This window comes from Heterodontus francisci, unplaced genomic scaffold, assembly GCF_036365525.1.
Source record: "Heterodontus francisci isolate sHetFra1 unplaced genomic scaffold, sHetFra1.hap1 HAP1_SCAFFOLD_85, whole genome shotgun sequence".
Lineage (NCBI taxonomy): Eukaryota > Metazoa > Chordata > Chondrichthyes > Heterodontiformes > Heterodontidae > Heterodontus > Heterodontus francisci.
This window is the reverse complement of record NW_027142342.1, coordinates 566472-638560: the sequence shown is the minus strand read 5'-3', so window position 1 is coordinate 638560 and position 72089 is coordinate 566472.

Here is a 72089-nt window from a genome sequence, read left to right as displayed (position 1 = left end):
GCTTCACATTATCATTGTCAGGAATGTAGATACAAAGACCTGTGTCCAGAGTTATGTCCCAGACAGTTTATAAACAACATTTGTTTATATATGTGGACATGAGGCTTCACATTATCATTGTCAGGAATGTAGACACAAAGACCTGTGTCCAGAGTTATGTCCGAGACAGTTTATAAACAACATTTGTTTATATATGTGGACATGAGGCTTCACATTATCATTGCCAGGAATGTAGACACAAAGACCTGTGTCCAGAGTTATGTCCGAGACAGTTTATAAACAACATTTGTTTATATATGTGGACATGAGGCTTCACATTATCATTGTCAGGAATGTAGACACAAAGACCTCTGTCCAGAGTTATGTCCTGGACAGTTTATAAACAACATTTGTTTATATATGTGGACATGAGGCTTCACATTATCATTGTCAGGAATGTAGACACAAAGACCTGTGTCCAGAGTTATGTCCCAGACAGTTTATAAACAACATTTGTTTATATATGTGGACATGAGGCTTCACATTATCATTGCCAGGAATGTAGACACAAATACCTGTGTCCAGAGTTATGTCCGAGACAGTTTATAAACAACATTTGTTTATATATGTGGACATGAGGCTTCACATTATCATTGCCAGGAATGTAGGCACAAATACCTGTGTCCAGAGTTATGTCCGAGACAGTTTATAAACAACATTTGTTTATATATGTGGACATGAGGCTTCACATTATCATTGTTAGGAATGTAGACACAAAGACCTGTGTCCAGAGTTATGTCCCAGACAGTTTATAAACAACATTTGTTTATATATGTGGACATGAGGCTTCACATTATCATTGTCAGGAATGTAGATACAAAGACCTGTGTCCAGAGTTATGTCCCAGACAGTTTATAAACAACATTTGTTTATATATGTGGACATGAGGCTTCACATTATCATTGTCAGGAATGTAGACACAAAGACCTGTGTCCAGAGTTATGTCCGAGACAGTTTATAAACAACATTTGTTTATATATGTGGACATGAGGCTTCACATTATCATTGCCAGGAATGTAGACACAAAGACCTGTGTCCAGAGTTATGTCCGAGACAGTTTATAAACAACATTTGTTTATATATGTGGACATGAGGCTTCACATTATCATTGTCAGGAATGTAGACACAAAGACCTCTGTCCAGAGTTATGTCCTGGACAGTTTATAAACAACATTTGTTTATATATGTGGACATGAGGCTTCACATTATCATTGTCAGGAATGTAGACACAAAGACCTGTCTCCAGAGTTATGTCCTAGACAGTTTATAAACAACATTTGTTTATATATGTGGACATGAGGCTTCACATTATCATTGTCAGGAATATAGACACAAAGACCTGTGTCCAGAGTTATGTCCGAGACAGTTTATAAACAACATTTGTTTATATATGTGGACATGAGGCTTCACATTATCATTGTTAGGAATGTAGACACAAAGACCTGTGTCCAGAGTTATGTCCCAGACAGTTTATAAACAACATTTGTTTATATATGTGGACATGAGGCTTCACATTATCATTGTCAGGAATGTAGATACAAAGACCTGTGTCCAGAGTTATGTCCCAGACAGTTTATAAACAACATTTGTTTATATATGTGGACATGAGGCTTCACATTATCATTGTCAGGAATGTAGACACAAAGACCTGTGTCCAGAGTTATGTCCGAGACAGTTTATAAACAACATTTGTTTATATATGTGGACATGAGGCTTCACATTATCATTGCCAGGAATGTAGACACAAAGACCTGTGTCCAGAGTTATGTCCGAGACAGTTTATAAACAACATTTGTTTATATATGTGGACATGAGGCTTCACATTATCATTGTCAGGAATGTAGACACAAAGACCTCTGTCCAGAGTTATGTCCTGGACAGTTTATAAACAACATTTGTTTATATATGTGGACATGAGGCTTCACATTATCATTGTCAGGAATGTAGACACAAAGACCTGTGTCCAGAGTTATGTCCCAGACAGTTTATAAACAACATTTGTTTATATATGTGGACATGAGGCTTCACATTATCATTGCCAGGAATGTAGACACAAATACCTGTGTCCAGAGTTATGTCCGAGACATTTTATAAACAACATTTGTTTATATATGTGGACATGAGGCTTCACATTATCATTGCCAGGAATGTAGGCACAAATACCTGTGTCCAGAGTTATGTCCGAGACAGTTTATAAACAACATTTGTTTATATATGTGGACATGAGGCTTCACATTATCATTGTTAGGAATGTAGACACAAAGACCTGTGTCCAGAGTTATGTCCCAGACAGTTTATAAACAACATTTGTTTATATATGTGGACATGAGGCTTCACATTATCATTGTCAGGAATGTAGATACAAAGACCTGTGTCCAGAGTTATGTCCCAGACAGTTTATAAACAACATTTGTTTATATATGTGGACATGAGGCTTCACATTATCATTGTCAGGAATGTAGACACAAAGACCTGTGTCCAGAGTTATGTCCGAGACAGTTTATAAACAACATTTGTTTATATATGTGGACATGAGGCTTCACATTATCATTGCCAGGAATGTAGACACAAAGACCTGTGTCCAGAGTTATGTCCGAGACAGTTTATAAACAACATTTGTTTATATATGTGGACATGAGGCTTCACATTATCATTGTCAGGAATGTAGACACAAAGACCTCTGTCCAGAGTTATGTCCTGGACAGTTTATAAACAACATTTGTTTATATATGTGGACATGAGGCTTCACATTATCATTGTCAGGAATGTAGACACAAAGACCTGTGTCCAGAGTTATGTCCCAGACAGTTTATAAACAACATTTGTTTATATATGTGGACATGAGGCTTCACATTATCATTGCCAGGAATGTGGACACAAATACCTGTGTCCAGAGTTATGTCCGAGACAGTTTATAAACAACATTTGTTTATATATGTGGACATGAGGCTTCACATTATCATTGTCAGGAATGTAGACACAAAGACCTCTGTCCAGAGTTATGTCCGAGACAGTTTATAAACAACATTTGTTTATATATGTGGACATGAGGCTTCACATTATCATTGTCAGGAATGTAGACACAAAGACCTGTGTCCAGAATTATGTCCTAGACAGTTTATAAACAACATTTGTTTATATATGTGGACATGAGGCTTCACATTATCATTGTCAGGAATGTAGACACAAAGACCTGTGTCCAGAGTTATGTCCGAGACAGTTTATAAACAACATTTGTTTATATATGTGGACATGAGGCTTCACATTATCATTGCCAGGAATGTAGACACAAAGACCTGTGTCCAGAGTTATGTCCGAGACAGTTTATAAACAACATTTGTTTATATATGTGGACATGAGGCTTCACATTATCATTGTCAGGAATGTAGACACAAAGACCTGTGTCCAGAGTTATGTCCTAGACAGTTTATAAACAACATTTGTTTTTATATGTGGACATGAGGCTTCACATTATCATTGTCAGGAATGTAGACACAAAGACCTGTGTAGAGTTATGTCCTAGACAGTTTATAAACAACATTTGTTTATATATGTGGACATGAGGCTTCACATTATCATTGCCAGGAATGTAGACACAAAGACCTGTGTCCAGAGTTATGTCCTAGTCAGTTTATAAACAACATTTGTTTATATATGTGGACATGAGGCTTCACATTATCATTGCCAGGAATGTAGACACAAAGACCTGTGTCCAGAGTTATGTCCGAGGCAGTTTATAAACAACATTTGTTTATATATGTGGACATGAGGCTTCACATTATCATTGCCAGGAATGTAGACACAAAGACCTGTGTCCAGAGTTATGTCCTAGACAGTTTATAAACAACATTTGTTTATATATGTGGACATGAGGCTTCACATTATCATTGCCAGGAATGTAGACACAAAGACCTGTGTCCAGAGTTATGTGCTAGACAGTTTATAAACAACATTTGTTTATATATGTGGACATGAGGCTTCACATTATCATTGCCAGGAATGTAGACACAAAGACCTGTGTCCAGAGTTATGTCCGAGACAGTTTATAAACAACATTTGTTTATATATGTGGACATGAGGCTTCACATTATCATTGTCAGGAATGTAGACACAAAGACCTGTGTCCAGAGTTATGTCCGAGACAGTTTATAAACAACATTTGTTTATATATGTGGACATGAGGCTTCACATTATCATTGCCAGGAATGTAGACACAAAGACCTGTGTCCAGAGTTATGTCCGAGACAGTTTATAAACAACATTTGTTTATATATGTGGACATGAGGCTTCACATTATCATTGTCAGGAATGTAGACACAAAGACCTGTGTCCAGAGTTATGTCCGAGACAGTTTATAAACAACATTTGTTTATATATGTGGACATGAGGCTTCACATTATCATTGCCAGGAATGTAGACACAAAGACCTGTGTCCAGAGTTATGTCCGAGACAGTTTATAAACAACATTTGTTTATATATGTGGACATGAGGCTTCACATTATCATTGTCAGGAATGTAGACACAAAGACCTCTGTCCAGAGTTATGTCCGAGACAGTTTATAAACAACATTTGTTTATATATATGGACATGAGGCTTCACATTATCATTGCCAGGAATGTAGACACAAAGACCTGTTTCCAGAGTTATGTCCTAGACAGTTTATAAACAACATTTGTTTATATATGTGGACATGAGGCTTCACATTATCATTGCCAGGAATGTAGACACAAAGACCTCTGTCCAGAGTTATGTCCTGGACAGTTTATAAACAACATTTGTTTATATATGTGGACATGAGGCTTCACATTATCATTGTCAGGAATGTAGACACAAAGACCTGTGTCCAGAGTTATGTCCGAGACAGTTTATAAACAACATTTGTTTATATATGTGGACATGAGGCTTCACATTATCATTGTCAGGAATGTAGACACAAAGACCACTGTCCAGAGTTATGTCCGAGACAGTTTATAAACAACATTTGTTTATATATGTGGACATGAGGCTTCACATTATCATTGTCAGGAATGTAGACACAAAGACCTGTGTCCAGAGTTATGTCCTAGACAGTTTATAAACAACATTTGTTTATATATGTGGACATGAGGCTTCACATTATCATTGTCAGGAATGTAGACACAAAGACCTCTGTCCAGAGTTATGTCCGAGACAGTTTATAAACAACATTTGTTTATATATGTGGACATGAGGCTTCACATTATCATTGTCAGGAATGTAGACACAAAGACCTGTGTCCAGAGTTATGTTCGAGACAGTTTATAAACAACATTTGTTTATATATGTGGACATGAGGCTTCACATTATCATTGCCAGGAATGTAGACACAAAGACCTGTGTCCAGAGTTATGTCCGAGACAGTTTATAAACAACATTTGTTTATATATGTGGACATGAGGCTTCACATTATCATTGTCAGGAATGTAGACACAAAGACCTGTGTCCAGAGTTATGTCCGAGACAGTTTATAAACAACATTTGTTTATATATGTGGACATGAGGCTTCACATTATCATTGTCAGGAATGTAGACACAAAGACCTGTGTCCAGAGTTATGTCCTAGACAGTTTATAAACAACATTTGTTTATATATGTGGACATGAGGCTTCACATTATCATTGTCAGGAATGTAGACACAAAGACCTGTGTCCAGAGTTATGTCCGAGACAGTTTATAAACAACATTTGTTTATATATGTGGACATGAGGCTTCACATTATCATTGTCAGGAATGTAGACACAAAGACCTGTGTCCAGAGTTATGTCCTAGACAGTTTATAAACAACATTTGTTTATATATGTGGACATGAGGCTTCACATTATCATTGTCAGGAATGTAGACACAAAGACCTGTCTCCAGAGTTATGTCCGAGACAGTTTATAAACAACATTTGTTTATATATGTGGACATGAGGCTTCACATTATCATTGTCAGGAATATAGACACAAAGACCTGTGTCCAGAGTTATGTCCGAGACAGTTTATAAACAACATTTGTTTATATATGTGGACATGAGGCTTCACATTATCATTGTTAGGAATGTAGACACAAAGACCTGTGTCCAGAGTTATGTCCCAGACAGTTTATAAACAACATTTGTTTATATATGTGGACATGAGGCTTCACATTATCATTGTCAGGAATGTAGATACAAAGACCTGTGTCCAGAGTTATGTCCCAGACAGTTTATAAACAACATTTGTTTATATATGTGGACATGAGGCTTCACATTATCATTGTCAGGAATGTAGACACAAAGACCTGTGTCCAGAGTTATGTCCGAGACAGTTTATAAACAACATTTGTTTATATATGTGGACATGAGGCTTCACATTATCATTGCCAGGAATGTAGACACAAAGACCTGTGTCCAGAGTTATGTCCGAGACAGTTTATAAACAACATTTGTTTATATATGTGGACATGAGGCTTCACATTATCATTGTCAGGAATGTAGACACAAAGACCTCTGTCCAGAGTTATGTCCTGGACAGTTTATAAACAACATTTGTTTATATATGTGGACATGAGGCTTCACATTATCATTGTCAGGAATGTAGACACAAAGACCTGTGTCCAGAGTTATGTCCCAGACAGTTTATAAACAACATTTGTTTATATATGTGGACATGAGGCTTCACATTATCATTGCCAGGAATGTAGACACAAATACCTGTGTCCAGAGTTATGTCCGAGACAGTTTATAAACAACATTTGTTTATATATGTGGACATGAAGCTTCACATTATCATTGCCAGGAATGTAGGCACAAATACCTGTGTCCAGAGTTATGTCCGAGACAGTTTATAAACAACATTTGTTTATATATGTGGACATGAGGCTTCACATTATCATTGTTAGGAATGTAGACACAAAGACCTGTGTCCAGAGTTATGTCCCAGACAGTTTATAAACAACATTTGTTTATATATGTGGACATGAGGCTTCACATTATCATTGTCAGGAATGTAGATACAAAGACCTGTGTCCAGAGTTATGTCCCAGACAGTTTATAAACAACATTTGTTTATATATGTGGACATGAGGCTTCACATTATCATTGTCAGGAATGTAGACACAAAGACCTGTGTCCAGAGTTATGTCCGAGACAGTTTATAAACAACATTTGTTTATATATGTGGACATGAGGCTTCACATTATCATTGCCAGGAATGTAGACACAAAGACCTGTGTCCAGAGTTATGTCCGAGACAGTTTATAAACAACATTTGTTTATATATGTGGACATGAGGCTTCACATTATCATTGTCAGGAATGTAGACACAAAGACCTCTGTCCAGAGTTATGTCCTGGACAGTTTATAAACAACATTTGTTTATATATGTGGACATGAGGCTTCACATTATCATTGTCAGGAATGTAGACACAAAGACCTGTGTCCAGAGTTATGTCCCAGACAGTTTATAAACAACATTTGTTTATATATGTGGACATGAGGCTTCACATTATCATTGCCAGGAATGTAGACACAAATACCTGTGTCCAGAGTTATGTCCGAGACAGTTTATAAACAACATTTGTTTATATATGTGGACATGAGGCTTCACATTATCATTGTCAGGAATGTAGACACAAAGACCTCTGTCCAGAGTTATGTCCGAGACAGTTTATAAACAACATTTGTTTATATATGTGGACATGAGGCTTCACATTATCATTGTCAGGAATGTAGACACAAAGACCTGTGTCCAGAATTATGTCCTAGACAGTTTATAAACAACATTTGTTTATATATGTGGACATGAGGCTTCACATTATCATTGTCAGGAATGTAGACACAAAGACCTGTGTCCAGAGTTATGTCCGAGACAGTTTATAAACAACATTTGTTTATATATGTGGACATGAGGCTTCACATTATCATTGCCAGGAATGTAGACACAAAGACCTGTATCCAGAGTTATGTCCGAGACAGTTTATAAACAACATTTGTTTATATATGTGGACATGAGGCTTCACATTATCATTGCCAGGAATGTAGACACAAAGACCTGTGTCCAGAGTTATGTCCGAGACAGTTTATAAACAACATTTGTTTATATATGTGGACATGAGGCTTCACATTATCATTGCCAGGAATGTAGACACAAATACCTGTGTCCAGAGTTATGTCCGAGACAGTTTATAAACAACATTTGTTTATATATGTGGACATGAGGCTTCACATTATCATTGTCAGGAATGTAGACACAAAGACCTGTGTCCAGAGTTATGTCCGAGACAGTTTATAAACAACATTTGTTTATATATGTGGACATGAGGCTTCACATTAGCATTGTCAGGAATGTAGACACAAAGACCTGTGTCCAGAGTTATGTCCTAGACAGTTTATAAACAACATTTGTTTATATATGTGGACATGAGGCTTCACATTATCATTGTCAGGAATGTAGACACAAAGACCTGTGTCCAGAGTTATGTCCTGGACAGTTTATAAACAACATTTGTTTATATATGTGGACATGAGGCTTCACATTGTCATTGCCAGGAATGTAGACACAAAGACCTGTGTCCAGAGTTATGTCCTAGACAGTTTATAAACAACATTTGTTTATATATGTGGACATGAGGCTTCACATTATCATTGTCAGGAATGTAGACACAAAGACCTGTGTCCAGAGTTATGTCCGAGACAGTTTATAAACAACATTTGTTTATATATGTGGACATGAGGCTTCACATTATCATTGCCAGAAATGTAGACACAAAGACCTGTGTCCAGAGTTATGTCCGAGACAGTTTATAAACAACATTTGTTTATATATGTGGACATGAGGCTTCACATTATCATTGCCAGGAATGTGGACACAAAGACCTGTGTCCAGAGTTATGTCCTAGACTAGTTAACGACCCTTATGAAAATCTCTGGAATACCATTCCTACATCTTTATTGTCCATCCATAATTATTCTTGACACTGAGTGGCTTGCTAGACTATTTCAGAGGACAGTTAAAAGTGAACCACATTGAGTTAAATGGAGACCAGAACAGATAAGGATGGTAGATCTCCTTCCCTAAAGGACATTAGTGAACCAGATAGATTGTTATAAAAATCGATGATGGCTTCATAGTAACATTATTAATCCAGATTTCAATTCCAGATTTTTATTCATCAATTGAATGCATTACATAATTGAATTTTAAATTCCACCATCAGTTATGGTGGGCTTTGAACCCATGTCCCCAGGGAATGAGCCTGCGCCTCTAGATTACTAGTTCGGTGAGATTGCCAGTATCCCACTTTCACTGACACGCTACATCACATTCCTCCCTTAAGATACTACATAAAAACTTCCTCTTTGACCAAGCTGTTGGTCATCTGACCTCATATCTCCTGTTGTGTCTCTGTGTCATACGTTGCTTCATAATGCTCCTGTGAAGCATCTTGAGATGTTTTATTACATTAAAGGCACTATATAAATATAAGTTGTTGTTGTTGACATTTACTAGACATGACTTGTCTTACCATATACTTCCTGCTGGCCATTTGTTGTCCATGCTTTTTTTTCTTTTCTCCAGCATCAAATACGTTTGTCCTGGGATGTGAACTCTAGAAATTTCCCCATCAGTGACAGTAAATATAGAGTTTACTCCACCTCTCCTTTTTTAGTCAGGGTGCAACATTGACAACCCTCCAGTCCTCTGCCACGACACACATATCCAAGATTCTGGCCTGTGCATCCGCTATTCTCATTTTTCCCTCCCTCAGCAATCCTCATACATCCAATAATGGGTCAGAATCTGAGAACAATAGATTGGAATGTTCCAATAATGGGTCAGAATCTGAGAACAATAGATTGGAATGTTACAACAATGGACAGGAGTTTCTCCTCGGATCTTTACTATCTTTCTACATATTGGGATTGGTACTCATTAGACGATCGGATCCTGTATGCACTTGAGATAATTCAATATATTTACTATCCCATCCTGGCTATTGTTGGCGTCCCTGGTAAGTCTCTCAATACAGCTATTAATTCTATAAACCATGTTTAATTGCATTACTGCTCCTGTAATTTACTCTGCCCTTCTTGCTGCTGCTACTGTTGCTGGTGAATCTCTACCTCCAGCTATTAGCTGTCAACCCATTGCTAATTGTATTACAGTTCTTGTAAATTCATCTTTCATCTTCGGTCCTGTCTTTGCTCCTGATACGTCTCTATTTCTCGCTAGGTGATCTGTCAACCCTGTTTCACTGAAATACTCTTCTGTAATGTAAATATTGGGAAGACTGAAACCAGTGCCATTGGTCTTCATCACAAACTCCATCTCCTATCTGTGAATCACCTACCCCACCCTGCCCAATATCTTAGGCTGTTTACAACATCTGTGTTCTATTTATACCTGAGCTGAATTCATCTCCATATTCCCTACATCACCAACCCTGCCTATTACCACCTCTGTACTATCACCGATCACAACCTCTGCCTCAGCCCATCTGCTGCATAAACCCTCATCTGTGCCTTTATTCACTTGATTTTTCCAAATTGTATCCAGGTCACCCTCCCAGTTATAAACTTCTATAAACCACAGCCCATCCAGAACTCTGCTGCCTGTGTTCTAACTCACACCAAATCCCGATCACCCATCACAACTGTGCTCACTGATCTACATTGGCTCCCGGTCTGGCAACACCCTTAATTTTAATATTCTCATTCTTGTGTTTGAATCCCTCCATGGCCTCACCCATCTAATTAGTCCCATTCGCCTGTCCATTCCCATATTCTTGAAAATCTTCCATCAAGTCTATTTCCATGTCCCCTTTTAAAGTGAATTTCCTTCCCTCTCTACCTCTTCTTGGTGGTGATTTTCAGCTCTTACAGCAGCACTGTTGCCCACATTGTGGAAACCTGGATCTATAAAAGGGTATGAGTTGAGCTCCCAGCCATTTCCGGTGTGGCCTGCACACTGTCCCATGCTGTGCAGTACTCTCGCCCGGGTGTACATTGTGTGCACCAGTAGCACGAGGAGTTGTGGAATGTCATGTCAAACTGCTATTCCAGCAGCTTTGATGCAGGGCTCTAGGTCAATAGCACCATGTATGTGCTGTTAGTGTGATTTGCACAGATGGGCACTTCTACTGTGGCCTGCACAATGCCCCACGCTGGGCAGGGCTCTAGGTCAATCGTTCCATGTATGTGTTGCTCATTTGAGGATGGTTTTGAATTTGATGTCAATGTACCATTCCAACAGCTTTGATGTACGTCTTTGAAACTTGGTCTGTACATGTTCACTGACCCCTGTGTTAGTCACTCTCGGCTGAACATACATTCAGCAGCAGCAGCAGGAACCCCCTCTAGTGTTATTTAAATGGACCAGGCATGCAGCTTATATGCTTTTGACTTACTTCTGCTCTTGTAAAGTTAGTGGAAGGTGCTGTGGATGGTTTCCTGGAGGTTGTGTTGTGAGCTGCTGCAAAAATTCAGGGACGACAGAGGATTTTGTGCCCCAACGCTGGACGAGGTATGGGGACTGTAGTTACAGTGTCTCTGGCTCTGTAACATCACCAACAAATGGAGCAGAAGCTGCAGAGAGAGGAAGTTCTGTAACGGGGGAGGAGGAGGGGGCTCTGCCCTACCCACTCCGGGTTTTCCAAGAGCACATTTCCTACCAACATCTAAGCCTGGAGCAGTATGTTAGATGACTCTGTTTCAATAAAGAGGTGGTCACAGAGCTATGTCACCTCCTGAAACGAGAACTAGAGCCTCAGACCAGGGTGAGGACGGAGCTGTCAGTGGTTGTTAACGTCACAGTTTCATTGACATTTTATGTATCCGGACCTTTCCGGCAGGAATGGGAGACATATCCAACATTCAGTCATAGACAGTGATAGAGTCAGAGTCACTTACCACACAGAAGGATTTCATTAGGCCCATCGAGACCGTGCTGGTTCTCTGTGGAGCAATTCAGTCAGTTTTACTCCCCCACTCAATCCCGTAGCCCTGCAAGGTCACTTCCTTCAAGCACCCATCCAGTTTTCTTTTGAAATTGGGAGGAAGGATCAAATTGAAAGGAAGTAAAGCTGGTAACAGGAGGTAGAAAAGTAGAAGGTGACATTCGAAGGTAGGTGAAACAAAGGTGAGCATCAACTAGAATGCAGAATGTCAATAAGACACGGTTATGGGCACTGTACCTGAATGCACTCAGTATTCAGAACAGGGTAGATGATTTAAAGGCCCAAATAGAGGTAAATGAGTATGATCCAATTGTCATAACGGAAATGTGCTACAGGGTGACCAAGACTGAGAACTGAATACGCAAGCAGATTCGACCTTTAGGAAGGACAGGCAAAAAGGGAAAGGACATAATGTTGCTCTGATAATAAGGGATGGTATCAGTACATTAGTAAGGGAGGATCTCAGTTCTGAAGAACAAAATATGGAATCTATTTGGGTGGAGCTAAGAAACAACAAGGGGAAGTAAACACTGGTAGAAGCTGTTTGTAAGCCATCAAACAGTAGTGTTTTTGTGGGGAATGGCATGAATGGAGATGAGAGAATCATATAACATGGGCAATACAGTCATCATGGGTGACTTCAATCCTCATATAGACTGGGTAACCTCATGAGAACAAATGCTATGAATGACGAGTTTCTAGAGTGTGTTAGGGATGGTTTTCTAGAGCAGTATGTTGAGGCACCGACTGGAAAACAGGCTATTGTAGATCTAGTATTATGTAATGAATCAGGGATAATTAATATTTTTATTGTAAAGTTACCTTTAGGGATGAATTACCATAATGTGATAGAATTTTACATTATGCTTGAAAGTAAGGTGGTTCACTCTTAAGCCAGGGTGTTAAATTTGAACAAAAGAAGTTATGAAGGTATGAGGGGCAAATTGCCCGAGGTGGATTGGGAAACTACATTGAAAGGTATGATAGTACATAGGCAATCGATAGTCTTTAAATAAATATTATATAGTTTACAGCACCTATACATTGCTTGCAGGCACATAAACCCCAAAAGTAAAGGCAGTCAACTGTGGACAACAAAGGAAGTTAAGGATTGTGTAAGATTAAAACTGTGGTTAGCACTGCAGCTTCACAGCTCCAGCAACCGGGTTCAGTTCTTGGTACTGCCTAAGTGGAGTTTGCAAGTTCTACTGTAACCACGTAGGTTTCAGCCGAGTGCTTCAGTTTCCTCCTACAACCAAAGACTTGCAGGTTGCTTGGTAAATTGGCCATTGCAAATTGCCCCTAGTATAGGTAGGTGGTAGGAGAATGGTGGGAATGTGGTAAGGTATATGGGATTAATGTAAGATTAGTATAAATGGGTGTTTGTTGGCAGGCACAGACTCGGTGGGCCGAAGGGCCGTATCTGTATCTCTCTCTGACGCTATGACTCTATTAAAGGACAATAAAGTTGCCATAAATTGTAGTAAACCTGAGAATTGGGAGGATTTTAGAATACACCAAAGGAGAATGAAGAAACTGATAAAGAAAGGGTGAATAAAATATGAATGTTAGCTGGAAAAATATAAAAACGGACTGTAAAAAGCTTCTACAGGTATGTAAAAAGGAAACATTTGGCTAAGACAAATGTGAGTCCATCACAGGCAGTGTCAGTAGAATTTATAATGGGAACAGCGAAATTGCAGAGAAGCTAAATGATTATTTTGTGTCTGTCTTCACCGAGACACATATAAGAAATCTCCCAGAATTAGAGATCCAAGGGATTGGGGGAATGATGAATTGAAGGAAATTAAAAGTAAAATAATGTGGATACTGGAAATCGTGAATAAAAACAAGAAATGCTGGAAACACTCAGCAGTTCTGCCAGCATCTGTGTAGAGAGAAGCAGAGTTAACGTTTCAGGTCAGTGACCCTTCTTCAGAACTGCAATGAATTAAAGGAAGTTAGTATGACTAAGAAGGTTGTATTGGAGAAATTAATGGGGCTGAAGGTTGCTATGTCCCCAGCACCTGATATTCTACGTCCCAGAGTGTTGACGAGATAGCTATGGAGATAGTGGATGCATTGCTGATCATCTTCAAAAACTTTGTAGATTCCGGAGCGGATCCTGCAGATTGGAAGGATGCAAATGTCAAGGGAGGGAGAGCGAAAACAGGGAATTACAAAGCTGTTAGCCTTACATTAATCGTTGGGAACCTGCTATAATCAATTCTAAATGATGTTATAAATGGACATTTGGATAATAATGATCTGATTGGGCATAGTTAACATGGATTTATGAATGGGAAATCATGTTTGACGAACCTGTTGGAGATTTTGAGGATTATAACAACAGAATTGATTAAGAGGAGTTGGCAGACATAGTATACTTGTATTTTCAGAAGGTTTTCAGAACCCCCAAAGGAGCTTGCTTCGCAAAATTAAAATACATGTTGTAGGAGGTAATATACTGGCATGGATTAAGGATTGGCTAACAGATTGGAAACAGTGAGTAGGAATAAACGGATCATTTTCGCGTTGGCATGCTATGACTAGTGGGGTACTGCAGGGATCAGAGATTGGGCCTCAGCTGTTCACAATATATTTCAATGATTTGGATGTGGGGACCAAATGTAATATTTCCAAGTTTGCGTCTGACACAAAACTAGGTGGGAATGTGTACAGTGAGGAAGATGCAAAGCCGCTTCAAGGGGAATTGTTCAGACTTAGTGAGTGGGCAAGAACATGTTAGGTGGAATATAATATTGAAAAATAGAAGGTAATCCACTTTGGTAGGAGGAATAGATGTGCAGAGTATTTGTAAATGATAAATTAGGAAGTGTAGATGTACAAAGCGTCCTGGGCGTCCTTGCCAATAAGTCACTGAAAGCTAACATGCAGGTGCAGCAAACAATTACAAAGGTTAATGGCATGTTAGCCTTTATCGTAAGAGGATTTGAGTACAGGAGTAGTGAAGGCTTGCTACAATTGTACAGAACTTTAGTTAGACCGCACTTGGAGTATTGTGCGCAGTTTTAGTCCCCTTACTTTAGAGATACAGCACTGAAACTGGCCCTTCGGCCCACCGAGTCTGTGCCAACCAACAACCACCCATTTATACTAATCCTACAGCAATCCCATATTCCCTATCACCTCCGTGCACTAGGGGCAATTTACAATGGCCAATGGATATGGGGACCAAAGTAATATGTTCAAGTTTGCAGATGACACAAAACTAGGTGGGAATGTGAATTATGAGGAAGATGCAAAACGGCTTCAAGGGGATTTGGACAGACTTAGTGAGTGGGCATGAACATGGCAGATGGAATATAATGTGGAAAACTGTGAGGTGGGCCACTTGGGTAGAATGAATAGATGTGCAGAGTATTTCTTAAATGGTCAGAGATGAGAAAGTGTAGATGTACAAAGGGACCTGGGTGTCCTTGTCAATAGGTCACTTAAAGCTAACATGCAGGTGCAGGAAGCATTTAGGAAGGCGAATGTATGTTACTTTTATCGTTAGAGGATTTGAATACAGGAGTAGTGAAGTCTTGATTCAATTGTATAGAACCTTGGTTAGATCGCACCTGGAGTACTGTGTGCAGTTTTGGTCCCCTTATCTGAGGAAGGATATTATGACCATGGAGGGACTGTAACAAAGATTCACCAGACTTGTTCCTGGGATGGCGGGACTGTTCTACGAAAAGAGATTGAAGAAACTGAACATGTATTCTCTCGAGTTTCGAAGAATGAACGGTGATCTCATTGAAACCTACAAAATACTTAAAGGGATAGACAAGGCAGCTAAGATGTTTCCCCTGGTTGGGGAGTCTAGAACCAAGGGACACAATTTGAAAGCCACTTAGGACAGAGATGAGGAGTAATTTCTTTACTCAGAGGGTTGTGAACCTTTGGAATTCTCTACCCCAGAGGGCTATGGAAGCGCAGTCATTGAGTATGTTTAAAACAGAGATTGACAGATTTCTAAATACCACTGACATAAGGGGATATGAGGATAGTGTGGGGAAAAGGCATTGAAGAGGATGATCAGCCAGGATCATATCGAATAGTCGAGCAGGATCGATGGGCTGAATGGTTGAATTCAGCTCCTATGTTCCTATATTCCTTAGCTGCGTAACTCCTTCAAACTCGAGGTCAGTTTAGTCAGGCTGCTTTCCGAGGGTTCAGAATCATTGGCGGTTCACTTCCGATACTATCTCATGTACACCCAGGATAGCATTTTTAGTCACCTCATAATCTAATGAACTTTTATCTGGCAGCAGTGAATAAACCCCATGGGCTTTCCCTGTTATTATGTTTTGTAAAAACAGCATCCAGCTGTCTTCCGACCATTTCAGTTGCTTTGCAAGCTTATCAAAAGTGATGAAAAATTCTCCCACATCCTCCTCATTGAACTTTGGAATGAACTGGGAGAAGTTTAAGAGTTCAGCACATGGTCCTGAGCTGGGGGCAGCTCACACACTAGCTGTGCCTTCACCAGGTGCACTGGGTCTTCATCGAGTTGTTTGAGCCACCTTAACTCCCTTTCCTCCTTCTCCTTCTGGAACACTCTTACTTTTTCCCCTTCTTGACAATCACTCTGCTCTTTCTCACGCTCTCTGGAATTCTAATTCTAGTCTCTTCTGTTCTAGTTTTACCTTAGCTAACATTACTCTATCTGTTAGTGATTCTAACTCTGTTTGAGTCTTCAGCTTCAAGTGAAAAATGGTTGGCCACAAGTCTTAGGATTTCGGGTTTCCTAGCTTTGGATGGAGAGTAATCCCTAACTGTCCTGCTACATTACTCAACTTTTCAACAGAGAGGGGTTTTCGCCTGCACCAAGTTACTTCACTCTATATGTAACTCCCTTATTGCGAATCTACTTCCTTTATTCGAAAAGAGTGAGAGACGGAAAGCACGACAAATTATGAGGGCACAGATAGGGTAGATAGGAAGAAATCTTTTCCCTTCGTGGAGGCGTCAGTAACCATGGGGCATTGATTTAAGTTAAGGGGCAGGCGGTTGAGAGGTGATTTGAGGGAGAAAAATTCACCGAGAGGGTGGTTGTAATCCGGAACACACTACCTGAAGGGGTGGAAGATGCCGGACCCTTACAGGATTTAAGAAGTATTTAGATTAGCACTTGAAGTGCCATAGCATACAAGGTTACTGGACTGGTGCTGGAAAATGGGATTAAAATGGACAGGCTTGATGGCCGACAAGGACACAGTGGTCTGAATGGACTGTTTCTGTCCTGTATAACTCTGTGACTCTATGACACTTCCAATTTCTCGTTTGTCGTTGGGTTACGATCTCGAGAACCTCCACATTTCAGTTACAGCAGGTGAGGAGAGGTCTCAGTCTCCCCTCTTGTCCTATCTTTCATTTGTTCGCAACTGGATTTATTCCTTTTTAGCAGTGGACGTGCTGACCACCTCAGTGAGTATTTTACCTTTTACCTTTATTGTGATCGTGAAAGAACCAATCGGACAGGTTTTCTTGAGTTTAAACAAGAGGTGCGTTTATTATACTTAACAATCTAAACTGGATCTGAATAAAATAATAAAAATATACGGTGCACATTCAAGTGCACACTCATAGGCAAATCACACAAATAATTAAGAGAGAGTGATAAATAATTTTAAATTTGTATTAGAGTCTATAATAAATTTAAGTCAGTGAGATTGGATAATTCTGTGGTCTGCGCCTTTGCCATCCTTATTTATGAGTTTCATGTCATCTGCAAGCATTGAAATTATGTTTTTTTTACGTACAAGTCTCTATCACTTGTACATCTATCTACAAGTCAGGAAAAGCACTGATTCTAATACTAACCCCTGAGAAACAACACTGAATACTCCCCCTCCACCAGTCTGAACAATGACCGTTCATCACTTCTCTCTACTTTCTGTCCCTGAGTCAGTGTCATATCCACGCTATGACTGTCACATTAATCCATGTGCTCCATTTTTCATAGAACATAGAACATAGAACATTACAACGCAGTACAGGCCCTTCGGCCCTCGATGTTGAGCCGACCTGTGAAACCATCTGACCTACACTATTCCATTTTCATCCATATGTCTATCCAATGACCACTTAAATCCCCTGAAAGTTGGCGAGTCCACTACTGTTGCAGGCAGGGCGTTCCACGCCCCTACTACTCTCTGAGTAAAGAAACTACCTCTGACATCTGTCATATATCTATCACCCCTCAACTTAAAGGTATGTCCCCTCGTGTTTGTCATCACCATCCGGGGAAATAGACTCTCACCATCCACCCTATCGAACCCTCTGATTATCTTATATGTCTCTATTAAGTCACCTCTCCTCCTCCTTCTCTCCAACGAAAACAACCTCAAGTCCCACAGCCTTTCCTCGTAACACCTTCACTCCATACCAGGCAACATCCTAGTAAATCTCCTCTGCACCCTTTCCAAAGCTTCCACATCCTTCCTATAATGCGGTGACCAGAACTGTACGCAATACCCCAGGTGCGGCCGCACCAGAGTTTTGTACAACTGCAGCATGACCTCGTGGCTCCGAAACTCGATCCCCCTACTAATAAAAGCTAACACACTATATGCCTTCTTAACAGCCCTATTAACCTGGGTGGCAACTTTCAGGGATTTATGTACCTGGACACCAAGACCTCTCTGTTCATCTACACTACCAAGAATCTTCCCATTAGCCCAGTACTCTGCATTCCTGTTACTCCTTCCAAAGTGAATCACCTCACACTTTTCCGCATTAAACTCCATTTGCCATCTCTCAGCCCAGCTCCGCAGCCTCTCTATGTCCCTCTGTAACCGACAACATCCTTCGGCACTATCCACAACAACACCGACCTTCGTGTCATCCGCAAATTTACTAACCCACCCGTCTACACTCTCATCCAGGTCATTTATAAAAATGACAAACAGCAGTGGCCCCAAAACAGATCCTTGCGGTCCACCACTATTAACTAAACTCCAGGATGAACATTTGCCATCAACCACCACCCTCTGTCTTCTTTCAGCTAGCCAATTTCTGATCCAAAGCTCTAAATCACCTTCAATCCCATACTTCCGTATTTTCTGCAATAGCCTACCGTGGGGAACCTTATCAAACGCCTTACTGAAATCCATATACACCACATCCACTGCTTTACCCTCATCCACCTGTCTGGTCACCTTCTCAAAAAACTCAATATGGTTTGTGAGGCACGACCTACCCTTCACAAAACCGTCCTGACTATCGCTAATGAACTTATTCTTTTCAAGATGATTATAAATCCTATCTCTTATAACCTTTTCCAACATTTTACCCGCAACCCAAGTAAGGCTCACATGTCTATAATTACCAGGGCTGTCTCTACTCCCCTTCTTGAACAAGGGGACAACATTTGCTATCCTCCAGTCTTCCGGCACTATTCCTGTCGACAATGACGACGTAGAGATCAAGGACAAAAGCTCTGCAATCTCCTCCCTGGCTTCCCAGAGAATCCTAGGATAAATCCCATCTGGTCCAGGGGACTTATCTATTTTCACACTTTAAAAAATTGCTATTCCAAAATTTTCATAACAAGTCTATGACATGTCATTTGATCACAGGCCTTTTGAAAGTCCGTATACATAACACAAAACACACTATCCTCTTCAACACTCAGTTATGTTATCAACGAACTTGATCATGATTATCAGACGTGATTGGTCATTAACCTATCCGTGCTGTTTGTTATTTATTATACCATGTTTTTCCAAGAAAGATATATGTTTGTACAGGGTTATGGCCTCTAGAAATTTCCAACCACTGACATTAGACTGACTGGTCAGTAGTTGCAGGATTCAGTTCATGTCTCCTTTTGTAAGCAGGTTGTAGCATTTACAACCCTCCAGTCCTCTGTCAGCACTCCCAGATCCAAGGAGGATTGAAAGCTTCTGGCCAGTGCCTCTGCTATTTCCACCATTCCTTTTTTCAACAAACCTCATATATCCCAACTAGACATAGGAACACTTCCACACTATTGTGGGACAAAAATTGTTGGAGAACAAGGGGTTAACTGAACCTGTTTGTTCATTGACTGTAATTAATGTCAGTCACTATGGACCCCAATTGTGTCACTGCAGGTTTTCCCTGTTCTATTAATAAGGGAGTCCTTTCAATGTGTTAACTCATAGTTTCAGTGGGAGCATTACCCGCGGCACTAACAGGGATCCGTGACTGCAGAGAGAGGGAGAGAGAGAGACAGAGATTGGATCGATCAGAATCTCGGAACAATTGATAAGAATATTGCAACAATGGGTCAGAATCTGAGGACAATAGATTGGAATATTACAACAATGGACAGCAGGACTTTCTCCTTTTGGTTTGGCTTGGTTACTGCTGATTATGTTTGGATGATATTAGAATTTCGGATCTATTATGCTCTGAAAATGATTGAAACGATTTACTATCCCATCCTCGCGATTATTGGTGTCCCTGGTAAGTCTCTGTATCCAACCATTAGATCTATAAACCACATTTCACTGATTTACTTTTCTTGTCATGTAAATCTTTGGAAGACGTAAGCCACTGTGTTCAGTCTCTGTCACAAAGTCCACACTATATCCACTATCTGTATTCCCCTACCTATCCAATGTCTGAGGCTGAAAGAGACTGTTTGGAACCTCTGTTTTATATTTATACCTGAGATGAGTTCATCGCCATATTCCCCCCCACACCAACCCGACCTACTACCACCTCTGTAACATCACCCAACATCACCTCTGCCTCAGCCCATCTGCTGAATAAGCCCTCATCTGCGCCTTTGTTAAATCCACACTTGACTATTCCAATTCTATCCCGGTCACCCTCCCAGTTATAAACCTCTGCTGACTGTATCCTAACTCACACCAAATCCTGATCACCCATTACCCCGTACTCACTGATCTACATTGGCTCCCGGTCTGGCAGCACCTTAATTTTAATATTCTCATGGTCTCACCCTTCCAATTAGTCCCATTTCCCTTCCATTTCACATATTATTGAAAACATTATGCCGTCAAGTCTTTTCCCATTTCCCTTTTTGAAGTGAGTTGCTTTCACTCTATATCTTCCTCTGCTGTGATTTTCACTCTGTGGCAGCACTGGTGCCAATGCGATGAAACCTGGATAGAGAAAATGATGTGCACTGCACAACCAGCCACTTCTCGTGTGTCCAGCATAGTGCCCCATGCTGGGAAGGGATCTAGCCTGGGTATACCATGCATGTGCTGTTAGTGTGAGGAAGGGTTTGAATTGACGTCAATCAGCTAATCCGACAGCTTTGATGTATATCTTTGACACTTTGTCTGTGCATGTCCACTGACTGCTTGTGTTAGTACTCTCAGCTGAAAGTACATTCAGCAGCATGAAGAACCCCCTCTAGTGTTATTTAAAAGGACCAGACATCCAACTTACAGGTGAGGGGCTTTTGACTTACTTCTGCTATTGTAAAGTTAGTGGCGGTGCTGTGGATGGTTTTCTGGAGGTCGTGTTGGGAGCTGCTGCAAAGATTCAGTGAAAAAAGAGGATTTGTGACCCAACTCTGGACGAGGTATGGGGACTGTAGTTACAGTGCCTCTGGGTCTGTAACATGACCAACAAATGGAGCAGAGGCTGCAGCGAGGGGAAGCTCTGTAAAGCGGGAGGACAAAGGGGTTCTTCCCTACCCAGCCTGGGTTTTCCAAGAGCACATTTCCCACCTACACCTAACCCAGGAGCAGTGTGTGAGGTGAATCAGATTCAATAAGGAGGTGGTCACAGAGCCGTGTCAACTCCTGTAACATGAACTGGAGCCTCACAAAAGGATGAGGACGGAGCTGTCAATGGTTGATATGGTCCGACTTTCATTGAACTTCTATGTATCTTTGAAAATTGATAATCAAACAAACTTAAAAGCTTTGTATCTGAATGCAGGAATCATTCAGAATAAAATAAATGAGTTAACAGCACAAATGAAGACGAATGGGTATGATTTATTGGCGATGACTGATACGTGGTTGCAGGGAATTCAGGTTTGGGAATTGAATATCCAAGGGTACTTAGTATTTTGGAAGGATAGACAGGAAAGAAAAGGAAGAGGTCTGGCATTGTTAGTAGAGAAAAATATCAGTGCTATGGTGAGAAATGATATAGGCACTGGAGATCAAGACGTAGATTCAGTGTGCATAGAAATAAGTAATAGAAAGGGGAAGAAGTCCCTGGTGGGAGTAATCTATAGTTCCCCAAACAGTAGTCCCGCAGTGGGGAACAGTATAAACCAAGAAATACTGTGAGAACTTGTGAGAAAGGTACGGCAAGGGTGATTTTAATATGTATATAGACTGGATTAGTCAAATTGTCAAAGGTAGCCCCGAGGGAGAGTTCATTGAATGCATTAGAGATTGTTTTTTGGAGCAGTATGTTGTGGAACCAACTAGGGAGCAGGCTATTCTAGATTTGGCATTGTGAAATGAGGTGAGATTAATTAATGATCTCATAGTTAAGGATCCTCTACGGAACAGTGATCATAGCTTGCTGGAATTTCAAATCCATTTTGAGGGCGAGAAACTGGAGTCCCGCTCCAGCGTTCTGGAGTCAAACAAAGGTAATTACATAGACATGAGGACTGATTTGGCCCTCGTGGACTGGGCAGGAAGACTAAAAGGGAGGAAAGTTGATGGGCAGTGGCAGATATTTCAGGAGAAATTCAATTCCTCCCAACTAAAATGTATTCCAAAGAGGAAGAAAGATTCGAAGAGGGGGAAAGACATCCATGGCTAAGCAAGGAAGTTAAGGATAGCATAAAGACAAAGACTAAGGCTTACCATATTGCAAAGGCCACTGGCAGGCTGGAGGATTGGGAAATATTTAAAGATCAACAAAGGGTTACTAAAAAATAAATAAAAAGTGAAAGAGTACATTATGAAAGAAAATTAGCACAAAATATAAACGCGGATAGCAAAAGCTTCTTTAAGTATATGAAAGGTAAGAGAGTAGCTAAAGTGAATATTGGTCCCTTGGAGGATGAGACTGGGATGTTGATAGAGGGGGACACAGAAATGGCGGAGACACTAAATCAGTATTTTGCCTCGGTTTTCACGGTGGAGGACACTAGTACCATCTCTATAGTAACTGGTAATGTAGAAGTTACAGAAAGAGAGGAATTTAGAACAATCATAATATGGGGAGGCGGTTGTGTAGTGGTATTGTCACTGGACTAATAAACCAGGGACCCAGGGTATTGTTCTGGGGACATGGGTTCGAATCCCACCACAGCAGAAGGTGGACTTTGAATTCTATTAATAAATCTGGAATTAAAAGCTAGTCTGGTGATGGCCATGAAACCATTGTCGATTGTTGTAAAAACCCATCTGGTTCACTAATGTCCTTAACGGAAGGAAATCTGCTGTCCATACCCTGACTCCATACCCACAGCAATATGATTGACTCTTACATGCCCTCTGACGTGGCCTAGCAAGCCACTCCGTTGTAACTAACTACTACGGAGTCAATAAAAAGGAATGAAACTGCACGGACCACCCAGCATTGACCGGGAACGACCACGGCAAACCCAGCCCTGTCCACCCTGCGAAGTCCTCCTGACTAAAATCTGGGGGCTTGTTGGGAGCCCAGCCGAAGTTGGGAGAGCTCTCCCACAGACTATTCAAGCAACAGCCTGAAAAAGCCATACTCACGGGCAATGTCTCAGACACTGCCATCATCATCCCTGGGTATGTCCTGTCCCACCGGCAGGACAGACCCAGCAGAGGTACAGTGGCATACAGAAGGGATGGATTTGCCCTCAACAACGAACCTGGACCCCACGAAGTCTCATGGCATCAGATCAAACATGGACAAGGAAACCTCCTGCTGATTACCACCTACCGCCCTCGCTCAGCTGATGAGTCAGTATTCCTCAATGTTGAACAGCACTTGGAGGAAGCACTGAGGGTGGCGAGGGCACAAAATGTATTCTGGGTGGGGGACTTCAATGTCCATCACCAAGAGTGGCTCAGTAGCACCACTAGTGACCTCGTCCTCACCAATCCGCCTGCCGCAGATGCATCTGTCCATGACAGTGTTGGTAGGAGTGACCACTGCACAGACCTTGTGGAGATGAAGTCCCAACTTCCCATTTGGGATTCCCTCCATCGTGTTGTGTGGCACTACCACCGTGCTAAATGGGACAGATTTCGAACAGATCTAGCAATGCAAAACTGGACATCCATGAGGCGTCGTGGGCCATCAGCAGCAGCAGAATTGTACTCAACCACAATCTGTAACCTCATGGCCCGGCATATTCCCCATTCTACCATTACCATCAAGCTAGGAGACCAACCCTGGTTCAATGAAGCGTGCAGGAGGGCACGCTAGGAGCAGCACCAGGCATACCTCAAAATGAGGTGTCAACCTGATGAAGCTACAACCCAGGACTATCTGCGTGTAAAACTGCGTAAGCTAAGTGAACAGAGCTAAGCGAACCCAGAAGCAATGGATCAGGCCTAAGCTCTGCAGTCCTGCCACATCCAGCCCTGAATGGTGGTGGGTAATTATCCAACTACCTGGAGGAAGTGGCTCCACAAATATCGCCATCCTCAATGATGAGGGAGCCCAGCACATCACTGTGAAAGCTAAGGCTGAAGCATTTGCAACAATCTTCAGCCAGAAGGGCCGAGTTGAGGCTGATTTCGGCCTCCTCCTGAAGTCCCCAGCATCACAGATGACAGACTTCAGCTAATTTGATTCATTCCACGTGATATCAAGAAAAGACTGAAGGCATTGGATACTGAAAAAGCTATGGTGCCCTGACAATATTCTGGCAGTAGTACTGAAGACCTGTGCCCAGAACTTGCCGCACCCCTAGCCAAGCTGTTCCAGTACAGCTAAAACACTGGCATCTACCCTGCAATGTGGAAATTTTCCCAGGTATGTCCTGTACACAAAAAGCAGGACAAATCCAACTCGGCCAATTACCGCCCCATCAGCCTCCTCTCAATCATCAGTACAGTGATGGAAGGTGACTTCAACAGTGCCATCAAACGACACTTGCTCAGCAAGAACCTGTTCAGTGATGCTCAGTTTAGGTTCCACCAGAGCCATTCAGCTCCTGACCTCATTAAAGCCTTTGTTCAAACATGAACAAAAGAGCTGAACTCAAGAGGTGAGGTGAGAGTGACTGCCCTTGACATTAAGGCAGCATTTGACCGAGTATAGCATCAAGGAGCCCCAGCAAAATTGAGGTCAATGGGAATCAGGGGAAAGCCCTCCGCTGGCTGGATTCAAAACTAAAGCAATGGAAGATGGTTGTGATTGATGGAGGTCAATCATCTGATCTCCAGGACATCACTGTAGGAGTTCCTCAGGGTAGTGTCCTCGGCCCAACCATCTTCAGCTGATTCATCAATGACCTTCCATCAATTATAAGGTCAGAAGTGGGGATGTTCGCTGATGATTGAACAATGTTCAGCACCCTTCGTGACTTCTCAGATACTGAAAAGCAGTATGTGTAGAAATGCACCAAGACATGGACAATATCCATGCGTGAGCTAAGTGTCAAATAACATTCGTGCCATCCAAGTGCCAGATAATGAGCGATTCCAACAAGAGAGAATCGAACCATCTCCCTTTGACATTCACTGGCATTACCATCGCTGAATCCCCCACTATCAACATCCTGAGGGCTACCATTGGCCAGAAACTGAACTGGAGTAGCCATAGAATTACCGTGGCTACAAGAGCAGGTCAGAGGCTAGGAATCCTGAGGCGAGTAACTCACCTCCTGACTCCCCAAAGCCTGTCCACTATCTACAAGGCACAAGTCAGGAGTGTGATGGAATACTCTCCACTTGCCTGGATGGGTGCAGCTCCAACAACACTCAAGAAGCTCAACACCATCCAGAGCAAAGCAGCCTACTTGATTGCCCCCCCCGCCCCCATCCACCAACATTCACTCCCTCCACAACCGATGCACAGTAGCAGCAGTGTGTACCATCTACAAGATGCACTGCAGCAATGCACCAAGGCTCCTTAGACAGCACCTTCCAAACCCACGACCTCTACCAACTAGAAGGATAAGGGTATAAAATGATTTGGAACACCACCACCTGAAAGTTCCCCTCCAAGTCACACACCATCCTGACTTGGAACTATATCGCTGTTCCTTTACTATCGCTGGGTAAAAATCCTGGAACTCCCTTCCTAACAGCACTGTGGGTATACCTAACCCAAGTGGACTGCAGCGTTTCAAGAAGGCAGCTCACCACCACCTTCTCAAGGGCAATTCGGGATGGGCAATAAATGCTGGCCTAGCCAGCGACGCCCGCATCCCATGAATGAATTAAAAAAAGTCACGAGGGAAAAGGTACTGAACAAACTATTGTGATTGAAGGCAGACAAATCCCCAGGCCTACATCTTAGGGTCTGAAAGGAAATAGCAGCGGAGACAGTGGATCCATTGGTTATAATGTTCCAAGATTCCCTGCATGCGGGAAAGGTTCCAGTGGATTGGAAAAATGCCTGTATAACGCCCTTATCCAAAAAGTGAGGGAGGCTTAATGTAGGAAACAGTAGACCAATTAGTTTAACATCTATCGTTGGGAAAGTGTCACAATCCATTATTAAGTAAGTAATAACAGGACATTAAGAAAGTCAAAAGCAACCCATCAGAGTCAGATTTTCTGAAGGGTAAATCGTGTTTGACGAATTTGCGAGAGTGCTTCGAAGCTGTGACAAGAAATGTGGAAAATGGGGATCCTGTAGATGTAGTATATCTGGACTTCCAGAAGGCATTTGCAAGGTGCCACACAAAAGGTTAATACACAAGGTAAGATCACATGGTGTTAGGGGTAATTTATTAGCTTGGGTAGCTGATTGGCTAACCAACAGAAAACAGAGAGTCGGGATTAATGAGTATTTTTCTGGTTGGCAAGATGTAATTCGTGGGGTGCCTCAGGGTTTGGCCCTTGGGCCCCAACTATTTACAATCTATCTCAATGACGGATGCAGGGATAGAAGGTACTATTGCCAAATTTGCAGATGACACTTAAATAGATTGATTAGTAAGTTGCAATAAATACATAAGAAATTTACAAATTGATATGGATAGGTTTGGTGAATGGGACAACATTTGGCAGATGGAGTTTAACGTGGTTATCCATTTTGGTCAGAACAATAGAAAGGTAAATTATTATCTAAATAGAGAGAAACTTCAGAGTACTTCGGTGCAGAGAGATCTGGGTGGCCTCGTGCATGAATCACAGAAAACTAGTTTGCAGATACAGCAGGTGATAAGGAAAGCAAATTGAATTTTGGCATTTATTGCTAAAGGAATGGAATATAAAAGTAGGGAAGTGTTGCTGCAACTGTACAAGGTATTAATGAGACCGCACCTGGAGTATTGCGTACAGTTTTGGTCTGCTCACTTGAGGATGGATGTAGTTGCATCGGAGACAGTTCAGAGGAGGGTCTCTAGATTGAATCCAGGGATGAGGGGTTTGTCTTATGAAGAGAGATTAAGCAGTTTATGCCTTTACTCTCTGGAGTTTAGAAGAATGAGACGAGATCTAATGGGGTATATAAGATCATTAAAGGATTGATAAAGTAGACGTAGAGAAGATGTTTCCTCTCGTGGGGCAATCTAGAACGAGAGGTCATAGTATTAGGATAAAGGGGTGCAGATATAAAACAGAGATGAAGAGAAATTTCTTCTCTCAAAGAGTCGTGAGTCTGTGGAATTCACTACGCCATAGTGCGGTGGATGCCGGGACATTGAGTAAATTTAAGGAGGAGATAGACAGATTTTTATTAGAAATGGGTTGAAGCGTTATGGAGAACGGGCAGAAAAGTGGAGTAGAGGCCGAGATAAGATCACCAATGATCATATTGAACGGCAGAACAGGTTCGCGGGGCTGAACTGCCTACTCCTGCTCCTAGTTCTTATGTTCTTATCAGGATTGATCCAGGCAGGAGCGGCTGAAGGATCCATTATCTCTCTCTATGTTGTCTATTGATGTATCTGCTGTGTGACGGAGACCACCTATGTTGGGTGAGGCGAATTATACCATCTGCTACCTCAGCAGGGAGAAGCAGGATGAGAGGTCTCGTGGCTTTGTCAGGATAGCAGAATTCCTGATGGTGTAGGTATCTCTGCGGGGCCCCCATGTCAATGGGGAGAGGCACAGGAACTGAAACAACTCTCACTCCATTGATGTACAGTTGGTGTGTGAGCATGCCCAGTACATCATGTTGGTTAATGTCCACTATCCTGGCAGCAGCTACCATACCTTCATTCTGAAGCAGTCAGCCATTCCCAACACTTCAGGCCTCCATGCAGAACCAGAATGTGGCTCATGACCTCTCAACTCTAGACACCCCTTCCCACACACAAAACCACCAGGTGAAGCAATGGTTCCGATGTCTGAACCGCTCGGGGGGAGTCCTCCAGTGCACACTGGATCAGGTGTTCAAGTTCATGGTGTTCTGCTGCACCCTTCATAATCCTCACCATCATGAGGACACAAGCATTGGCAGCAGGAATCCGGAGGCCAACTCAGGAGGAGGAGGAGGCAGGGAGTATATTTCGTGGATGCCTTCGACCCGGACAGGCTGTCGGAGAGTCCCTGCTAAGATTCCAGTTCGCATCGGACAACCTCCCTTTCCCATCTTGGATCCCCCATTCTCCACCATTACACCCATCTGAGACGTCCCATCACAGTGTCTCCTTTATCACCATTCTGCAACAAACACCACCAACAAAAACCTTTTTATTAGCATCTTTATCCAACAACACATCCAATTGTACCAACAAAACTGAACTATTCACCCTTGTGTATTCCCTTAGTGCCTGTCTTGTGGATTTCCTCAACTTGCCTATTTCTCCTACATAGTGTTTCCCCAGTGGCTGCAGCATGGCTGATGGAAGGCTGCTGACTTTCACTGGGGGTGACCGCAAATGGCCTTGCAGGACGTCCTCGTACAGCTCTGTGACTTGAGGCCTTGGATTCGAATTGCAACACCTCGACATGAGCAGCAGCTCCAGCAATGTTCACATCTGAGTCCTATGTATTATAACTCGTTTGTGACCTCGCCCTCCGGTGAGCTGACACATGAACTATCCTTTCCCCCTGGCCTGGCTGCAGCTCACTCGTGCTCGGTGACTCACCACGTGCAGATTCCGACTCTATATCAGCCTCCAAGTTACACGCACTGTAAGTATTTGATCTGGTGACTGTGAGGGTCAGACCAAGTGATGGGTCTTCACCATCAGTGCTGTGCTGCTGCTCTCTTTCTATCTCATGGAGCTGCTGTGACTGGGAAGCTGGTATTATTGGGTTATCATTGGAAAGTATAACATCAGAAGGGGAGGGTTGGGGTGAGGGATTGGGGGTGGTGGAAAGCAGGAGGTCCATGATCCCACCATCTGCAGCTTGTACATCATCATTTCTGACGTTTACCAGTTCTGATGAAGTGTCACAGATCTGAAACATTAACTCTGTTTCTCTCTGCGCCGATGCTGCAGGACCAGCTGAGTATTTCCAGCACTTTCTGTTCTCTTCCATGAGCTCTGGAATTCTCTTCCTAAACCTTAAATCCAGTAAGTTGCACAGAGTCCAGTTTTAGGGAGTACTACTTGTACAGAGTACTAAATACAATAAAGTTAGTTAACTATTGCATTTAGCATTTCACTTAATTTTATTCTGAACTTCTAGTTTCTTTGTGACAGCTGGACAGTTCATTGATTCTCATGGAATAAAAGGGTCAGTGTCAGCTTGGATAAAAATATAAACTGGCTTAATGAGAGAAAACAGTGAGTTGTGGAAAACAGTTGCTTTTTTCAGACTGGAGGAAGGCAGACAGTGGTGTTTCCCCAAGGGGCAGTGCTTGGACCACTGATATTTTTCTGATATATATATAAATAATTTGGATATTGGAACACAGAACACACAGATCGAGGGAGCTTCTGCTCATATCCACCATTCCCAGTCCCTGCTTTAGAGCCATAGACTCAACGGCTGTAAGGTACCTCTGTGTGGTTGTGGTGGTGACATCTCTCTCACTGTCAGTGACTGTGGTTAGTCTTGTTCTTAGACTGGCCTGCAGTTTAGGCCCAGGTTTGTACATACCCTGGTAATTTCCAGTTATCTTGTCGTCCTTGTATGGAGGAGATTGAGCAGAGACTGTGAGGCTCACAAATATGTTGTCTGAAGAAGAACCGGGATATCTGACTTTGTGCTTGGAGACAGCAGCCACTACTGCCCACTGTTGACGGATTGTGTCTGAAACTGTCGGATTTTATCTCAACACAGGGCGTGGTCAGCTTCAGGGGAGGCAGAGCTTTAACACGGGTCTAATTCCCTCATAGCCCCTCCTCACATCTTCTAACTCCTCCCCTAGTCTGGGACATTCTGCCTGTTAGTAAGTGTTTTGGTCCAGTATTTGTTATAATTTTCTCTCTGGATAATATACTCCATCATGGGGCTCCTGATCCCAGAGTAACTGATTGTACAGGATGCCAATGTTCTCCTACCAACCTTCATTTTCCTTCTGTAAACTGTCCATCTCATCCTTCAATTCTTTGTGTCTTTTATTTAACCGTCAGGTGCAGAGATGTGCCCTATTAACCAACTTATCTCAAACCTTTTTTATCTTAAATTTGTATTTCTGGACATCCTCAGATATTCTATTGAGAATTAAATCGTAATCCCCATCATACTGCTTGATAATCCTTAGGATGTCCGTCTCCCCAGGTGTGCCTGTTTTTTTTTTCTCTGCCAGGTTATCAATTGACTATTTCCTGTGATATGCTAATGACATTGTATTTCTGGTTTTACTTATTCAAACTCTCTTAAAGCTCCCCCACCGCCCGCACCTCCCCACCCCCACCCCCCCGGCATCACCACCCTCCCCCCCCCCCCTCCCACCCCCCGCTCTTAGTGATGAGCACACCGTGTTCTGGTGTAAGCTTTCTATCTATCTCGAGATGCCCAAACCAGTCCCAATGACGAGCACACGTGTTTCACTGTACATTCTCTCTCTCTGTGACAACTCCCTGCCCAGTCTCTGCAATAACCCCACGTTTTTGACCTATTCTAATCTTTCTCTGTCTCCAAATCTCCTTCCCATTCGAGCAATGATCACTCAACTGAGTTTGTCATTTCAACTCTGGACGAGGTTTGGGGCCTGTAGTTACAGTGTCTCTGGGTCTGTAACATGAACAACAAATGGAGCAGAGGCTGCAGTGAGGGGATGCTCCATTAAGAGGGAGGAGGAAAGGGATCTGCCCAACCCACCCAGGGTTTTCCAAGAGCACTATTCCTACCTAAACCTAACCCAGAAGCAATGTGTGAGGTGACTCTGATTCAATAAGGATCTGGTCACAGAGCTGTGTCACCTCCTGTAACACGACCTGGAGCCTCACACCAGGGTGAGGACGTAGCTGTTGGTGGCCGTTAAGGTCACAGTTTCATTGAACTTCTATGTATGTGGATCTTCCCAAGCAGGAGCAGGAGACATATCCAACATAGAGTGGTAGAAATTGATGGAGTCATGGAGTCATGTACGACACAGAAGGAGGCCATTTTGCCCCTCTGTGCCAGCTCTGTGTGGAAGAATTCAGGCAGTCCCAATCCCCCGCTCAATCCCCGTATCCCTGCAAGTTCACTTCCTTCAGGTGTCCATCCAGTTTCCTTTTAAAATCATTGATTGTCTCGGCTTCCACCACCCTCATGGGCAGTGAGTTCCAGCACATTACCATCCACTGTGTAAAATATTTCTTCCTCATATCCACCTGCATCTCTTATCCAAAACCTTCCATCTGTGTCCCCTGGTCCGTGTTTCATCAGATAATGAGAAGACTTTTTCCTTGTCTACCTTACCTAAGCCTATCATAATCTTGTACACGTTTATCATACCTCTCTCAATCTCCTTTACTCCAGGGAGAACAACTCCATCTTCTCCAATCTAACCTTGTAACTAACCAACCCGCTCCCCCCTCCCCACCCCCACCCCCCCCACCCCGCTCCAATCCCTGGAACCATTCTGGTAAATCTCCTCTGCACCCCCTCAAGGACTTTACATTCTTCCTAAAGTGTGCTGACCAGAACTGGACACAGTTCTCTAGTTGAGGCCTAACCAAAGGTTTATACAGTTTCAGTATAACTTCCCTGCTTTTGTATCTTTGCCTCTAATTATGAAGCCCAAGATCTGATTGGCTTTGCTTAACACTCTCCATTAATGTTCTTCCACCTTCAATGATCAATGCATATAGAGCCCCAGGTCCCTCAGTTCCTGCACAATCTTTAGAACTGTCCCATTAATTCTCTATTGCTTTCCTATTGCATCTGACAAAATACATCACCTCACACTCCTCTGTATTAAATTCCACCTGCCACTTCTCTGGCCATTCTGCGAGCCTATCTATATCCTGTTGTAGGCATTTTGCATCATCCTCACTGTTTACCATTCCTCCAAGCATGGTATCATCGGAAAATATTGAAATTCTAATCTGAATTCCAAGATCCAGCTCATTTATATATAGCAAAAAAAAAATCAGTTGGTCCGAGAACTGACCCTTGGAAAACATCACTGTCTACCGTCCTCCAGTGTGAAAAACAACCGTTTACCACAACTCTGCCCGAACTATCTCTTCTTTGAAGGTAGCCCATTGTTCAGCTCCTGTTTTCCTGCCAAACGTTGACTCTAATTTGTTCGCCCCAGCTCAATTTTTACACCGGATGACTTGTTGAAGTTGACTTTCTCATAGTTAATTATTCTTACTCTGGATTGCTCTTTGTCCTTTCCCATAGTCAACCTAAACCTTATGATACAATGATCACTGTCCCCTAAATGTTCTCCTACTGATACTTAATCCACTTGGGTCCAGCTCATTCTCGAGAACCAGGTCTAGCAGTGCCTCCTTTCATGTTGAACTAGCAACATATTGTTGTAGAAATGTTTCCTGCACACACTGTAGTAACACCTGCCTCCCTCTGCCCGTTAAATTGCTACTATCCCAGTCCATATTAGGATAATGAATGTTCCCCCATTGTAACTACTCTATAATTCTTGCATCTTTCTGTAATTTTCTTGCAGATTTGTTCCTCCACATCCTTCCCATTAGCTGATGGCCTATAGACAACAACAAGCAATGTAAATGCACCTTTTTTTGTTCTTTAACTCTATCCAAATAGATTCTGTCCTTCACCCACCTACGCACCCACCCAGCCCCACTCCCACCTCCCCACACATGTCCCCGGGACTTTCACTCTCTCCAGCACTATAATGTTCTCCTTAATCAATACCACCACTCTTACTCCTTTTCTCCCTTTCCTATTTTTCCTGAACACCTTGTATCCAGGAATATTTAACACCCAGTTCTGCCCTTCTTTGAGCCAGATCTCTGTTATAGCCACAACATCATATTTCCACATGGCAATCTGCACCTGTACCTCACCAGTCTTATTAACCACACTCCGTATTCACATACATGCACATCAACCCTGATGTAAACTTTATTACTTCCTCCCTTACTCAGACCTCAACTAATAACTTTCTATACCCTACTGTAGTGTTATCCATCTCTCCCAGTATTCTGTGCACTTTAGAATTCCTCTCTGATGTTTACTCCTGGTTCCCACACACATGCCAATTTAGTGTAAACCCTCTCCAATAGCACTAACATATCACCCTGCAAGGAAATTAGTTCCAGCTCTGTTCAGGTGCAACCGTCCGGCCGGTACAGATCCCACATTCTCCAGAACTGGTCCCAGTGTCCCAGCAATGCAAACCTCACCGCTTCTGCAGCATCCTCCCAGCCACACATCCCTCTGTAATATCCTACTATTTCCATACTCACTCGTGCGGGGTACTGGCAGTAATCCGGAGATTACTACTTTGAGATGGCTAACTTGACCCTGACACCAGGGAGGAAACACACCATCTTGGATGCATGTCTGCGGCCTCAGAAACGCTCGTCTGTTCCCGTGACTATCGAATCTCCTGTCACTGTCAACATTCTAGTCTTCATTGTATCCCCTCCCACCCCCAGTACAGCTGAGACAGCCCGGGTACCATGGCCTTGTCTCTGGCTGCAGTCCCCAGATTTTCATCACTTTCCTCAGTATTGAATACTGGTTGGAGAGTGAGATGCACTCTGGGGTCTCCTGTGCTACCTGCCTGATTCTTCGTGACTGTAATTCTTCTTCCCTTAATCTGTGGGGTGACCACATCTATAACGTGCTCTTCACAAATTACTCAACCTCACGTAAATACCACAGAGGCATCCATGGTCCCACCATCTGCAGCTTGTACATCATCCCAGACAGCAGGATGAAGAGGATGTGGGTGTTAAGAAGGGGCATAAGGCAGGAACATAACGTCATCCTGAATGCTGTCGGTGATGCCGGATGCTACGGGCTCTGTCACAGCCGTTCCCATGAGGTGGAGAATGAACTCCTCCCTCAGGCTCAGGGGATGAAGGTAAACCTGGATCCCGACAGTTCACTGCTGCTCCCTGTCCTGTAAGAGAGAGAGCAGAATGTCAGTGATTGTGTTGCACTGTGTTTGGGAGATATGCCTGCAACAGCTGAATAGCTGGTGGTATGTGAAGGCAGTGAAAGGTGGATGTGAGGCTGGTATCAGTGGAAGGTATGTAAAGGTGATGTGGAGTATGTAAATGTTAGGTGTGAGTCCTGAGTGTTAAGGACTGCTGATGGGTGAGTGATGGGGGTGTGGTACATTGAGCAGTGTGAGAGGTTGGTGATGTTGGGGGTAGGAGATGCCATGTGGAAATGAATTCACTGACATTGATCACCCGTGTGAGCTCATTCTACTTCTTCTGGCTCTGCTGCCAGATCCTGGGGCCAAGCTTCCTGCATTGACCTCCCTGGCCACCTGCTCCCATTCCCTTCGGAGTGCGTTTCTTGAGGGTCTACATCCCACCCCACTGATACATGGCCTCTCTTCTCCTGTCACCCTGCATGACTAAGGCCTCCAGCACTACATCCGTGAATCACAGAGCCCTCTCTCTGTGCTCGTATTCAACCTACCTTTTCTCCAATTGCAGCATTCACAGTCAGCAGCAGCAGCCTCCTGTGATTCAGTGCAGCTTCCCTTTAAGAGGGACAGATTGCCTTTAAGGGCTGAATCCTGGCTGAAACACGAGCTAGACTCAGACACAGTTAAGTCTCCTGTTAAGCGTGCAGACAGACAGCAGCGCGGGTCACCCTGGGCGGCCCCTAAAATTTACGGAAATGTAATGAGGAGGCCCCAGAAATTTTGTATCACCTGCCTCAACTGGCAGATCATGACCCCACTGCTCAAAAAGCGATGCAAACCCGGTTTTCTCTCTCTTTCTATTTTCCTTTCCCTCTTTCCCCCTTTCTCACTCTCTCTCCCTTCACTCTATGTCTCTTGCTCATAGAATTAGAGACAGGTGCAGCACTGAAGGAGGGTATTCGGCCCTTTGTGTTAGTGCTGTTTCTTGTAAAGAGCTGTCTAATTATTACCACTCTCCTCCTTTATCCCCAGACTATTTTTTTCGCCTTTTCCAGTTTTTTAAATTATAATTCCCTTTTGAAAGATATTATTGAATCTGCTTCCATCATGTTTTCGGGCAGTGAATTTCTGATCCCAACAACTCGCTGAGAAGGAAAATTCTCCTCATTTCACCTTTGGTTCTTTGTCAATTACCTTCAATCTATGTCTTCTTAATACTGAACTTTCTGACACTGGAAACAGTTTCACATTAATTACCCCATCAAAACTCTTCATGATTTTGAATTCGATATTAAATCTCCTCTTACCCTTCACTGCTCTAAAGAGAACAAACCCAGCTTTTCCAATCTCTCCATGTAACTGAATTCCCAGATCCCTGGTACCATATGTTTCAAATTCTGCTATTCCATGTGTCATGTACTGGGATATGCTGTAGTGTTTTATATAGATTTGGCATAACTTCCCCGTTTTGTTTTCTATGCCTCTATTTATAAAGCCCAGGATCTAATATGTTTTATTAACTGTTGTGCTAACCTGTCCTGTGACCTTCAACGATTTACACATAAACTCCCAGGTCTCTCTGTTCTTGCACTCCCTTTACAGTTGTAACATGTAGCTTGTGTTGTCTCTCCACATACATCCTTCTAAAAGGTATTACCTCACATCTCTGCTGTGACAATTCAAATTTCAGAAGATTGAAGACATTGTTTTCAGTCCCTGCTCCAAACTTAATTCCCTAGCTACCGACTCCATACCTCTCCCTGGCAATTGTGTGAGACTAAACCAGACTGTTCACACCTTGGTGTCATATTTGACCCCGAGATGAACTTCTGACCACATCTACACACCTTCACTAAAACAGCCTATCTGCACCTAGAAAATCATAGAAAAATCATAGAATGTTTACAACACAGAAAGAGGCCACTTGGCCCATCGTGTCTCTGCTATCCAAAAAACGACCTCCCCAGCCGAATCCCACCTTCCAGCATTTGGTCCCGAGCTCTGCAGATTAAATCACTTGAGGTGTCGCAAGGCACGTTTAAAATCAGATGAGGTTTTCAGCATCTTCTACCCTTTCAGAAACTGAGTTCCAGACCCCCACCCCACCACACTCTGGGTGATTTTTTTCCTCATCTCCCCTCTAATTTTTCTACCAATCATTTAAATCCATGCCCTCTTGTCACTGATCTCTCTGCTAAGGTGAATAGACCCTTCACCACCACTCTATCCAGGGCCCTCAACGTTTTGTACGTTTCAATCAGATTTCCCCTCAGCCTTCTCTGCTCCAAGGCAAACAACCCCAGCCTATCCAATCATTCCTCAAAGTTGCATTTTCCCAGTCCCGGCAACATGTTTGATAAATCTCCTCTGTCCCCTCTCCAGTGCAATTACATCCTTTCTGTAATGAGGTGACCAGAACTGCACACATTACTCAAGTTGTGGCCTAACCAATGATTTATGTAGTTCCAGCATAACCTCCCTGCTCTTATATTCAATACCTCGGCTAATAAGGGAAAGGATTCCATATGACCTCTTAACCACCTTATCGACCTGTCCTGCTACATTCAGCTATCTGTGGGCATTCACTCTAAGGTCTGTCACTTCCTCTACACTTCTCAGTATTCTCCCATTAATCGTGCATTCCTTTGCCTTATTTGACCTCCCCAAATGCATCATATCGCAATTATCCAGCCTGAATTCAATTTGCCACTTCTCTGCCCATCTGACCAGTCCATCAATATATTCCTGCAGTGTACAGCTATCCTCCTTGCGATCTACCACACGGTCAATCTTTGTATCGTCTGCAAACTTCTTGATTATGCCCTACCTTTACTTCCAAATCGTTAACGTATGCGACATAAAGCAGGGGTCCCAGTACTGAGCTGTGTGGAATTTGCTTTTTTTTATTCATTCGTGGGATTTGGGCGTCACTGCCTGGGTCTGTATTTATTGCACATCCCTTATTGCCCTTGAACTGAGTGGCTTGTGAGGCCATTTAAGAGTCCATCACATTGCTGTGGGTCTGGAGTCACATGTGGCCAGACCAGGTAAGGACAGCAGATCTCCTTCCCTAAAGGGCATTAGTAAACCAGATGGGCTTTTCAAACAATCGACAATGGTTTCATGGTCACCATTAGAGTCGCTGTTTAATTCCAGAACTATTAATTGATTTCAAATTTCATTATGTGTCATGGTGGGATTCGAATCCACGTCCCCAGAGTGTTAACCTGGGTTTGCTGGATTTACAAGTGCAGTGACATTGCCACTACACCACTGCCTCCACTAAATGTGGCTAGAAACATCCGTCCAGTCGCTAAAACGCCTGTCAACAATTACTCTTTCTTTCCTGTCACTGAGCTAATTTTGCATCCACCTTGCTGCATTTCCCTGGATCCCCTAGAATTTTATTTTTAACAAGTCTGCTATGTGGGCCCTTGCCAAAAGCTTTGCTAAAATCCAAGTAGACCGCATCAACGACATTAACCTCATCTATCGTCCTTGTTACGTCATCAAATAATCATGCAAGTTAGTCAGACACAATCTTGCCTTAACACATCTATGGTGATTATCCCTGATGAACCTGTGCCTTTCTAAGTGACAGTTTATCCTGTCTCTCAGAATAGATTACAATAATTTTCCCACTCTGAGGTTAGACTGGCTGTCCTGTAGTTATTCGGTCTATCCTTCGCTCCCTTTTTAAACAGTGGTTCAATGTTAGCAGTTCTCCAATCCTCCATCACCACACCTGTATCCAGTGAGTATTGGAAAATCATGGATATACCTTTGGTTATTCCTTCTGTTGCTTCTTTTAACAACCTGGGGTACATTTCATCACGCCATGGTGATGTATCAACTTTCAATGAGGCTAATTCCATTAGTAATTCCTCTCTGCCTATGTTTATCACATCCAATAATTCACACACCTCCTCCTTAACTACAATATCTGCACCGTTCCCCTCTTTTGTGAAGACAGACACAAAGTATTCATTAAGAACCATATCAGTAACTACTGTCCCTACACATAGGTTACCTTATCGGTCATTAATGGGCTCTACTCTCTCCTTAGTTGTCCTCTTAGCCTTAATGATTTGAAAGAAAAAACATACATGGGTTCATCTTGATTTTGCTTGCCAATATTTTTTTATGATTTCTCCTTGCTTTCGTAAATTCCTTTTTGATATCTGCCTCCACTTTCTATACTCCTCTTGGTTTTCTGTTGTATTGAGTTATCGGTGTGGGACATAAACTTGCCCTTCCTGCTGTATCTTACCCTGTAGGCTCCTTGTCATCCATGGAGCTGGGGAATGAGACAGACTTGATTTATCTACAAAGCGCTGGCACGGACTCGATGAGTTGAAATGTCCCATTCTGCGCCAGAATTGACTAAGGCTCTATGACTCTATGACATGGGTATTCTATTACAACAGCTTTCCTATACTGGGAAGGTTTATAATGGACTGGACAGCATCACCCTGTTGAACCCCGTGATGTAAGTAAAATGTTTGATTCCCCAGAACATGGTTAACAAATGTCCTTCACAAACAGAGTAAATCAGTTCAGACCCACTCACAATTCTGGAGTAATTCACAATGGGGAAACATTTCTCCTTTTTTTCTCTGCATTGGACAGCAGCCAGGCTGTCACTGTGTCCCCACATCCATGTTGAAAGTCTTGTCGGGGTTCGGTGAGGTAAGACACGTTGCCTGGGCGACAGATTTCTTTAGTTGTGTTACTGTTTCTGTGCTCTCTTCAGTCCAAACGGGATAAACCTGGTCATCATCACCATTCGGTGGTTCATAAAGAGGAGTCACAGTCTCAGCAAATCGAGGGATGAGGGTCTGCTGATACCACAACAGCCTGAGGATAGGACACAGGGCAGTCTTTGTGGTGGACAGGGGTAGACACTGGATGAGGGTCTGCTGATACCCCACCAGCCTGAGGATAGGACACTGGGCAGTCCTTGAGGTGGACAGGGGTAGACACTGGAATTGTGTCCACTGATACTCCACCAGCCTGAGGGTAGGACAAAGGGCAGTCTTTGAGGTGGACAGGGGTAGACACTGGATGAGGGGCAATTGATAATCCACCAGCCTGAGGATAGGACACAGGACAGTCTTTGAGGTGGACAGGGGTAGACACTGGATGAGGGTTCACTGATACCCACCAGCATGAGGATAGGACACAGTGCAGTCCTTGACGTGGACAGGGGTAGACACTGGAATTGTGTCCACTGATACCCCACTAGCCTGAAGATAGGACACAGGGCAACCTTTGAGGTGGACAGGGGTGGACAATGGATGAGGGTCCACTGATACCCACCAGCATGAGGACAGGACACAGTGCAGTCCTTGAGGTGGACAGGGGTAGACACTGGATGAGGATCCACTGATACCCACCAGCCTGAGGATAGGACACTGGGCAGTCCTTGAGGTGGACAGGGGTAGACACTGGAATTGTGTCCACTGATACTCCACCAGCCTGAGGGTAGGACAAAGGGCAGTCTTTGAGGTGGACAGGGGTAGACACTGGATGAGGGGCAATTGATAATCCACCAGCCTGAGGATAGGACACAGGGCAGTCTTTGAGCTGGACAGGGGTACACACTGGATGAGGGTTTACTGATACCCCACCAGCCTGAGGATAGGACACAGAGCAGTCTTTGAGGTGGACAGGGGTAGACACTGGATGAGGGTTCACTGATACCCACCAGCATGAGGATAGGACACAGTGCAGTCCTTGACGTGGACAGGGGTAGACACTGGAATTGTGTCCACTGATACCCCACTAGCCTGAAGATAGGACACAGGGCAACCTTTGAGGTGGACAGGGGTGGACAATGGATGAGGGTCCACTGATATCCACCAGCATGAGGACAGGACACAGTGCAGTCCTTGAGGTGGACAGGGGTAGACACTGGATGAGGATCCACTGATACCCACCAGCCTGAGGATAGGACACTGGGCAGTCCTTGAGGTGGACAGGGGTAGACACTGGAATTGTGTCCACTGATACTCCACCAGCCTGAGGGTAGGACACTGGGCAGTCTTTGAGGTGGACAGGGGTAGACACTGGATGAGGGTCCACTGATACCCACCAGCCTGAGGATAGGACACAGTGCAGTCCTTGAGGTGGACAGGGGTAGACACTGGATGAGGGTCCACTGATACCCATCAGCCTGAGGATAGGACACTGGGCAGTCCTTGAGGTGGACAGGGGTAGACATTGGAATTGTGTCCACTGATACTCCACCAGCCTGAGGGTAGGACACTGGGCAGTCTTTGAGGTGGACAAGGGTAGATACTGGATGAGGGTCCACTGATACCCCACCAGCCTGAGGATAGGTCACTGGGCTGTCTTTGAGGTGGACAGGGTTATACACTGGATGTTTTCGACCTGATGTTGGTCTGGGCTGATGTTGGATGAGCCAATTTGGACATATAGAACGATGACACGATGTTACACCAGCTGGGCCTTACGTGGATGGTCTTTTAGTCCAGCTCCCAAAGTAACTGCAGTAGTTCCTGTAAAAGGGTTAAATGTGTGGACACGGTCTGTGGTGATGAGGAGGAGACCATCAATTTATTTCAGCAAGCAGGAAGACTGTGAAAGGTTCCTAACGGCCCCGGCCATACGTTTGTGGAAAATAGTGGGGTTATTGTGGAACCCCTTGTGACAGACATGTCCAGGGGTATCTCTGGTCCTCAGAAGTTAATGTGAATTTAAATTGTTTCTCTAGTTTTACTGGGATACTACAATAAACATTAGAGATATCCAGCGTGGTGAAGTCAGCCCTGCCGCTGGGAATCCGGGAGAGTAGGGTTGGTGTCTCTCAGACAACCGAGTTCACACAGAGGTGACTGTGTTGAGTTTGTATGGTCAATAGTCAGTCCCCAGCTGCCATCTGGTTTTGTAACCGTCAAAATCGGGCAGTTAGTAGTGAATGTGTCTTTGTGAACTGCACCTTGGTATAACAATAACCTGATAGTGTCTGGAATATATGATATAATCTCAGCTCGGTAAGAATACTGCTTCATGGATCATGCAATGGTCAGTTAAATTCTTCAGGTCTGCTCATGTTTCCACAGTCATCTTTATGGGTTGTGAATACACTCAGGACCGACTCGAGAATCGCCTGTACCTCAGGGTGATCAGAGGTGACTGGTTCACACTCCTCTGATATTTTAATCAGGAATATTGAGGTTACACTGGACACCAGAGCAGGGGTATGTTTTAATGTTCTACAATATACAAATATAGGGATAATCAATTACTGCTGATAACCTTTGAGCACATTACTGCCCAGTAGTCCCTGTCCATTATGCAGGATCATATAAAAGGGAGGCAGGACTTTGACATGAACTCTGTTCCCTCTCCTACACCACTGTAAGATCTGATCTAGGGTCACCACATCCATGAACTGCGGAGCCCTCTTTCTGTCCTAGTATTCCATTTACCTTCTGTCCAATTGCAGCATTCACAGTCAGCAGCAGCAGCCTCCTGACTGAAAGAGGTCACTTGGCCCATTGTATCTGTGCTGACCGAAAAACGATCCACCCATTCTAATCCCACTTTCAGCATTTGATCCATCGCTCTGCAGATTACGGTACTTGAGGTGTATATCCAGAATCCTGTTGAATGAGTTGAGGGTTTCTGCCTCAACTACACTTTCAGGCAGTGAGTTCCAGACCCCACCACACTCTGTATGGAAAGGTTTTCCTTATCTCCCCTCTTATCTTTCGACTAATCACTTTAAATCTATTCCCCCCTAGTCACTGACCTTTCTACTAAGGTGAACAGACCCTTCACCTCCTCTCTGTCCAGATCCCTCAAAATTATGGACATTTCAGTCCGATCTCCTCTCAGCCTTCTCTATTCCAAATTGAACAACCCCAGCCTATCCAATCGTTCCTCACAGCTGCAATTTTTCTAGTCCGAGCAACATCCTCATAAATCTCCTCTGTACCCTCTCCAGTGCAATTGGATCCTTTCTGTAATGAGGTGACCAGAATTGCACTCAGTACTCAAGTTGTGGCCCAGCCAATGAGTTATACAGTTCCAGCATAATTTCCCTGCTCTTATATTCTATACCTCAGCTAATAAAGGAAAGGATTCCATCTGCCTTCTCCACCATATTATTATTGAATCTGCTTCCACCTTGTTTTCAGGCAGTGAATTCCAGATCCCAACAACTCGCTGTGTAAGAACATTCTCCTCATTTCACCTCTGGTTCTTTGTCAATTACCTTCAATCTGTGTCTTCTTAATACTGAACTTTCTGACACTGGAAACATTTTCACACTAATTACCCGATCAAAACCCTTCATGAATTTGAATTCTATATTAAATCCCCTCTTACCCTTCACTGCTCTAAAGAGAAAAATCCCAGCTTTTCCCATCTCTCCATGAGATCCCTGGTACCAATCTAGTAAATCACCTCAGTATCTTCACTAAGAGTTTGACATCCTTACCAATGTGTGGTGATCAGAATTGGACACAATTCTCCAGCTGGGACCTAACCAATGATGTATAAAAATCAGCATTTCCTCCTGAGTTTTATTACTCTGTGCTGTGTTTATAAAGCCAAGGACACGATATGTTGTTTTTTTTAGCAGCCTTCTCAGTGTCCTGCTGCCTCATAAATTAGTACAGCCTGAGGTCTGTCCATTCAACCATCCACATTATTTTGCCTTTCCTCATATTTCCTACCGATATGTATCACTTCACAGTTCAATGTGTAAAGTTCAATCTGCCGGGTGACTGGCCATTTCACCAGTCACTCTCTGTCCTCATTGGGACAGACCAGGCTCCATCCTCAGGCTGTGCTGAGTAAGCGGCTTTCACCCAATGTGGTACTGAGCTCCAAATAGAGCAGAAAAGACTCACTTCTATCCCCGGCTTGTGTTAATCCCACCCGGTGTGGCACTGACACACACAGAGAGCAGGAAAGACCCAATTCAATCCCCGGTGTGTCTTAATCCCACCCGGTGTGGTCCTGACCCACACAGAGAGCAGGAAAGACCCAATTCAATCCCTGGCCTGTGTTAATCTTTCCCGGTGGTACTGACCCAGGCACAGAGAGCAGGAAAGACCCAATTCAATCCCCGGTATGTCTTAATCCCACCCGGTGTGGTCCTGACCCAGGCACAGAGAGCAGGAAAGACCCAATTCAATCCCTGGCCTGTGTTAATCTTTCCCGGTGGTACTGACCCAGGCACAGAGAGCAGGAAAGACCCAATTCAATCCCCGGTATGTCTTAATCCCACCCGGTGTGGTCCTGACCCACACAGATATCAGGAAAGACCCAATTCAATCCCCGGTATGTCTTAATCCCACCCGGTGTGGTCCTGACCCACACAGAGAGCAGGAAAGACCCAATTCAATCCCTGGCCTGTGTTAATCTTTCCCGGTGGTACTGACCCAGGCACAGAGAGCAGAAAAGACTCACTTCTATCCCCGGCTTGTGTTAATCCCACCCGGTGTGGCACTGACCCACACAGATAGCAGGAAAGACCCAATTCAATCCCCGGTGTGTCTTAATCCCACCCGGTGTGGTTCTGACCCACACAGAGAGCAGGAAAGACCCAATTCAATCCCCGGTGTGTCTTAATCCCACCCGGTGTGGTTCTGACCCACACAGAGAGCAGGAAAGACCCAATTCAATCCCTGGCCTGTGTTAATCTTTCCCGGTGGTACTGACCCAGGCACAGAGAGCAGGAAAGATTCAATTCTATCCCCGGACGGTGTTAATCTCACCCGGTGAGGTACTGACCCACACAGAGAGCAGGAAAGACCCAATTCTGTCCCCGGCTTGTGTTAAATCGTCCCGGTGTTGTATTGACCCACACAGAGAGCAGGAAAGACCCAATTCTATCCCCGGCCTCTTAATCCCACACAGTGTGGTACTGAACCACACAGAGAGCAGGAAAGTCCCAATTCTATCCCTGATCTGTGTCACTTCCACCCGATGTGGTAATGACCCCCACGTACACACAGAGAGCAGGAAAGGACCATTCTCTCCCTGATCTATGTCATTCCCACATCGTGTGGTACCGACCCCCATATACACACACAGAGCAAGACATTTCTATTTCTCTCCCTGGCCTGTGCCAATCCAACATGTTGTGTTAATGACCCCCACACACAGAGCAGGAGATTTCCATCTCTCTCCCTCGCCTGTGTTAATCCAACAAGGTATGTTCCAAGTACAAGTAACGATCAGCCTCTGCTTTAAATTGCTGTCCGTCTATCCCTGATCTGTGTTACTTCCACACAGTGTGGTTTTGACCAAACAAACAGAGCAGGAAAGGACTAATTCTCTCCCTCATCTGTGTTAATCCAACATGATGTTTTCCTGAACCATATCAAAGTACAAGTAATGATCAGCCTCTGCTTAAAATTGTTGACCGTCTGTTGTGCATATCAGGTAAGGTTTCAATGGTTTCTGTTTCCACAGACTCAAAGAATCATACAGCACGGAGGAGGCTATTTGGCCCATCGTGTCTGTGCATGCTGTTTGAAGGAGCAATCCCATTTGTCCCTCTCCTCTACATAATTACCACTTCGCTGAAAATCTCCTCTGATACTATTGAATCAATTCTCTTTTTTAAATTTATTATTGAATCTGCTTCACCACTCTTTCAGGTTGTGAATTCCGGTTTATAATAGATCAATGCATTTTTGTTGGCCCATCACCTTAAAAATGTGTCCTCTGGTTACTGACAGTACTTCCAGTGAAACCAAATTCTCTGTCTTTGCTCCATCAAATATTGTTCAAGATTTTGCATATCTCTATTCAATCTCCATTTAACATTACTGCTCTAAAGAGAACAATTCCAGTTTACAGTCAAGGGACACGAGATAGAGGGGAGGGCGTTGAATTCAGCTCGGACTCGAACACAAAACACCATCACCTCCACATTCCCCTCCTTCGAGCCAAACACCATCTAGACTTGGACAGAAATCACCGTTCCTTCATCATCACTGGGTTAAAAGCCTGAAATCCTTTCTGTAACAACATTGTGGGAACACATTCACCACACGGACTGCAGTGGTTCAGGATGAAGGCCCATCATTTTCTCATGGTAACCAGGCATGGGGAAGTAATGCCAGCCTTGTCAGTATCACTCATATCTTGAGAACAAATAGACAGGAAATAAAATGGGAATAAAATCAATGTGTTTGTAACTGACTGATTGAAGTGATCAAAGAGAGAGACGTCATAACCCAATATAGTAAATTGTCAGCACAATTCATCTCACCTGGCCCTTGTGTTAGCCTTTCTTCTGTTATCTGTGTGAGGATACAAGTAACAATGAGCCGCTGGCTCAAGAACTGCTGGACATCAATTGTACACACGAAATAAGGACTCAATGGATTCTGTTACCATAGAATCGGAGAATCACAAAACATGGAAGCAGTCCATTGTCCCATCGTACCTGTGCCATCTTTGAAAGAGCTTTTTATTTTACCCCTCTTTCCTCCTCTTTTCCCAAAGCCCTGCAAATCCCCCTCTGCAGCATTTATCCAGTTCCCTTTTGAAACTTGCTCTTGAGTCTACTTCCAGCACATCTTCAGACCGTGTATTCCAGATTAAAGCAACTCACTGTATAAAAAAATGTTTTCCTTATGGCACCTCTGCATCTTTTGCCAAGTATTTTGAGTCTTGCTATCGGTCCTTTTCCCAAAGGAAACAGTTTACCCTTACTCTGTCAAAACAGCACATAATTGTGATCTGTTCCATTAAATTCCCCCCTTTACCTGATCTACTCTGATTCCTGTTTCTGTAGTCTCCCCATGTTCCTGAACTCCCACATTCCTGGACCATTCCAGTAAATCTCCTCTGCACCTTCTCCAACATTCTGACATCCTTTCTAATAAGTAATGCTCAGAATTGGACACAATTCCTCAGCTGAGACCTAACCAGTGATTTACAAAGTTTCAGTTGACTTCCTTCCTTTTGCACGCTATGCCTCTATTTATAAAGCTCGATATCCTGGATGTGTTTTTAGTAATTTTATCGACTTGTTCTGCTATATTCAAAGACATCTGTTCATGCACCCAATTTAAAATTGCCCCATTTCATTTACATTGCCTCACCTTATTCTTCCTCCCTTACCCCATGTCTGCACTAAATTTCATCTGCTTCATTTCCTCATTTCATCGGTCTCCCTGAATCCTTCTGATATCATCCTCATTTTTTTTGCATTTCCGAGTTTCTGTCACCTGAGTACATTGAAATTATGCCTTTTATATATAAGTAAATGTCACACACAAACACAATACACGGATATATATTTATGTATGTTTCCATAAAGAAGCAATGGCCCGAATACCGACCATTGGGGAGCATCACTGTATAATCCCCTCCACTGTCTGAGCAACAATAGATCACCACTTCCCTCTGTATTCTATCCCTTAGCCAATGTCATATCCACACTGTTACTGCCTCTTGAATCCATGAGGTTCAGACTTCCTAACAAATCTATTAAATGGCATTTGATTCCACGACTTTTGATTGTTCATATACAAAGTAGCAACCACGCTATCCGCAGCAACACTCTCCATTACTTCATCAAAGAATATGATCAAGATAGTCAGACATGATTTGCCACTAACATATCTGGTGGACCTTCTTGTCATTTATAAACTCATGCTATTCAAACCACAATTATCTTGTCCCAGATTACAGACGCTACAAGCTTCTCCAACATTTCAGTGAGGTTAGACTGATGGGTCAGTAGTTCTAGGGTGTAGCCTATCTCTACTGTTTTGAACAGGGTGTAGAATTTGCAACACTTCAGTCCTCTGACATCACTGCCATATCCAAGGAGGATTGGACGATTCGGGCCAGTGGCTCCGCTATTTCCAACATTCCTTCCCTCAGCAACCCTCATACATCCCATCTAGACTGGATAATTGTTTATTGCGGTACAGAAAGTGTTGGATTGAAAGGTGTTGACTGAACTTGTTTGTTCAGTGACTGTAATTAATGTAAGTCTCCATGGAGCCTAATTGTGTCATTGGAGGGTTTCCCACTTCTATTAATACAGGACACCTTCCAATGTGTTATACCATAGTATCACCCCGCCCATCCCCACCCCTCTCACCGGCACTGACAGGGATAAGTGGCTCCAGAGAGAGGGAGAAGATAGATCAGAATCTGAGAACAATCGATTGGAATGTTACAACAATGGATCAGAATCTGAGAACAATCGATTGGAATGTGACAACAATGGAGAGGAGTTTCTCGTGGGCGTCTGACTATCTTTCTACAAATTATCATCGGCTTTCTTTACAATATCGGATCTATTTCGCGCTTTTGACTATTCAAACGATTTACTATCCGGTCCTCAGTATTGTTGGTGTCCCTGGTAAGTCTCTCTCTACCCAGCTATTAATGTTATAACCAATGATTAACTTCAGTACTGTTCTTGTCAATTACTCTGCCTTTCTTGCTAATATTATTGTTCCTGGTAAACCTCTCTATCCAGCTATTAGAACTATAGATCATGTTTCACTGAATTGCTGTTCCTTTTATTTAAATATTGGGAATGCTAAATCCACTGCCATCGGTTTCTGTCACAAATTCTGTCCCTGTCCACCGACTCTATCACACTCCCTGCCCAATGTCTGAGAACAAACCAGCCTCTTCACAACGTCAGCGATTCCTTTCATCCTAAGCTAAGTTCCAATTCAATATCCTGTCGATCACTAACCCTGCCGACAGCCACCTTTATAATTTTGTTCATTTCCACATCTCCTTCAGTTCATCTACTTATAAACCCTCAGCCGTGCCTTTCTTAGATCCACACTTGATGATTCCAATGTCTTCCTGGTCATGCTCGCAATAACAAAGCTCGATAAACTGCAGCTCATTCAGAAATCTACTGGCTGCATCACAACTCACACCCAGTCCAGATCACCCATCACCCCTGTACTCACTCACATAACCTACCTCCCAGTCTGGCAATGCCACAATTTTAATATAATCATACTTGCATTAAAAGCTCTAAATTGCCTCAACCTTCCAATTATCCCTATTCCCCTGTCGGTTTCCCATATTCCTTCCATTTGTTCTATTTGAAGTGTTTGTCATTTCTCGTTTTGAAGTGAATTTCATTAGCTATGGATCTGTCTCTGACTCTGATTTCGTCTCAGTACTATCACTGGTGCTGGTGCAGTGGAATCCACACTGATGGGCAGTTCTGGTGTGGCCGACACAGTTCTCATGCTGGACAGGGCACGAGTCCAAGAGTACCCTGCATGGACCGGTAGACTGAACAGGGGTCTGGATGGCATATGAACAACCTGTTACAGCAGCTTGGAAACTTGGCCTATGCATGTTCACTGACCGCCTGTGTTAGTCACTCTCAGTTAAGCATCCATTCAGCTGGCACAAGGAATCCCCTCTGGGGTTATTTAAAAGGACCGAGCATCCAACTTGCAGGTGAGGGGCTTTTGACTTACTTCTGCTATTGTAAAGTTAGTGGAGGTGCTGTGGATGGTTTTCTGGAGTTTGTGTTGTGAGCTCCTGCAGACATTCAGGGAGGACAGAGGATTTAGTGTTCCAACTCTAGACGAGGTATCGGGACTGTAGTTACAGTGTCTCTGGGTCTGCAACATGATCAACAAATGGAGCAGAGGCTGCAGAGAGGGAAAGCTCTGGATGGGAACCAAATGAGGTCAGTGGAGAGTTAGGATGTATTAACGAAAGCCTGTAAGGAACGAGATAATGAAGTCAGCGTGACTAAGGGAAAGAGTAGGCAGGGAGCAGATGATGTAAGCAAAGGGACTGGTGGTCTGAGGTGTATTTGTTTTAATGCAAGAAGTGTAGTAGGTAAGGAAGATTAACTTAGGGCCTGGATTAGTACCTGGGAGTATGATGTTATTGCTATTACTGAGACTTGGTTAAGGGAAGGGCATGATTGGCAACTAAATATCCCAGGATACCGATGCTTCAGGCGTGATAGAGAGGGAGGTAAAAGGGGTGGAGGAGATGCATTACTGGTCAAAGAGGATATCACAGCTGTGATGAAGGAAGGCACTATGGAGGACTCGAGCTGTGAGGCAATATGGGCAGAACTCAGAAACAGAAAGGGTGCGGTAACAATGTTGGGGCTGTACGACAGGCCTCCCAACAGCGAGCGTGAGATAGAGGTACAAATATGTAAACAGATTATGGAAAGCTGTAGGAGCAACAGGGTGGTGGTGATAGGAGATTTTAATTTTAGAACATAGAACATAACAGCGCAGTACAGGCCCTTCAGCCCTCGATGTTGCGCCAACCTGTGAAACCATCTGACCTACACTATTCCATTTTCATCCATATGTCTATCCAATGACCACTTAAATGCCCTTAAAGTTGGCGAGTCTACTACTGTTGCAGGCAGGGCGTTCCACGCCCCTACTACTCTCTGAGTAAAGAAACTACCTCTGACATCTGTCCTATATCTATCACCCCTCAACTTAAAGCTATGTCCCCTCGTATTTGCCATCACCATCCGAGGAAAAAGGCTCTCACTATCCACCCTATCTAACCCTCTGATTATCTTATATGTCTCTATTAAGTCACCTCTTCTCCCCCTTCTCTCTAACGAAAACAACCTCAAGTCCCTCAGCCTTTCCTCGGAAGACCTTCCCTCCAAACCAGGCAACATCCTAGTAAATCTCCTCTGCACCTTTTCCAAAGCTTCCACGTCCTTCCTATAATGCGGTGAGCAGAACTGCACGCAATACTCCAGGTGCGGCCGCACCAGAGTTCTGTACAGCTGCAGCATGACCTCGTGGCTCCTAAACTTGATCCCCCTACTAATAAAAGCAAACACACCATATGCCTTCTTAACAGCTCTATTAACCTGGGTGGCAACTTTCAGGGATTTATGTACCTCGACACCAAGATCTCTCTGCTCATCTACACTACCAAGAATCTTCCCATTAGCCCAGTATTCTGAAATCCTGTTACTCCTTCCGAAGTGAATCACCTCACACTTTTCCGCATTAAACTCCATTTGCCATCTCTCAGCCCAGCTCTGCAGCCTATCTATGTCCCTCTGTACCCGACAACATCCTTCGTCACTATCCACAACTCCACCGACCTTCGTGTCATCCGCAAATTTACCAACCCACCCTTCTACACCCTCATGCATGTCATTTATAAAAATGACAAACAGCAGTGGCCCCAAAACAGATCCTTGCGGTACACCACTAGAAACTACACTCCAGGATGAACATTTACCATCAAACACCACCCTCTGTCTTCTTTCAGCTAGCCAAGTTCTGATCCAAAGCACTAATTCACCTTCAATCCCATACTTCTGTATTTTCTGCCATAGCCTACCGTGGGGAACTTTATCAAACGCCTTACTGAAATCCATATACACCACATCCACGGCTTTACCCTCATCCACCTGTTTGGTCACCTTGTCAAAAAACTCAATAAGGTTTGTGAGGCACGACCTACCCTTCACAAAACCGTGCTGACTATCTCTAATGAACTTATTATTTTCAAGATGATTATAAATCCTATCTCTTATAACCTTTTCCAACATTTTACCCACAACCGAAGTAAGGCTCACATGTCTATAATTACCAGGGCTGTCTCTACTCCCCTTCTTGAACAAGGGGACAACATTTGCTATCCTCCAGTCTTCCGGCACGATTCCTGTCGACAATGACGACATAAAAATCAAGGACAAAGGCTCTGCAATCTCCTCCCTGGCTTCCCAGAGAATCCCAGGATAAATCCCATGTGGCCCAGGGGACTTATCTATTTTCACACTTTCCAAAATTGCTAACACCTCCTCCTTGTGAACCTCAATCCCATCTAGCCTGGTAGTCTGTATCTCAGTATTCTCCTCGACAACATTTTCTTTCTCCACTGTAAATGCTGACGAAAAATATTCATTTAACACTTCCCCTATCTCCTCCGATTCCACACACAACTTCCCACTACTATCCTTGATTGGCCCTAACCTATCTCTAGTCATTCTTTTATTCCTGATATACCTATTGAAAACCTTAGGGTTTTCTTTGATTCTATCCGCCAATGACTTCTCGTGTCCTCTCCTTGCTCTTCTTATCTCTCCCTTTAGATCCTTCCTGGCTAGCTTGTAACTCTCAAGCGCCCGAACTGAGCCTTCACGTCTCATCCTAACATAAGCCTTCTTCTTCCTCTTGACAATCTCTTCAACTTCTTTAGTAAACCACGGCTCCCTCGCTCGACAGCTTCCTCCCTGCCTAACAGGTACATACTTATCAAGGACACGCAGTAGCTGCTCCTTGAATAAGCTCCACATTTCGATTGTTCCCATCCCCTGCAGTTTCCTTCCCCATCCTACGCATCCTAAATCTTGACTAATCGCATCATAATTTCCTTTCCCCCAGCTATAATTCTTGCCCTGCTGTATATCCCTGTCCCTGCCCATCGCTAAGGTAAAACTAACCGAATTGTGATCACTATCACCAAAGTGCTCACCAACTTCTAAATCTAACACCTGGCCGGGTTCATTACCCAGTACCAAATCCAATGTGGCATCGCCCCTGGTTGGCCCGTCGACATACTGTGTCAGAAAACCCTCCTGCACACACGGGACAAAAACAGACCCATCTAAAGTACTCGAACTATAGTATTTCCAGTCAATATTTGAAAAGATAAAGTCCCCCATAACCACTACCCTGTTACTGTCGCTCCTGTCAAGAATCATCTTTGGTATCCTTTCCTCTACATCTCTGGAACTATTTGGAGGTCTGTCGAAAACTCCCAACAGGGTGACCTCTCCTCTCCTGTTTCTAACCTCAGCCCATACTACCTCAGTAGACGAGTCCTCAAACGTCCTTTCTGCCGCTGTAATACTTTCCTTGATTAACAATGCCACACCCCCCCCCTCTTTTCCCATCTTCTCTGTTCTTAGTGAAACATCTAAATCCCGGAACCCACAACATCCATTCCTTTCCCTGCTCAACCCATGTCTCTGAAATGACCGCAACATTGACTGGGATTCACTTAATGTTAGAGGTCTAGATGGAGCAGAATTTGTAAGGAGCATCCAGGAGGGTTTTTTAGAGCAGGATGTAAATAGTCCAACTCGGGAAGGGGCCATACCGGACCTGGTGTTGGGAAATGAGACAGGCCAGGTGGTTGACGTTTCAGTAGGGGACTACTTTGGGAATAGTGATCACAATTCCGTAAGTTTTAGAATACTCATGGACAAAGACGAGAGTGGTCCAAAAGGAAGAGTGCTAAATTGGGGGAAGGCCATCTATACCAAAATTCGGCAGGAGCTGGGGAATGTCAATTGGGAGCAGCTGTTTGAAGGTAAATCCACTTTTGATATGTGGGAGGCTTTTGAAGACATGTGGATTAGCGTGCAGGAGAGACATGTTCCTGTGAAAATGAGGGATAGAAATGGCAAGATTAGGGAACCATGGATGACAGGTGAAATTGTGAGACTAACTAAGAGGAAAAAGGAAGCATACATAAGGTCTAGGCGGCTGAAGAAAGACGAAGCTTTGAAAGAATATCGGGATTGTCGGTGCATTCTGAAACGAGGACTTAAGAGGGCTAAAAGGGGTCATGAAATATCTTTAGTAAACAGGGTTAAGGAAAATCCCAAAGCATTTTATTCATATATAAGGAGCAAGAGGGTAACTAGAGAAAGGATTGGCCCACTCAAGGACAAAGGAGGAAAGTTATGCGTGGAGTCAGAGAAAATGGGTGAGATTCTAAACGAGTACTTTGCATCGGTATTCACCGAGGAGAGGGACATGACGGATGTTGAGGTTAGGAACAGATGTTTGATTACTCTAGGTCAAGTCGGCATAAGGAGGGAGGAAGTGTTGGGTATTCTAAAAGGCATTAAGGTGGACAAGTCCCCAGGTCCGGATGGGATCTATCCCAGGTTTCTGTGGGAAGCGAGAGAGGAAATAGTTGGGGACTTAACAGATATTTTTGCGACATCCTTAAACACGGGTGAGGTCCCGGAGGACTGGAGAATTGCTAATGTTGTCCCCTTGTTTAAGAAGGGCAGCAGGGAAAATCCAGGTAATTATAGACCGGTGAGCCTGACGTCAGTGGTAGGGAAGCAGCTGGAGAAGATACTGAGGGATAGGATCTATTCCCATCTGGAAGAAAATGGGCTTATCAGTGATAGGCAACATGGTTTTGTGCAGGGAAGATCATGTCTTACCAACTTAATAGAATTCTTTGAGGAAGTGACAAAGTTGATTGATGAGGAAAGGGCTGTAGATGTCATATAGGTGGACTTCAGTAAGGCGTTTGATAAGGTTCCCCATGGTAGGCTGATGGAGAAAGTGAAGGCGCATGGGGTCCAGGGTGTACTAGCTAGATGGATAAAGAACTGGCTGGGCAACAGGAGACAGAGAGTAGCAGTGGAAGGGAGTTTCTCAAAATGGAGACGTGTGACCAGTGGTGTTCCACAGGGATCCGTGCTGGGACCACTGTTGTTTGTGATATACATAAATGATTTGGAGGAAAGTATAGGTGGTCTGATTAGCAAGTTTGCAGACGACACTAAGATTGGTGGAGTAGCAGATAGTGAAGGGGACTGTGAGAGAATACAGCAGAATATAGATAGATTAGAGAGTTGGGCAGAGAAATGGCAGATGGAGTTCAATCAGGGCAAATGCGAGGTGATGCATTTTGGAAGATCCAATTCAAGAGTGAACTATACAGTAAATGGAAAAGTCCTGGGGAAAATTGATGTACAGAGAGATTTGGCTGTTCAGGTCCATTGTTCCCTGAAGGTGGCAACGCAGGTCAATAGAGTGGTCAAGAAGGCATATGGCATGCTTTCCTTCATCGGACGGGGTATTGAGTACAAGAGTTGGCAGGTCATGTTACAGTTGTATAAGACTTTGGTTCGGCCACATTTGGAATACTGCGTGCAGTTCTGGTCGCCACATTTCCAAAAGGATGTGGATGCTTTGGAGAGGGTGCAGAGGAGGTTCACCAGGATGTTGCCTGGTATGGAGGGCGATAGCTATGAAGCTATGCAGAACCAGAATGTGGCTCCTCGGAGATAATGCCTACCTCACTCTGTACATCACTCCTAATTCAACCCCCAGCATCAATGCCAACCAGCCGCATGAAAATAACCCGTGTATAACGTGAGCAATGGAGTCACCAGGAACATGTTGGAACAGACCATCGGTGTGATGAAGCAATGCTTCCGACGTCTGAACCGCTCGGGGGGAGCCCTCCAGTACTCACTGGAGCAGGTGTCCAAGTTCATGGTGTTCTGCTGCATCCTTCATATCATCACCATCATGAGGACACAGGCATTGGCACCAGTAATCCGGAGGCTACCTCAGGAGGAGGAGTGAGGGAGGATATTTCCTGGATGCCTTTGAACCGGGCAGGCTGTCGGAGAGACCCAGCTAGAATTTCGGTTCCCACAGGACAACTTCCCTTTCCCACCATGGATCCTCCATTCTCCCCCATTACACCCATCTGAGACGCACCATCACAGTGTCCAGCAATAAAAAACACCAACAAAAACCTTTTCATTGACATCTTTATCCAATAACACATCCAATTATACAAGCAAAGCTGAACTATTCACCCTTGAATATTCCCTTAGTGCCTGTCTTGTGGATCCCTCGACTTGCCTCGTGCTCCTACACAGTGTTTCCCCAGTGACTGCAGCATGGATGGTGGAAGGCTGCAGACTTTCACTGGGGGAGACTGCAGATGGCCTTGCAGGACGTCCTCGAGCAGCACAGGGCCTTGAGGGCACGGATTCAGACTGCACCACCACGACATGGGCAGCATGCCGTCTGTGCTGCAGTGGAAGCTGAGACAATGGTCACCAACAATTGTATCACAGCTGGGTCCGCTAGTGCTGTCATGGAGTTAGTGACCACTTCCACAGGGGGAAAAATGGGCTTCAAGCTCTGTGCAATGTCCTGTGCCATGTTTGAGCTGGACTCCTCCATGTTATTTGATAGTGGCAACAGACTGTCTGACAGGCCTGTCAATGGACAAAGTATCTCTGTGTCCATATCCATCAGCATTCTCCTGTATGCTGCTCCAGCAAAGTTCATATCTGAGTCCTGTGTATTATAACTCGTTTGTGACATTGCCCTCCGGTCATCTGACACATGAACTATCCTTTCCCCCTGGCCTGGCTGCAGCTCACTCGTGCTCGGTGACTCACCACGTGTAGATTCTGACTCTTTACCAGCCTCTAAAGCACACACAGTGTAAGTGTTTGATCTGTTGTCTGTGAGTATCAGACCAAGTGATGGGGCTTCACCATCAGTGCTGTGCTGCTGCTCTCTCTCTGTCTCCTGGAGCTGCTGTGACTGGGAAGCTGGCAGTTTTCAGTTATCGTTGGAAAGTATAAATCAGAATTGGAATGTTGGGGTGAGGGATTGGGGGTGGGATGAAAAGCAGGAGGTCCATGGTCCCATCTGCAGCTTGGACATCATCCCAGACAGCAGGATGAGGGGGAGGTAGGAGTTAAAAAGGGACATAAGGCAGGAACATAGCAACAGCCTGAATGCTGTCGGCGAGGCCGGATGCCACGGGCTCTGTGACAGCCAGTCCCATGATGTGGAGAACCATCTCCTCCCTCAGGCTCAGGGGATGAAGATATGCCTGGCCCCCACCAGTTCACTTCTGCCCCCTGTGATTATGGGCCACCTTGTCCTGTAAGAGAGGGGGTGGAATATCAGTAATTGTGTTTCACAGTGTTTGTGTGATGTGCCTTCCATAGCTCAATAGCTGGAGGTATGTGGAGACAGTGAGATGTGGGTGTGAGGCTGGTATCAGTGGAAGGTGTGTGAGGGTGAGGTGGAGTATGTGAATGTTAGGTGTGAGTCCTGAGTGTTAGGGACAGCTGATGGGTGAGTGATGGGGGTGTGGTACATTGAGCAGTGTGAGAGGTTGAAAGATATTATTGAATCTGCTTCCATCATGTTTTCAGGCAATGAATTCCAGATCCCAACAACTTGCTGTGGAAGAAAATTCTCCTCATTTCACCTCTGGTTCTTTGTCAATTACCTTCAATCTGTGTCTTCTTAATACTGCACTTTCTGACACTGGAAACAGTTTCACATTAATTACCCTATCAAAACCCCTCATGATTTTGAATTCTATATTAAATCTCCCCTTACCCGTCAGTGCTCTAAAGAGAACAATCCCAGCTTTTCCAATCTCTCCACATAACTGAATTCCCAGATCCCTGGTACCATTCCAGAAAATCACCTCAGTATCTTCACTAAGTCCTTAACATCCTTACCAAACCGTGGTGATCAGAATTGGACACAATTCTCCAGCTGGGATCTAACCAATGATGTATAAACATTAGCATTTCCTCCTGAGTTTTATTACTCTGTATCTCTCTCTCGAACACCAAAGACACTACAAGTTACCTTCAAAGATCTGTGTGTGTACACGCCACTTCTCTCGAATCCTTCATCCGATTTATAATGGTACCACTGAGTTTATATTGTTTCACCTCATATTTCCTACCCAAATGTCTCACTTCACACTTCATTGTGTTAAATTACATCTGCCATGTTCCTGTCCATTTCACCAGTCAGTCTCCGCCCTCCTGAAGTCTGTTACTATCCTTCAGACTGTTTATTAACATTTCTGAGTTTCCAGCCCTCTGAAAACTTTGACATTATCCTCTCTGCACACAAGCCCATTGCAGTAACATACAGCAACAGTGATTCCAACAGTGACCCTGGGGAAACCCCACTTTGTACTTCCCTCCAGACTGAACAATAACCATTCTCCACCACTCTCTGATTTCTGTCACAGAGCTAATTTCCTGCATGCTGGCATTGAAAATAAAAAAAAGGACTTCCATTTATGTAACGCCTTCATGATCACTGCATGTCCCAAAGCGATGTACAACCAACGAGTAGTTTTTAACGTTTAGTCAGTCTTGGAATGCAGGAAAAACAGAGTCAATTTCCGCACAGCAAGATCCCACAAGTAGCAGTCTGATCATGACCAGATCTGTTTTTGTGATGTTGAATTGAGGGGTAAATGTTGACCAGGACACTGGAAATAATTCCATGGGATCTTTACATCCACCTGAGTGGGCAACACGGGGCCTGGCTTTACCTTTTCATTGATCAAGCGGTACCTCTGACAGTGAAACACTCCCTCAGTACTCCACTGCAGTGTCAGCCTTGATTCTTGTCATCAAGTCCTGCAGTGACACTTGATCCTAGAAGCTTGTGATTGAAAGGGGAGAGAGCGACAAACTGAGCCACTGCTGACATTGGTCCTTTAATCCCATGTGTTTCTAATTTGGTAACACGGCTGTTATGTGGTAATTTATCAAACAGCTGCTGAAAGGATAGGAATATTGGGAAAGTACAGGCTGGAACAATCATAGAATCATAGAATAGCACAGCCCTGAATGATGTCATTCGGCCCATCAAGTCAGTGCTGAACCCTTTCAAAGAACAATCCAGTTAGTCCCACTCCCTGACTCTTTCACTATATCCGAACATTTTTTCTTCTTCAGATATTTATCCAATTCCCTTTTGGGATCTACTATTGAATCTGTATCCATCAGCCTATCAGACAGTGCATCCCAAATCCAAACCACTCAGAAACAAAAATCCTCATGTCTGCTTCTTTAACCAATCGCCTTAAATCTGTGTCTCTGATTACCGGTCCCTTGGACATTGGAAACAGTTTCTCTTTATTTAATTTATCTAAACCCTTCCTAATGTTAAACAGCTCAATCGAATCTCCTCTGAAAGTTCTCTGCTCGAAGCAGAACAACCCCAGCTACATAACTGTCATCCCTCATGCCTGCACAAATTCTCGTAAAACAGTTCTGTACCCTCTCCGAAGGCTTCATGTCCTTCCTAAAGTGTGGTTCCCAGTATTCGACACAAGACTTCAGGTGCAGCTGAACTAGTATTTTATATATGTTTCACATAATGTCCTTGCTTTTGCTTTTTTTGCCTCTATTTATAAAACCGAGGATCCCATATATTTATTAACGGTTTGGCTACAAAGATTTGTGTACAAATACTCCAGGTGTCTCTGTTATTTCACCACCTTTATAGTTATACCATTTAACTTGTATTGTCTCTCCTCATTCCTCCTTTCAAAATGTATTACCTCACACATCTGCAATGCCAATTAAATATTGAGAAGATTGAAGACATTGTTTTCTGTCTCTGCTTCAAATATTTCCTAGCTACATACTCCATCCCTCTCCTTTGTAAATGTTTGAGACGAAAAGCCAAACTGTTCACATACTTTGTTACATAGTTAACCTTGAGATGCCTTGCGATGAGCTTCTGACCAAATATTCACACCATCAGTAAAACGGCTTATTTCCACCCGTGGTGGAGTTGCATTTCTGGTTAAAAAGGAAAGTAATACAATAGTGAGGAAGGATATGAGAGCTGATGATGCGGAGTCTGTATGGGTAGAGCTGAGAAACACTAAGGGGCCAAAAACGTTAGTGGGGGTTATATATAGACCCCCAAACACTGGTGGTGAAGTGGGAATGGTCTTAAACAGGAAATTAGAGATGCATGCGATAAAGCAACATCTGTAATTATGGGTGACGTAAATCTGCATATAGATTGGTCAAATCAAATTTGTCACAATAACGTCGAGGAGGAATTACTGGAGTGTATATGGGATAGTTTTCTGGACCAATACGTTGAGGAACCAACTAGAGAACAGGCCATCCTAGACTGGGTATTGTGTAAAGAGAGAGGAATAATTGGCAATCTGGTTGTGTGAAACCCCTTGAGGATGAGTGACCATAATATAATAGAATTATTCATGAAGAAAGCCAACAGTGACGTCAGAGGAGAGCTGCAAGCTGATTGGTTGGGTGAGTAGCAGCTATTAGTGCATGTAGATATCTTTAAAAAAGTGAAAAGTTTATTTTTGTGGGAAAAGAACTCTGGTGATCAGGTGAGTACTACTGAAGTGTTTCTTTTTTTAATTATTAAGAACCTTAGATTAAAGTGGGCAGAACAAGGCCCCTCATGTAATTAGTATTTTTTTTAATTAAGGGTGTAACTAATTAATCTAAGGGTAGGTCATGACAGGAGAGTTCAGCCCCGTGATCTGCTCCTCCTGCCCTTTGTGGGAAATCAGGGATGCTTCCAGTATCCCTAGTGAGCATGTGTGCAGGAAGTGGATCCATCTGCAACTACTGGCGACCCGCATTATGGAGATGGAGCTGCAGGAGAATTCACTGTGGAGCATCCATAATGCTGAGGAAGTCGTGGATAACATGTTTAGCGAGGTGGTCACACCGCAGATAATAGCTGCAAAGGCAGAAAAGGGATGTGTGACCACCAGACAGAGTAGTAGGCACAGGCAGGTAGTGCAGGAGTCCCTTGTGGCCACCACCTCTCAAACAGATAGACCGCTTTGGATACTGTTGGGGGGGATGACCTCCCAAGGGAAAGCAGCAACAGCCAGGCCCATGGGACCACAGAGTGCTCTGCCGCAAAGCAGGACATGAAAAGGTGTGCAAGAGCTATCGTGATAGGAAATTCTATCGTAAGGGGTGCAGGTAGGCGTTTCTGTGGCCGCAAAAGAGGCACAAGGATGGTATGTTGCCTCTCTGCTGCGAGGGTCAAGGATGTCTCGGAGTGGCTGCAGGAAATTCTGAAAGGAGAGAGTGAGCAGCCAGAGGTCGTGGTCCATATTGGTGCTAACGACATAGACAGGAAGAGAGATAAGGTCCTGCAAAGTGAATATAGGGAGTTAGGCAGAAGGTTAAAAAGTAGAACCTCTAGGGGTAATCTCAGGATTTGGCCTAACCATCAGCCTCAAGAAAATGAACATCATGGGACAGGATGTCAGAAATCCTCCATCCATCAATATCGGCGGCCACGCTCTGGAAGTGGTTCAAGAGTTCACCTACCTAGGCTCAACTGTCACCAGTTACCTGTCTCTAGATGCAGAAATCAACAAGCGCACGGGAAAGGCTTCCACTGCTATGTCCAAACTGGCCAAGAGAGTGTGGCAAAATGGCGCACTGACAAGGAACACAAAAGTCCGAGTATATCAAGCCTGTGTCCTCAGTACCTTGCTCTATGGCAGCGAGGCCTGGACAACGTATGTGAGCCAAGAGCGACGTCTCAATTCAGTCCATCTTCACTGCCTCCGGAGAATACCTGGCATCAGGTGGCAGGACCGTATCTCCAACACAGAAGTCCTCGAGGCGGCCAACATCCCCAGCTTATACACACTACTGAGTCAGCGGCGCTTGAGATGGTTTGGCCATGTGAGCCGCATGGAAGATGGCAGGATCCCCAAAGACACTTTGTACAGCGAGCTCGCCACTGGTATCAGACCCACCGGCCGTCCATGTCTCTGCTTTAAAGACGTCTGCAAATGCGACATAAAGTCCTGTGACATTGATCACAAGTCGTGGGAGTCAGTTGCCAGCGATCGCCAGAGCTGGCGGGCAGCCATAAAGGAGGCGCTAAAATGTGGCGAGTCGAAGAGACTTCACAGTTGGCAGGAAAAAATGTAGAAGCGCAAGGGGAGAGCCAACTATGTAACAGCCCCGACAGACAATTTTTTCTGCAGCACCTGTGGGAGAGCCTGTCACTCGAGAATTGGCCTTTTTAGCCACTCCAGGCGCTGCTGCACAAACCACTGACCACCTCCAGGAGCTTACCCATTGTCTCTCGAGTTAAGGAGGCCAAAGACAAAGAGGAAGAAGAATCTCAGGATTACTCCCTGTGCCACGTGCTAGTGAGGATAGGAATAGGAGGATTAAGGAAATGAAAGTGTGGCTGAAGAGCTGGTGTAGGCGGGAGGGCTTCAGCTACTTGGATCATTGGGATCTCTTCTGGTGCAGAGGTGACCTGGTGAAGAGGGTCGGATTGCATCTAAACTGGAAGGGGACCAATATCCTTGCGGGGAGGTTTGTTAGTACGACTCGGGAGGGTTTAAACTAGTCTTGCAGAGAGGTGGGACTCAAAGTAGTAGTCTCTCCGATGACATAGTTAAGGTAAATGTAGAGGTTAATGCAAGCAAGTCCAGTAGGCGGGCCTGGCAGTGGCCTGACAGGGAGCGTGGAAGGTCTGGTCGACTAAACTGCAAGTGGTTAGCACCGCAGCCTCACAGCTCCAGGGACCCGGGTTCAATTCTGGGTACTGCCTGTGCGGAGTTTGCAAGTTCTCCCTGTGTCTGCGTGGGTTTCCTCCGGGTGCTCCGGTTTCCTCCCACATGCCAAAGACTTGCACGTTGATAGGTTAATTGGCCATTATAAATTGCCCCTAGTATAGGTAGGTGGTAGGGAAATATATAGGGACAGGTGGGGATGTGATAGGAATATGGGATTAGTGTAGGATTAGTATGAATGGGTGGTTGATGGTCGGCACAGACTCGGTGGGCCGAAGGGCCTGTTTCAGTGCTGTATCTCTAAACTAAACTACTTTAATCCATGAGGCCTTACAGGTAAGGCAGATGAACTCAGAGCATGGATCAGTACATGGGATTGTGATATTATAGCTATTACAGAAACGTGGTTGAGGGATAGGCAAGACTGGCGGTTCAATGTTATGGTGTCCCGATGCTTCAGTTGGAGGGAAGAGAGGATGGGGAGTTGCACAATTGATTAGGGAGCACATCACGGCAGTAGTTAGAGAGGATATCCCGCGGGGAACGTCCAGTGAGGCCAAATGAGTGGAGCTTAGAAATAAGCAAGTGGTGATCTCTTTGATGGGATTATACTATAGGCCCCCCAATAGTCAGAGGGAATTGGAGGAGCATATATGCAGGGAAATCACAGATATGTGTAGGAATTATAGGGTTGTAATAGTAAGTGATTTTAACTTTCCTAATATTGACTGGGACTGCCTTGGTGCTAAGGGATCAGATGGGCAAGAATTTGTTAAGTGTGTCCAGGATAGTTTTATGAAACAGTATATGGATGGCCCTATGAGAGAAAAGGCTACACTCGACCTCCTCTTTGGAAATGAGGATGGGCAGGTGGATGATGTGTTAGTGAGGGAGCACTTTGGAACCAGTGACCATAACTCTATTAGCTTCAAGATAGTTATGGAAGAGGCTAGGACTGGTTCTCAGAATGAAGTCCTAAATTGGAGGAAGGTTAATTTTGATAGCATCAGACAGGAACTCTCAAAAGTTGAATGAAAGGGCTGTGCACAGGTAAAGGGACGTCTGGCAAGTGGGAGGCTTTTAAAAGTGAGATAGGAAGAGTTATGGGCCGGCATATTCCTGTTAGATGGAAGGGCAAGGCTGGCAAGTTTAAGGAACCTTGGTTGATGAGGGATGTTGAGGGTCTGATCAGGACAAAGAAGGAGGCATATGTCAGGTATAGGCAGCGGGGATCAAACGAGTCCCTCCAGGAATAGAGTGGATGTAGGAGTGTACTCAAGAAAGAAATTAGGAGGGAGAAAAGGGGCCACGAGATTTCGCTGGCAGATAAGATAATGGAGAATCCTAAAATATTCTATAAGTATATTAAGAGTAAAAGGGTAGCTAGGGAGAGAGTCGGTCCCCTTAAGGATCAGTGTGGTAATCTACGTGTGCAGCCACGCGAAATGGGCGAGGTCTTAAATGAATACTTCTCGTCTTTATTTACCATGGAGACAACATGGAAGCTAATGAGTTCAAGGGAGGGAACAGTGATATCCTGGAGCATATCAACATTACAAAGGAGGCGGTGTTGGAGGTTTTGAAGCGCATTAAGGTGGAAAAATCCCTAGGGCCTGACCATGTGTATCCTAGGATGCTATGGGAAGAAAGGGAGGATATTCCTGGAGCCCGAGCAGAGATTTGTGCATTATCGTTAGCCATGGGTGAGGTACCGGAAGACTGGAGGATAGCGAATGTTGTGCCTTTATTTAATAAGGGCAGCAGTGATAAGCCAGGGAACTACAGGCCGGTGAGCCTTCCATCAGTGATGGGAAAGTTATTGGAAGGGATTCTGACAGATAGGGTTTATATGCATCTGGAAAGGCAACGTCTGATTCGGGATAGTCAGCATGGCTTTGTGCATGGGAATCATGTCTCAGGAATTTGATTGAGTTTTTTGAGGAGGTGACCAAGAGGATTGATGGGGGCAGGGCGAAGGACGTTGTCTACATGGACTTTAGCAAGGCCTTTGACAAGGTCCCGCATGGTCGGCTGGTCCAGAAGGTTCAAACACATGGGATCCAGGATGTGCTAGCCAATTGGATACAAAATTGGCTTGGTGATCGGATGGTAGTGGGGGGTTGTTTTTCAGATTGGAGGCTGGTGACCAGTGGTGTGCCACAGGGATCGGTTCTGGGTCCTCTCTTGTTTGTCATATATATTAATGACTTGGATATGAATGTAGGGGGCATGATTGGTAAGTTTGCAGATGATACAAAAATTGATGGGATAGTAGAAAGTGAAGAAGGTTGTGTAAGGTTACAACAGGATATAGATAAACTTGGAAAGTGGGCAAGGGATTGGCAAATGGAATTTAATGCAGACAAGTGCGAAGTGATGCATTTTGGGAAGTTAAACCGGTGCAGTACATATACAGTGAATGACAGGGCCTGGGGAGTGTTGTTGAGCAGAGAGACCTTGTGCATAGTTCCCTGAATGTGGCAACACAGGTAGACAGGGTGGTGAAGAAGGTGTATGGCATGCTTGTCTTCATCAAATGCGGCATGGAGTACAAGAGTTGGGACGTCATGTTACAGTTGTACATAACATTGGTTATTCCGCATTTGGAGTACAGTGTGCAGTTCTGGTCACCGCACTACAGGAAAGATGTGATTAAGCTAGCGAGGGTACAGAAAAGATTCATAAGGATGTTGCCTAGTTTGGAGGGCTTGAGTTATAAAGAGAGATTGGGTAGGCGGGGTCTGTTTTCCCAGGAGCAAAGACCGCTGAGAGGGGACATGATGGAGGTATATAAAATTATGAGAGGCATAGACTGAGCTGGTAGCCAGAGTCAGTTTCCCATGGTAGGGGTGACTTCAACTAGAGGGCATAGATTTAAGATGAAAGGGAGGAGGTTTAATGGGGATTAAAAGGGTAATTTTTTCACACAAAGAATATTGCGTATCTGGAATGAGCTGCCAGAGGAGGTGGTGGAGCAGGAACAGTAGCCACATTTAAGAGTCATCTGGACAGGTATTTGAATGAGCAAAGCATAGACGGATATGGAATTAATGCAGGCACGTGGAATCAGTATAGATCGGCATTATGGTCGGCATGGACGCAGTGGGCCGAAGGGCCTGTTTCTATGCTGTACGAATCTATGACTCCAAGATGGAGAGTGACGTAGTTGATTCTAAGACTAGGGTCGTGAATCTTAATAAAGGAAACTATGAAGGTATGAAGCACGAGTTGGCTCTGATGGATTGGGAAACGTTACTTAAAGGGATGACGGTGGAAAGGCAATGGCAATATTCAAACAGTGCATTGATGAACTGCAACAATTGTTTACTCCTGTCTGGCGCAAAAGTAAAATGGGAAACGTAGCCAAACCATGGCTTACAAGGAAAATTAGAGATAGTATTAGATTCACGGAAGAGGCTATACATTCGACAGAAAGAAGCAACAGACCTGAGGATTGGGAGCAGTTTAGAATTCAGCAAAGGATGACCAAGGGATTGATTAATAAGGGGAAAATAAAGTACATGAGTAAGCTTGTGGGGAACATACAACCTGACTGTAAAGGTTTCTGTAGGTATGTGAAGAGGAAAGGATTGGTTAAGAAAAATGTAGGTCCTTACAGTTAGAAACATGGGAATTTATTATGGGAAACAAAGAAATGGCTAACCAACTAAATGCAGACTTTGATTCTGTCTTCACAAAGGATGACACAAATATCTTACCAGAAATGTTGGGGAACACAGGGTTTAGTGAGAGGAAGGAACCGAAGGAAATCAGTATTAGTAGAGAAATTGTGTTGGGGAAGTTGATGGTATTGAAGGCCGATAAATCCTCAGGGCCTGATAATCTACATCCCAGATTACTTAAGGAAGTGACCTAGAAATAGTGCATGCATTGGTGGTCATCTTTCAAGATTCTATAGACTTTGGAACAGTTCCAGCTGATTGGAGGGCAGCTAATGTAACCCCACCATTTAAAAAGGGAGGTAGAAATAAAGCAGGGCATTATAGACAAGTCAGCCTGACGTCGGTAGTGGGGAAAATTCTGGAGTCCATTATCAAAGTTTTTATGGCAGAGCACTTGGAGAACAGTGTTAGAATCGGATAGAGTCAGCATGGATCTACGAAAGGGAAATCATGCTTGATAAATCTATTAGAATTCTTCGAATATGTAACTAACAGAGTTGATGATGGGGAGCCAGAGAATGTGGTTTATTTGGACTTTCAGAAGGCTTTCGACAAAGTCCCACATAAGAGATCAGTGAGTAAAATTAAAGCGCATGGGATTAGTGGTAGTGTATTGCGATAGATAGAACATTGGTTGGCAGATGGAAAAAAAGAGTAGTGATAAACGGATCTTTTTCCAAATGGCAGGCAGTGATTAGTGGGGTACCACAGGGATCGGTGCTAGGACCCCAACTATTCACACTCCATATTAATGATTTAGATGAGGGAACTAAATGTGATATCTCCAAATTTTCAGAAGACACAAAACTGGGTGGGAGGGTGAGATGTGAGGAGGATGCAGAGTGGCTTCAGGGTGATTTGGACAAGTTCAGTGAGTGGGCTATTGCATGGCAGATGCAGTATAATGTGAATAAATGAGAGGTTATCCACTTTGGTAGCCAAAACAGGAAGGCAGATTATTATCTGAACGGCGATAAACTGAGAGAGGGGAATATGCAACGAGACCTGGGTGTTCTCGTACACCAGTCACTGAAGGTAAGCATGCAGGTGCAACAGGCGGTAGAAAAAGGCGATTGTTATGTTGTCCTTCATGGAGACAGGATTCGAGTACAGGAGCAGGGATGTCTTGCTGCAGTTATACAGGGCGTTGGTCAGGCCGCACTTGGAATATTGTGTGCAGTTTTGGTCTCCTTCTCCGAGAAAGGATGTTCCTGCTATAGCGAGAGTGCAATGAAGGTTTATCAGACTGATTCCTGGGATGCCGGGACTGACGTATGAGGAGAGTTAGGATTATATTCGCTGGAGTTCAGAAGAGTGAAGAGGTATCTCATAGAAAGCTCTAAAATTCTAACAGGACTTGACAGGGTAGTTGCAGGAAGGATGTTCCCGATGGTGGGGGAGTCCAGAACCAGGGGTCATAGTCGAAGGATACGGGGTAAACTTTTCAGGACTGAAATGAGGAGAAATTTCTTCACCCAGAGAGTGGTGAGCCAGTGAAATTACGTCATCACTCCCATGTACAAGAGGGATTGGAATATGCTGGCCAGTGCCTCTGCTACTTCCACCATTCCATCCCTCAGCAACCCACATGCATCCCATCCAGACTGGGTAAATGATCTACTTTATTGTGGTACAAAAAGTGTTGGATTGAAAAGGGTTAACTGAATCTGTTTGTTCAGTGACTGTAATTAATGTCAGTCTCCATGGACCCTAATTGTGTCACTGGAAGTTTTCCATCTTCTATTAATAAGGGGCTGCCATGTGTTGTCCCATAGTTTCAGCCGGAACATCAGCCCTGGCACAACAGAGATCAGCGGCTCCAGAGAGAGAGAAAGGATAGATCAGAATCTGAGAACAAAAGACTGGAATGTAACAACACTTGGTCAGAATCAGAGAACAACAGATTGGAATGTTACAACAATGGGTCAGAATCTGACAACAACAGATTGGAATGTTACAACAATGGGTCAGAATCTGAGAACAATAGATTGGAATGTTACAACAATGGGTCAGAATCTGAGAACAATAGATTGGAATGTTACAACAATGGGTCAGAATCTGAGAACAAATGACTTGAATGTAACAACAATGGGTCAGAATCTGAGAACAATAGATTGGAATGTTACAACAATGGGGCAGAATCTGAGAACAATGGATTGGAATGTTGCAGCAATGGGTCAGAATCTGAGAACAATAGATTGGAATGTTGCAGCAATGGGTCAGAATCTGAGAACAATAGATTGGAATGTTACAACAATGGACAGGAGTTTATCCTCGGATCTTTACTACCTTTCTACATATTATGATTTTTACTCATTAAACTCTCGTATACATCTCGCACTGAAGATTATTCAATACATTTACTATCCCATCCTGGCTATTATTGGTGTCCCTGGTAAGTCTCTCCATCTAGCTATTATTTCTATAAACCAAGTTTAACAGCATTACTGCTCCTATAATTTACTCTGCACTTTTTGCTGCCGTTGTATTCCTGGTGAATATGTCCAGCTATTAGCTCGATAAACCATTGCCAACATTATTGGATTTCTTGACATTTGTTCTCTCATCTTTACTGCTGTTGCTGTCTCTACTTCCCGGGAGGGCATCTGTAAACCACGTTTCACTGAAATACTGTTCTGTTATGTAAATTTTGGGAAGACTGAAGCCAGTGTCATTGGTCTCCATCACAAACTCCATCCCCTATCTGTGAAACAAATACACCACCCTGCCCAATATCTGAGGCTGAACCTGACTGTTTGCAATCGGTGTGTTCTATTTAAAACTGAGCTGAGTCCATCTCCATATTCTCTCCAGTACCAACCCTGTCTACGACCACCTCTGTCATATCCCCCACCTCCACCTCTGTCTCAGCCAATCTGCTCCATAAACCCTCACCTGTACCTTTGTTAAATCCACACTTAACTATTCCAATTCTATCCTGGTCACCCTCCCAGTTATAAACCTCCATAAACCACAGCCCATCCAGATTTCTGCTGCCTGTATCCTAACTCACACCAAATCCTGATCACCCATCAACCCTGTACTCACTGATCTACATTGGCTGCCGGTCTGGCAGCACCTTAATTTTAATATAGACATTCTTGTGTTTGAATCCCTCCATGGCCTCACCCCTCCAATTAGCCCACTCTCCTGCCCATTCTCATATTCCTGAAAATGTTTTGACTTCAATCTTTTCTCATTTCTCCTTCTGAAGTGAATTCCTTTCCCACTGTATCTGTCCCGAGCCACTATTTTAGACTGTACAGCACTACTGGTGCTGACGGTACAGAAGCTGGGATCCATAGAGAGATGTGAACTGCACAGCCAGGCACTTCTAGTGCGGCGTGCAAAGTGCCCCATGCTGGGCAGGGCTCTAGCTCAATCGTACCATGTATGTATTGTTGCTCTGAGGATGGTTTTGAATGTGATGTCAATGTACCATACCGGCAGCATTGATGTACGTCTTTGAAACTTGGTCTGTACATGTCCACTGACCGCCTGTGTTAGTTACTCTCAGCTGAACATACATTCAGCAACATGAGGAACCACCTCTAGTATTATTTAAAAGGACCAGGCATCCAACTTACAGGTTTACTTACAGGCTTTTGACTTACTTCTATTATTGTAAAGTTAGTGGAGGTGCTGTGGATGGTTTGTTGGAGGTTGTGTTGTGAGCTGCTGCAGGCATTCAGGGAGGACAGAGGATTTGGTGACCCAACTCTGGACGAAGTATGGCCTATCAGGGGAAAACAGCAGCAGCCAGAGCAGTGGCACCACGGCTGGCACTGTTGTTCAGCAGGGAGGTACAAAGCGCAGAAGAGCAATAGTTATAGGGGACTCTATAGTTATGGGCACAGTTAGGCGCTTCTTTGGACGTGAAAGAGACTACAGGATGGTATGTTGCCTCCCGGGTTTCAGGGTCAAGGATATCTCTGAACGGACAGGGGGAACTATGAAGGGGGAGGGTGAACAGCCAGAGGTTGTGGTACACATCGGTAGCAATGACATAGGCAGGAAGAGTGATGAGGTCCTACAGGGGGAGTTTAGGAAGTTAGGCAGTAAGTTACAAAACAAGAGCTCGAGGGTTGTAATCGCTGGATTCCTCCCAGTGCTACGTGCTAGTGATTCTAGAAATAGGAAGATAGTGCAGCTACACACGTGGCTGAGCAGCTGGTGCATGAGGGAGGGTTTCAGATATCTGGACAATTGGGATCTCTTCAGGGACAGATGGGACCTGTACAAGAAGGACGGGTTGCATATAAACTGGAAGGGCACTAATATCCTGGCTGCAAGGTTTGCGAGCATCACTCTGGAGGGTTTAAACTAGTGTGGCAGTGAGGGGGGGACCACAGCAGTAGGACAGCTAGTGAAATAAATGAGGAGGACATAGTAAATAAGGCCAGTCGGAAGAAGAGGAAGAGCAGGCAGGGAGATGTTTCTGAGCACAGCGGGACTGGTGGTCTGAAGTGCATTTGTTTCAATGCGAGAAGTATAACAGGCAAGGCAGATGAACTTAGAACTTGGATTAGTACTTGGAAATATGATGTTTTTGCTATTGCAGGGACTTGGTTGAGGGAAGGGCAGGATTGGCAGCTAAATGATGCAGGTTTTAGAAGCTTCAGGCGGGATAGAGGGGGATGTAAAAGGTGTGGGGGAGTTGCATTACTGGTTCAGGAGAATATCACAGCTGTACTGCGGGAGGACACCTCAGAGGGGTCATGCAGCGAGGCAATATGGGTGGAGCTCAGGAATAGGAAGGGTGCAGTCACGATGTTGGGGGTTTACTACAGGCCTCCCAGCAGCCAGCGGGAGGGAGAGGAGAAGATATGAAGACAGATTTAGGAAAGATGTAAAGGTAACAGGGTTGTAGTGGTGGGTGATTATAACTTCCCCTATATTGACTGGGATTCGCTTTGTGCGGCTTGGATGGGGCAGAACTTCTGAGGAGCCTCCAGGAGGGCTTCTTGAAACAGTATGTAGATAGTCCAACTAGGGATGGGACCATACTGGGCCTGGTATTGTGGAATGAGCCCGGCAAGGTGGTCGAAGTTTCAGTGGGGGAGCATTTCGGGAACAGTGACCATAATTCCATAAGTTTTAAGGTACTTGTGGATAAGGATAAGTCTAGTCCTCGGGTGAAGGTGCTAAATTGGGGGATGGCTAATTATAACAATATTAGGCAGGAACTGAATAATTTAGATTGGGGGCGGCTGTTTGAGGGTAAATCAACATCTGACATGTGGGAGTCTTTCAAACATCAGCTGATTAGAATCCAGGACCGGCATGTTCTGGAAAAAAGACAAGTTTGGCAAGTTTCGGGAAGCTTGGATAACACGGGATATTGTGAGCCTAGTCAAAAAGAAAAAGGAAGCATTTGTAAGGGCTGGAAGGCTAGGAACAGACGAAGCACTTGAGGAATATAAAGACAGGAGGAAGGAACTTAAGCAAGGAGTTAGGAGGGCTAAAAGGGGTCATGAAAAGTCATTGGCAAACAGGATTAAGGAAAATCCCAAGGCTTTTTATACATATATAAAGAGCAAGAGTGTAACCAGGGAAAGGGTTGGCCCACTCAAGGACAGAGATCGGAATCAATGCGTGGAGCCAGAGGAAATGGGCGAGGTGCTAAATGAGTACTTTGCATCAGTATTCACCAAAGTGAAGGACTTGGTGGATGATGAGCCTAGGGAAGGGAGTGCAGATAGTCTCAGTCATTTCATTAACAATAAGGAGGACGTGTTGGGTGTCTTGCAAAGCATTAAGGTAGATACGACTCCAGGGCCTGATGGGATCTACCCTAAAATACTGAGGGAGGCAAGGGAAGAAATTGCTGGGGCCTTGACAGAAATCTTTGCATCCTCATTGGCTACAGGTGAGGTCCCAGAGGACTGGAGAATAGCCAATGTTGTTCCTTTGTTGAAGAAGGTTGGCAAGGATAATCCACGAAATTATAGGCCGGTGAGCCTTACGTCAGTGGTTGGGAAATTATTAGAGAGCATTATTCCGGACATGATTTACTCCCATTTGGAAACAAACGAACTTATTAGCAAGAGGCAGCATGGTTTTGTAAAGGGGGGGTCGTGTCTTACTATTTTGATTGAGTTTTTTGAGGAAGTGACGAAGATGATTGATGAAGGAAGGGCAGTGGATGTTACCTGTATGGACTTTACTAAAGCCTTTGACAAGGTCCCGCATGGCAGACTGGTACGAAAGGTGAAGTCAAACAGGATCAGAGGTGAGCTGGTAAGATGGATACAGAACTGGCTCAGTCAAAGAAGACAGAGGATAACAGTGGATGGGCGTTTTTCTGAATGGAGGGATGTGACTAGTGGTGTTCCGCAGGGATCACTGCTGGGACCTTTGATGTTTGTAGTATATATAAATGATTTGGAGGAAAATGTAGCTGGTCTGATTAGTAAGTTTGCGAATGACACAAAGGTTGGTGGAGTTGCGGACAGTGCTGAGGATTATCAGAGGATGCAGCAGGATATAGATCGGTTGGAGACTTGGGCAGAGAAATGGCAGATGGAGTTTAATCCGTAAAAATGTGAGGTAATGCATTTTGGAAGGTCTAATGCAGGTGGGAGGTATACAGTAAATGGCAGAACCCTGAGGAGTATACACAGGCAGAGGGATCTGGGCGTACAGGTCCACAGGTCACTGAAAGTAGCAACACAGGTGGATAAGGTAGTCAAGAAGGCATACGGCATGCTTGCCTTCATCGGATGAGGCACAGAATATAAAAATTGCCAAGTCATGTTGCAGCTGTGCAGAACGTTAGTTAGGCCACACTTGGAATATTGTGTGCAATTCTGGTCGCCACACTACCAGAAGGATGTGGAGGCTTTGGAGAGGGGACAGA